This window comes from Emydura macquarii, unplaced genomic scaffold, assembly GCF_026122565.2.
Source record: "Emydura macquarii macquarii isolate MOO-44397 ecotype Brisbane River unplaced genomic scaffold, CSIRO-AGI_Emac_v2 contig_3328, whole genome shotgun sequence".
NCBI lineage: Eukaryota > Metazoa > Chordata > Testudines > Chelidae > Emydura > Emydura macquarii.
Genome location: NW_027133465.1, coordinates 1,737,971 through 1,810,059, shown reverse-complemented (window position 1 = coordinate 1,810,059; position 72,089 = coordinate 1,737,971).

Genomic DNA, 72,089 nt, shown 5'->3' with positions numbered 1-72,089 from the left:
GCACCTTTGGGGTGAAACATGGCAATTGTGTACAAGCACACAGCAACACTACACGGCAAATTAAGTGAAGAATTCCATAACAAATGAAACTTTTTGAAGCACGTGTGAGAAACATAACATGACCAGAAATTCTTCTTTTAAATTAAAACAGTCCTGCAGCAGGAGAGAAGAAGGAAGTGAAACGGACTAGCCATAGAAAGTGAAAGCAACCTATATTGTTTCACTGCCCAAGGCGAGTGAAATGCAAAAAGCAAAACAAACAGTACATGATTAAAAAAAATTCTACCCAGTGTAGTAGTCTCTAGTGTTATTAATAACCAAGGCAAGGAATTTTTCTTAACTAGTTTTCGATGTTGCCAATTCTTGCCATATTTGGTGTTTTTCTTAACACCCCAGCCCCTGGAGACATGGGATTACATGACAACCTTGGCTAGCATTTAAAAAATAAAGCAAAAGTCTTCACATTCATAACTGCAGAGAAAAGCTTGAAATTGTGAACTGCAAAAGCTCAAATCAGAGAAAGCATATAAAAAGAACTGACCACTGATAATCTAGATAACATCCCTTAAAATGCTCTGTTGGAGCATTAGATAAGAACAGCCATACTGGATCAGACCAATGGTCCATCTAGCCCAGCATCCTGTCTTCTGACAGCAGCCAATGCCAGGTCCTTCAGAGGGAACGAAGAGAACAAGCAATCATCAAGTTATCCCATCCACTCCAAGCTTCTGGCCATCAGAAGCTAGATACACCCAGAGCACAGTGTTGGCTAATAGCCATTGATGGACCTATCCTCCATGAACTTATCTAGTTCTTTTTTGAACCCAGTTATAGTTTTGGCCTTCACGGCATCTCCTGGCAACAAGTTCCACAGGTTGACTGTGTGTTAGTGCTATGGCCAGAATGTTACTTGGACAACATGCACACAGCCATAAAGGGATTAGGGAACCCTTTACTCCCCTGCATAGGCTACTCAAATCTTGTATGGTGCAGGAATAGGGGAGGCTACATGCCTGTCTACTGCCTTCCTGGAGCTGGTGGGCGGAGTGGGGGATGCACAGACTCGTCTCCAACTTCACTCCCCAACATTTGCTGGTCAATGCAAATGAGCTGGCACAGGGGGTGTTGTAACTGGCCGCTTTAGGCAGGCAGTAAAATACTCGTCCCTTCTGCCCTTCAAAAAACAAGCTGTGGGCGGAACCGTGGGTACGTCTACACCAGAAATGTTACAGCACCACTACTGCACTGCTGTAGTGTAGACATTCATTACAGTAACGGAAGGGGCTCTTCCCTCACTGTGGTAAATCAATCCCCTTAAGAGGCAGTAGCTAGGTTGACGGAAGAATTCCGGCGAACTAGCGGTGTCTACACCTGGGTTTAGGTCAGATTAACCACATCTCTAAGGGGAGTGAATTTTTCACACCATTGAAGGGTTGTAACTAGGTTGACCTAACTTTATAATGTAGACCAGCCCTACGACTCAGAGGTCTCTCTGGGAATCAGGATGACTCCTGGCTTACTCCCAGGGTGGTACAGCTTCTGCACCATCCCTTGCTCCGGTTTGTGCAGAAAGTCAGAGGGGCAGATTCTCAGCGGGTGGAAATCTGCAGAGCTCCACAGACCCAATCACACTGCATTATGAAGTGCATGATGTCAATGGTGCTTCACCAATTCACAGCAGCTCAGAATCTAGCCCTAACCTTTCAAAAAAGAATGCAAGTTTGGCACTGGACACTGTAGAGCCCTCAAACAAGCCATTTACTTTGAGGGGAGATTTGGTTGAGTAGAGAAAAGTCCTACAGGATTTATCTCCTTGATGTGTTCCTTTAGAGCCAGTGTGTGATTTTTTATTTATTTCTTTAAACACACATTCTAAAAAGCAGCAGCATTGACCTACTTCTTAAAATGCATCATATGTTCCTCTGATTTCTTAAATGGTGTATTACAAAATGTACATTGCACGAGGTTGCACCAGCAGGAAATGGACCAAAAACTAAAATAAAAAACAAAATAAAAATAGACTTCATCATAGACATGAATAATACAAACTAGGGAGATGAATTATGGAAAAACATAAACCACGTGATTCTTTCTTCTTTTAGTTGTACACATCCTAGCCAGCCAGCTCTCAATTGTAAAATTTCTTCTGCAGTATTAAAGAAGGGACCTTCCCTCATTGCAGAGTGATAAAAAGACACTAAAACCTGCTCTGTCATTGTCAGAGAGCATTTTAGAGTGGGCCTGAAACACTGTAAAAGGTGACCTGCAAAAGGCAAGCAGCAAGCTGTATTTCTGTGGCCAAAAAGAGAATGCTGGGATCTACTTTGCTGATAATTGACCTTAATGTTATATGTGATCATTTGTGACACTTTCTAACCCTCCGTGGGCCCTGCCAGAATGGTGTGCTGGTCCCAGTGAGATGGATAGGAGAGAAGCGAGCTCCCCATATGATGGAAATTGCAATCACAATCTTGTTTTGAAACAGCAGGAAAGATAAAACTGTGGACCAACGAGTCTCTGTCAGTCTCGGGCAAACAAACAATATTTACTGATTATCATAAATTTCCATTACAGTTAGCACGCACGGCCTCAAGTGAGATGAGGGCCCAGTTGTGCTGGGCACTTTGTATACACTTAGTAAGAGACAGTCTCTGCCCTGAGGAGTTTACAAACTAAACAGACAAGACAAACAAAAGATGGGAGGGGAAGCAGACACAAAAGAGATTTGCCCGAGGACATACAGCTCAACCGTGGCAGAGCATGGAACAGAACTCTAAGTCCTCTAGGCCCAAAGTCCAGTGCTCTAACTACTGGACTGCACTGCCTCTCCTCTCCAGCAGATGCCTCTCTCACATCTTCAATTTGCTTCACAAACAGACGAATGAAGCTTGCATTCACCTTTCCCAAAACATCTGTAAGTTGCAGCAGGAGCACAACACAGATGTTGGCCAGGCTACTTCCATGGCGGTGAGGTTGTCCTGCAGGACTGACATTACAGAAGGGTACAACTGAGGGTACAACTGAGGAAGTGTATGTATCCCACAGCTGGTTGTTGTCCTTCGTTTATTCACATGAATAAGAATATACAGTTTCTATATAGTTGAATATGTCTATTATGGAAGCATCGGTAATGACTCCAAGTTAAAGTTGGGTGAACATCTGAACTTCATTGGAGCGGCTCCAATTTACACCAGCAGCGAATTTGGCTCTGAACTTATTTTGCAAATTTGGCACAGCTATCCTTCATAAAACAATTTAATCTACGTAATATTTTTTTTTTGGGGGGGGGGGGGGGGGGAAGGGGGGATTTTTTAGTAACTTCTATATAGAAAACATTTTAATATGTCCTCTCTTTGAAAGCTGGACCTATTTTTCCTCATGCTTCTTTGGTTTCCTCTAACTTTAAACATAAATTCCAGCATCAAATTCCACCCAGTAACTCATCTTTACAATCTCTCAGATGCATGCTATGTGGAAGAGCTCAAAATATTAAGGCTTTAAAGTTATTGCAATAATTTGCCATAACTGAATTGAGTTTAGCCAAAAAAAGTGATGGACATGACAAGTGTCACCAGCCACTTACGCATCTGGAATTTTACAAAGAAATACCCAATCTAGAACCTTGGATTTTTTAATTAGCAATAACACATTCTGTACTTCTGTGAAATGTGTCTGTCAGCAAAATATCTTCATCTCCTTTTAGATTATAGTTAAGGTTGTGCTTTTCAGTGTGACTCAGAGGAATTGGATGTGGGTGTAGCAAAAGGAAATTAGTTAAAAAGATGAAGAGTCTGCATAAGTGAATGTTATGATGTGTGGGCAGTTAACGTAGCCTTTACCAGTGGTTTTCTTTTATTTTTACTGATCACATTAATTGGATATGCATTTGACCAATCTTAACTCTAAGTCAAATATTTTTAAGTGGGGGAGACAGTACATATTATACACACTTTTCCGATGGACCACGAATGTTAAAAAGTAACTTCGTCCACACACGGTCCCAACAAAGTTGTTTGGGCTACTCATGGAGCAAGGTGCTATTAACCCAGAGTACAACTATCATGATCTGCCTCCAAATGTTTGTGACAGGATTTGTTTGAATTTATGACATCAAACTAAATAGGACATCATCAGCGTGAATCCAAAATGAATACTGATCCCCTTCGCCCAGTGGTAACATATTTTGAGGCCTTGCAGCCAGTCATTCTCCCATCAATTAAGAATTCAGTGACACAGAGTCAGAGTATATTTTCTAGTGTAATTTCTCTATTTACAAAATGTACGTAAGTACTGTTTACCTGGAACAGAGGTTGTTGCAAAGTGTACTCAGGCAATTCCATCTTTCAGAAGCCTCGCACCAGATACCATTGTCCTGCTCGATTTACAGCACATTGTCCCTTTTTGGTCACTAACTGCTTTAGAACACACCGCTCCCTTCTTCTGTCCAAGCCCCTGAGCTTTCCAGCTGGGAGACTCTTAGTTCAAAACTTTTACCTTACAGTAGAAACACCTCTGCCATAACAACCTATGTTTTGGGAGTTTCATCCCTCACCGGCCCAATGGGGAAGGTCAAAAGATTTCCTTCTACAAACTCAGTCCAAGTGTCAAGAGGGACCTTTCCCTCCAGAAGACAAGAGACAGAGACTCCATTATGAGACTAAGAGCTAGTTGAAAAACAGCTAAAAAAAGTGTCACAAAACAATTTAATCATTTTTTAAAAATTATTCTTTTCCTAGAAATTTCACAAAAACATCAACCAGCGTTTGAACACATGTGGTTCAAGACAAAGACAGAACCACAAATTACACCTGCATACAATACATCATAGTAAAAACCTTAGGATATCTTAATATTTTTTTTAAAATACTTTTTTTGTAAGTAATATTGTATTGATTTATGAAAGATGGTTACTCACCTTGTAACCATTGTTCTTCGAGATGTGTTGCTCATGTCCATTCTATTCTAGATGCATGCGCACCCCCGTGCATGCTTACAGGAATTCTTTTCCCTTTAGCAGTATCCGTAGGGTTGGCTATGGTACCTCCTGGAGTCCCGCACACATGCCGCAGTATATTAGGCACCGCCTGCCCTACAACCATCAGTTCTTTCTTGCCATCAACTTTGACAGCAGGGATGGGGGAGGGGGGAGGAGGAGATCATGGAATGGACACAAGCAACTCATCTCGAAGAACAACAGTTACAAAGTGAGTAACCATCTTTTCTTCTTCGAGTGCTTGCTCATGTCGATTCCATTCTAGGTGACTCACTAGCAGTGCCTTGGAGGTCGGTTTGGGGGATGAGCTATTCACAGCAACGGTCTGCCGAAGCTAGCGTTGTCCCGCACCTGCTGAACGGTGGCGTAGTGGGACGCAAAGGTGTGCACCGACAACCACGTAGTGGCTTTGCATATATCTTGCATGGGCACTTGTGCCGGGAACGCCACAGAAGAGGCCTGTGCTCTGGTTGAATGGGGCTGTGACGCTTCCTGGAAGAGGAACCTTCACCTGCTTGTAGCACAACTTAATGCAGGAGGTTATCCAAGAGGAGATCTGCTGAGAAGAGACAGGTAGGCCCTTCATTCTGTCAGCTACCGTCACGAAAAGCTGCATGGACTTCAGAATGGCTTTGTCCTTTCAATGTAAAATGCCAGAGCTCTTCTCATGTCCAGCATGTGCCATCTCCACTCTTCCTCTGAAGCACGCGGCTTCAGAAAGAAGACCGGCAGGAAAATATCCTGATTGAAATGAAATTGGGACACCACCTTGGGCAAAACGGCCAGATGGGACCTCAGCTGGACCTTGTCCTTATAAAAGACTGTGTAAGGCGGCTCGGAGATAAGTGCCCTAATTTCAGGTACCCTCCTAGCTGAGGTAATGGCAACTAGAAAGGCCACCTTCCATGACAGCAAGAAGAGGGGACAGGTTGACAAGGGCTCAAACGGGGCCCCTGGGAGCCGGATAGGACCAAATTCAGACCCCAGGGACGTAACGGATCTCTAACCCAGGGGTAGAGTCTCTCTATACCCTTTAGGAACCTAGCCGCCATGGCATTGGAGAAAACTGATCTCCCTTGAATTGGTGAGTGGAAGGCTGAAATAGCTGCTAGATGTATTTTAACGAGGCAGTAGCCAGGTCCTAAGGCTTAAGGTGCAGCAGGTAGTCCAACACCGTCTGGATTGATGCCTGAAGAGGCGCGACTCCCTGGGATGCGGCCCAGCATGTGAACCTCTTCCATTTGGCTAGATAGGACGCCCTGGTGGAAGGTTTCCTGTTGCTCATTAGTATCATCTGCAACTGAGATGAACAAGCCTGCTCCTCTGGGCTCAGCAACTCAGCCTCCATGCCGTCGAATACAGAGAGTCCAGGTCCGGGTGAAGGAGTCATCCCCGGTCCCGGGAAAGGAGGTTGTGCCAAGGCGGCCAGTCCAGGATGGGGAGGGGGTTGGCAAACGACAGTTCCAATAGCGTTGTGAACCAATGCTGCTGGGGCTTCGCGGGCACTATGAGGATGACATTCATATTGTCCCTTTTGATTTTTAACATGACCTTGTGAATCAGCGGAATGGGTGTGAAGGCATACATCGGCTGCCCCGACCATGGAAGTAGAAAAGCATCTACAAAGGGCGTACCTTCCATCACCAACCGGGGGTCTAACCACCAACTCAGGGATGCTAGGAGTTGACGGAGCACGGTGACCACCCTGTCCAAGGAGTGTCTGTTTGGGTCATACACAGAAGCCAGCCATAGCTGGAGTGGCCTGAAACTCAGACGTGCGTGACACAGCATGTAGGTGCACGCTGCCATATGACCCAGTAACTGCATGTCCATGCCGTCGTAAGGGAACAGGTGCATAGGTTCGCGATAAGGTTCGACGTGGCCTTGAACCGAGCCTGCAATAGGAAATACCTGTCTCGCATAGAGTTGAGAATGGCTCCAATGAATTCCATTCTCTGCACCGGTGTTAACGTGGACTTTTGTTCATTTACCAGCAGGCCCAAGTGGTGACAGGTGGCTTGAATCAAGTCGAGACTGGATTGTACCTGAGTCTGAGACCTGCCCCTGATCAGCCAGTTGTCCAAATACAGGTAAATATGTACCCCTCAATGCCGGAGATACTCAGCCAGAACCGCCATGCATTTTGTAAATACCCTTGGGGTGGAAGAGAGGCCAAAGGGCCGTAAACTGGTAGTGGGAACAACCCACCACAAACCAGAGGAAATGCCTGTGAAAATATGTGTCGTTCAGGTCAAGGGCGGCATACCAGTCTCCTGGATCCAGGGAGGGGATAATGGAGACTAGGGAGACCAGGCAGAACTTCAGGCGAACTCGTTGGCACCAGGGATCGCGATCAGTGCCGGCTCCCCGAGGGTGAGCGCCTGCTAGATCCGGAGTGGGATCGGGGCCGTCCTGCCAAGTGCAAGGCCTTTGCTGCCGGCGACCGAGAGTGCTGCCAAGCTGATGCCGCTGAATGCCTCCGGCAATCTTCCCAGTGACAGGGAAACGCATCCTCAGGGATTGGTGCCTTGAGGGAGGAGACTTTCTCCGCGGCGAACTAGCTCGTGGGGAGGCGTGTTGGAGCTCTGGAGAGCAGTGCAGCCATTGGGGGAGTCCCATTGGGGGCCTCCCCTTCGACGCTGGTACCTTCCCTTTTGCCTTCTCCATCCGGGACATAGGCATTGTGGGCAACGGCACAGCCATCAAGTCCTTAGCCACTTGAAATGCCTCCAGCATCAATAGCACCACAAGCTGCAGAGGCTCTCTTCCTGGAGTTGGAGGTGGCTTTCTTGGAGGGCTTAGGGCCCTAGGCGATGAGTTCTGCTCCTGCTGAGTCTGCTTGGCCTGTTGGACCTGTGGTGGTCCCGCGCTCAACCCTACATCTTTGGTCTTCTTTGATGCGGGGGAGCGACCTCTCTCCAAGTGTTGTTTCTTCTGCTTCTTCTTCGACAGCGAAGAAGACCAGTGCCGTGCTGGTTCCGGTGCTGGAGGGGCGCTCTGCACCGCTACGGTGCTCAGCACCGAGAAAGAGCGGGACGGCTCTGAGGCTGGTCTTAGGGCAGCCTCCATCGGTAAGGTCTTCAGATGGATTTCTTGGTTTTTCTGAGTCCGTGGTCCGAATGCCTTACAGATTCGGCACTTGTCCTTCTTGCGCGACTCCCCCAGACACTTCAGGCAACTGTCATGGGAGTCGCTAAGTGGGAAAGGTTTGCCACAAGTCTTACAGGGCTTGAAATCCAGAGATCGGGTCATGCCCCACTGCCGGGCAGAGGTCCCTAAGAGGACTAAACTTTAACTACTAAACTATCTACAACTATTGACTAACAAAACACACTAACTACTCAGTTAACGATTACTTAAGGAAATACTAAACACTAGAATTTAAGAGGTACTTGTAGTAGCAAGCAAAATGCAGTTCCAGTAACTGTCAGTTGTGGAAAGAAGGAACTGAGAAGGCGTAGAGCTGGTGGCGCCTAGTATACCGTGGCATGTGCACGGGACTCCAGGGTCTAAGGCTCTAAGGATACTGCTAAAGGGAAAAAAATTCCAGTAAGTGTGCATGGTGGCACGCATGCACGCACCTAGAATGGAATCAACATGAGCAGGCACTCGACAAAGAATAATGAATTACCTTCCCCACACCTCTAGACAGGACTGGAAAACATGCACATAATCCCAACTATATATACACAAAGATGGGGTCTAAATTAGCTGTTACCACTTAAGAAAGTGATCTTGGAGTCATTGTAGACAGTTCTCTGAAAACATCTGTTCAATGTGCAGCGGCAGTCAGAAAAGCTAACAGAATGTTAGGAACCATTAGGAAAGGGATAGATAATTAGACAGAAAATATCATAATGCCACTAGATAAATCCATGTTACGCCTACACCTGGAATACTGCATGCAATACTGGCAGCCACATCTCAAAAAAAGATATATTAAAAATAGAAATAGAAAATAGAAATTAGAAATAGAAAAGGTACACAGAAGGGCAACAAAAATTATTAGGGGTATGGAACAGCTTCCATATGAGGAGAGATTAAAAAGATTGGGACTACTCATCTTGGAAAAGAGACTAACGCGGGGTGGGGGAGCAGATATACGATAAAGGTCTAGAAAATCATGAACTGTTTGGAGCAAGTGAATAAGGAAGTGTTATTTACCACTTCACATAACACAAGAAGGAGGGGTCACCCAATGAAATTAATAGAAAGCAGGTTTAAAACTAACATGGGAAAGCATTTCTTCACAAAACGCACTGTCAACCTGTGGAACTCATTGCTGGGGATGCTGTGAAGGCCAAAACCATAACTGGATTCAAAAAAGAATTACATAAATTCATGGAGGCTAAGTTAATTGATGAACCTATTAATGAGGATGGTCAGGGATGCAATCCCATGCTCTGGGTATCCCTATAGCACTGACTGCAACATGCGGGGACTGGATGACTGGGGATGGATTACCCTTTTCATTCCCTTTGAAGCACCTGGCATTGGCCACAGTCAGAAGACACGATCCTGGGCTAGAGGGACTCCTAGTCTGACTCAGTCTGGACATTCTTATATTCTTATGTTGAATGTTGCTGCTAAACATTTAACATCTAGTATATTTCCATGTCTTCTAACTTCTCCAGTCTATTTGCTATGAAAAGCCTGATTTAAGGCAACCAACACTGCTATGTTATTCTGTTCTGGGACAAAATACTATTTGGTGCTTTCAAAGACAAAGATACCCTGTGCTCTGCACTGAGGCAACTAAAACCATGAGAAGGTTGGAATGATGCTCCCAACTGCATGGCGAAAAAAGCTTTTCCATCCTAGTGACCCGTTATATTAAACACAGGTTTTTTGACTAAGGAACTGTGACTCCCCCAAGGGAGACAAGAAAAAACGTCTATTTTCCTCCCTTCCTTACCTTTTAATTTAAACGTGCATATGTATGTGTGGTATATACTTATCTAGTCATTATGATTGCAGAGAGAACTTTGAAAATGTAGACCAAGTGTAAAGAAATGCAGTGACACATGCTTGAAATCTGAGAAAGCCTGAAACAACAACTCAACCTGGAGATTGTGAAAGGGGTTCCTTTCTGACTTTTCCCATATTATGAATTTATTAATTTATGAATATTAGTAAACTGGAGACACATCCAGTCTAGATGGAAAGGGAGTGGGAGGAAACTTCCTGGTGTCACAGAATCATAAAATATTAGGTTGGAATATTAGGCTCAGGAGGTCATCCAGTCCAACGCCCTCCTCAAAGCAGGACCAACCCCAACTAAATCATCCCAAACACGGCTTTGTCAAGCCATGTCTTAAAAACCTTGAAGGATGGAGATTCCACCACCTCCCTAGGTAACCCATTCCAGTGCTTCACCACCCTCTTAGTGAAAAAGCTTTTCCTCTGTGGATGTGGGGAAAGCGGTGGACGTGATATACCATGACTTTAGCAAAGTTTTTGATACGGTCTCTCACAGTATTCTTATCAGCAAGTTAAGGAAGTATGGGTTGGATGAATGGACTATAAAATGGATAGAGAACTGGCTAGAGCATAGGGCTCAACGAGTAGTGATCAATAGCTCCATGTCTAGCTGGCAGCCGGTCACAAGTGGAGTGCCCCAGGGGTCAGTCCTGGGGCCGGTTTTGTTCAACATCTTCATCAATGATCTGGAGGATGGGGTAGATTGCACCCTCAGCAAGTTTGCAGATGAAACTAAGCTGGGGGGAGTGGTAGATACCCTGGAAGATGGGGATAGGATACAGAAGGACCTAAACAAACTGGAGGATTGGGCCAAAAGAAATCTGATGAGGTTCAACAAGGACAAGTGCAGAGTCCTGCACTTAGGATGGAAGAATCCCATGCACAGCTACAGACTGGGGACCGACGAGCTAGGCAGCAGTTCTGCAGAAAAGGACCTGGGGGTAACAGTGGATAAGAAGCTGGATATGAGTCAGCAGTGTGCCCTGGTTGCCAAGAAGGCTAATAGCATATTGGTCTGCATTAGTAGGAGCATTGCCAGCAGATCGCGGGAAGTGATCATTCCCTTCTATTCGGCATTGGTGAGGCCGCATTTGGAGTATTGTGTCCAGTTTTGGGCCCCCCACTACAACAAGGATGTGGACAAGTTGGCGAGAGTCCAGCGGAGGGCAACAAAAATGATTAGGGGGCTGGAGCACAAGACTAATGATGAGAGGCTGAGGGAACTAGGTTTGTATAGTCTGCAGAAGAGAAGAATGAGGGGGGATTTGATAACAGCCTTTAACTACCTGAAAGGGGGTTCCAGGGAGGATGGAGCTAGGCTGTTCTGTGTGGTGGCAGATGACAGAACAAGGAGCAACGGTCTCAAGTTGCAGGGGGGGAGGTCTAGGTGGGACATTAGGAAAAAGTTTTTCACTAGGAGGGTGGTGAAGCACTGGAATGGGTTACCTAGGGAGGTGGTGGAATCTCCATCTTTAGAGGTTTTTAAGCTGCGGCTTGACAAAACCCTCGCTGGGATTATTTAGCTGAGGTTAGTCCTGCTCTGAGCAGGGGGTTGGACTACAAGACATGCTTCCTATAGAATTTTGGGCCACTGATCTCTAAGTTGTTTTATTTCTTCAATAATATCAGCAATGAGAGCTACCTCTGATTCAAGAGAGATTCCTCTGACTTGTAAATCTTGTTTCTGTCCTCAATACTTGGAAGAACTTTGTACCAGAAGCTAGCCATCAAAAGGCATAAAAATGAGCTGAAGTACCTTTTCAGTGCTTCTGCTTGTGACTGAGCTTCATGTGTCAAGTTTAATTCAAGAGCACATTCAGTGCTTCCAGAATACCTGGAAGATGCTTTGTGAGTGGACAAGTCAACACGTGCACTCCAGCGTGTGTCTGACTGAGAGTGAGTGAGCAGTGTATCCTATCTGTTATAATCTTCCACCTCACTGGGCTAGCACTGAAATACACAAAAAGTGGCTGAATATAACCAAAAAATCTTAATGTTTCAGTACAGGCTGCAGCAGCATTAACCCTGACAAGATTTAGTGAATGGGAACCACAAGGAGAATACACAGCGAGTTCATTTTTGGACATATTGCAGGCCTGAACACCTTTTATTTTCCCTGATATGTTAGAGCCATTATCAAATCCTTGACCTCTACAGTCATCCAGAGGAATGTTATGATGCTACAAGCTGCCAATTAGCATTTCAGCTATCTGTTGTCCTTTTTTAAAATCAAAGTTGATAAACGCAAGACACCTTTCTTTAATGTTAAAGGTACCACTGTCTTTGTTGTGAACTACAAATCACAATATCAACACATATTGTTCATGGTGAGAGGCATCAGGAGTAGCATCACATATGATAGAATAATAAATGGCCCTTTCTCTCTCTGCAAGGATGGCCTTCTGCACGCTCTTACCACATAATTCAATAAACTCATTCTGACTCTCCCATGAGAGATAATGAGTCTGTCCTTTCATTGTTCTGCTCTCTGTTTGCTTCTGTTTGACTTTAGCCAAATGGTCACAAGTGATGCTGTCATAATGAGCTATAATCTCAAGAGTTCCCAGAAAGTTATCATTGGGTGGGTCATCTACCAGATTCTTATCTCCTTCGAATGCTAAACCTCGTGAAGCAAGAAGTAAGGTAACAGCCAACAACCTTTCCAATATTTCTTTCCATCTTGTAGCTTCTGTTAATATTTGTTTTTGAATCTCACTGTCCACTCCATGTGCACCTGACAGTGACTGCTGTAATTACTTCCACCAACAGTAGTAAGTTTTATGTTCTCTGCTCCTTTCATGTTCAGGAAGTTCAGTACATAGTTTATGCCATTTTTATCACAATTGGTGAATACCCTTCATTTTTTGCCAGCACACTGCGTTTTTTAAGCCTTCAGGAAACAGCTGACATGAAAAACAATACAGTGCTTTTACTGGTAGCACTGCAAACAAGCCAGTCTCTTGGTATTTTTTCTCTCTTGTTGGAAGTCTTACATTTGAGAAGATATTCAGGAAATTTATGGCCATCAACATCTTTTGGCATTGACTTTGCTAGCTTCCGCATTTCTTCAGAAGTCAGGACACCAGATAGAACAGATTCTATCCGTCAAAAAATTGTTCTGTTTTCAGGCCAAAAGTCTGGATCTTTGAAAAGACAAGAATCAGATAATGTAGCACTGCTCTCTCCTGCTTCTTGTAAACCTTCTGAATGTGGTGGTGCTAATAACGGTGACACTACCTGACTGGCTTCAAGTATTAGATTGGACTCACATAATGCATGTTCTGGCAGCTTTTCTTTGTCATCAATTGCCAGTGCCACAGACACTGCTTCTGATTGGCTCCAGCAAATCTGACAAGATCTGGACAATAGATACATAGATACAGGGAAATAAGTTTCTATAAATATGCTCGGGCATGAGCTACAATTTAGCCTCAATTTTTTCCTCATGGTAATGGGGGTTGCAACCTGGGCTGTGCCCCCCACGGCCTCTGGGCCTCAGTAAAGTGTACCCTTTCCCCCTCCATGTAGGGGTCCTGAGTGGAGGGGCCCAAAACTGGACACAGTACTCCAAATGTGGCCTCACCAGTGCCGAATACAGGGGAATAATCACTTCCCTCAATCTGCCGGCAATGCTCCTACTAATGCAGCCCAGTATGCCATTAGCTTTCTTGGAAATAAGGGCACACTGCTGACTCATCTCCAGCTTCTCATCCACTGCATGGAGAAAGGTCGTGAGTCACTGCTCTAAAATATTGCTTCTGAAGAGCCTCATTTGTGGGGTGCATTTCTCTTGTGCTTCAGAGTTCAGAACCTCTAGAGATACAAGGCCTGTTGGGTTTGTGAGCGCTTCCTCTTGCAGATCTGAATGCTTGAATCTACATATGGGGTGAGGATAAAATCTGGCCATCCTTAGTTCCTTCCTCTAATACCAAATCCATTGGCAGACTCTGTAACGATCTTGGGGTTCATTAAATAACAAACCAGTGAATGAGAAAGGAATAACACTTTAATAAAACAAACTGGAGAGCATCTCTGGTGAACTGCTGCTCAGACCCATGTGGTGTTCCCACCCCCCATTTCCAGGGTACATCTCCAAATTCCTATGTTGTTAATAATACTGTCCCTTATGAGGGAGTATCTCTAAATTATAATCTCCTACAAACATATCTCTACTCAGATATTAGACTCAAACAAAAGGTAGAAGCGGTGGGAAGCGGTAGTCGGGTGGGAAGCGTACACCTGCTGAAGTGGTGGGGTTTTTTTTGTTTGTTTGTTTTGGTCTCCTTCAAGAACAGTCCCAGCAGACAACTGCTCCTGGGACAATAACATTCCCCAAGAAAGAGGGGCTTGCGGTGTTGTAATTAAAAATTGCAGAGATGCCAACCAAGAGTAATGCTGCTGCACAAAGGTATGAATAGTACTCTATGTACAAGGTTGGAAAAATGCCAAAAAGCACTGAGCCAAAGCCAGGTCTGTAAGTATCACATGTGCCTTGTCCTTCCTGATTTTTCTGATTACGTGTCTTAATTGCTGCTTGTTGCACAAAGATTTATAGAGGGATGGCCTCAACTGTAGAAAAGGGGCCTGACCACTAAGTGACATCTACACTAGAATCTGCCCTCTCCACAGATCATGCTGCCTACACGCTTTCTGAGATCAACACCTTACAGGATGTGGTTCTAATAAAACAGGAGTGAACGCCACCTCCCTCCCCAATTTTTAATGCAGGTTTACTCATCTTGTCACCAGGCAGAAGCAGCATCACAGTGCCTCAAATGAGTATGACTTTACAAGTTCATGCAACTGTGCTCTGACCCCTCAGAGGATGAACTCTGTGTAACAAAAATCCGTTCTGCATCACTCCCACCCTTTGCACAACAGAATTCATTTTCCCATTTGGTATTTTATTTTGATGTTCCAGGCATAAAAGGCAAATGGTTCCCTCAAGCCATTTCTTCTCTATGAAACTGTGAAATAGCTTTGCAATTTCAGAGCAGTTTAAAATGCATTGTTATGTTCAGAAAGAAAGGGCTGGGGTGGGGAGAGAGCTCCTTTTCTAACTTTGAGTACTGAATGCCGCAGGAAAACCTGATTTAAATTCTTCAAATAAAGATTTTCATAGCCTCTGCAGTTATCAAGGCGGATACCTCCCTATTTGCATACTGCCATCTATGTAAAAGAGATGAGACTCAATAGTTTTATTATAATTATATAGCTAGGTTCTTAGCATTAATAAGTCTATTGTTATCATCTCTGCCTTTATAAAGCGTGGCATTTCTGTCATACAGACCGAAAAACTGGTCTGCATTTTAAAGGAACATTCTCAAAGAGAAAAAAGGCTCTTGTTGCTTTGTTGGGAATGAATTGGCTGGCTGCAGATTATCACTGATGTGCTTGATGATTGGGTTTTTCAATACACCTTCTTGCCGAGTTGTTCAGGATGCCACAGAGCTTTGTTTAAGATTCACAGCAGCGGTGTGATGCATTTTTAAAGATTTTATCGATGGCAGTTTCTATGGGATTCCAGGCAGTTCCTAGATGCCTCGGTTGTTGTTTTTATTTAAATGGAGCATCCTCCACTGAAACACAGAAGAAGGTGACTGATAATTAAGGCGAAAATGCTGCTTTCCCATCGCACTTCAGAACTCTTATCTGAAGTGCAAACTCTTATCAAAAGCACTTTTATCTCACCGCCTGCATATCCTGCACTCGAACCTCTCACACAACTCCCATCAAGATCAATGAAAGCTCTACATAGGGAATGAAGGCACAATAGTCAATAGAGGATCACAAGTGTGGCTATGGAGGCACAGCTGTCTAAGGGACAATGTCTATGGTAGCAAATTGTATTAGGAAAAATCAGTGGGTTTTGAGAACTGACAAAACATATAAATGAAGCTGAGGCCCATGCGGTATCATGGCTGAAGGAATGGTTTATAAAGTTTAAGGCTCAGGTTTTGAAACACAGTGACTCCTGAGAACCTCCGGTCCAAATCCTGGCAGGATACTTCTGAGATAGACAAACTGAGTACCATGCAGCTCATTTAATGAGATCAATTTTGGGACAGCCAATGTAGGGATCTTAGAAACCAGTAGCATGATTTCCAGAGGTGCTCAGCACCTACAGATCCTAGTGAATCCAATCAGACTTGTGGGTGCACGGCATCTCTGAATATTAGCCCTCATGATCCTATCTGCTCTGCATGGACATTCAAGATCCCATGCAAACATGTATAATCAGGATGAGGGTCATGTTGCGCTGGTTGCTGGAAGACACTATTCAGCAACCTGCAACAAATGATGGTAATAACAAATATGAGAGAAGGGCTTGGAGTGGGATTACGAGAAGAACAGTGGTGAAACCATTCTCTTTAACTAGGCTAGCTCTGTGCACAGCTTGACAGTTCTCAAATCACTCGAATGTTTTGAAATATCAGCCATCCCCACATGCCCTCTGCCTGGCCACCATCAGCTGGCAATTTCTTTTAGGCACCTTGTTTTTTCAGTGGACTGGAGAGAGCCAAGTGGGAGTTGGGTACGCCAGAGATGAGGTTGCTTTAATCAAGTCAGGAGATAATGTGTCCCTGCAGCAATAGCCTTATTGATATCAAACACACAAGAGCCTTACTGGAAGGAAACTTTGGCAGTTTCCTTTTGCTGGGACTCTAGTGAGGCCATCACAGGATACCCATAACCCCAGGTATGGGAAGCTGCTGGTGAACAGTTTTATAGCACATTTGCTCCTCCTACAGAACCCCAAACCAATCACAGACATGGCAGTCACTGGCCCTAAATCCCCCCAGTTAACTCAAACCCTCACATCAAAAGCATGGAGACATAGGTACATATTGAAAGACCTACTACACTGGTTTCGATGCGTCGCACGACTAAAACTGTGTTGAGAATTCACCCCTGGGACTTAAACCCTCGATGAACATTTTCTAGCCCATTCTTCACCTACCATGAAAAAAAGCCCTTAAATCCAGATTTATCATCTCCCCAAGTACTTGTCAGCTTGCATTATACTGACAGAACACAAAAACTTAAACATATACCCTCTAGTAAGGAGTTCATAGACTCGCAGAGTGGTCAGGATTAAGCATCATTATAAGAAAACTAAACACATGACTTAGGGGTTCGAATGAAGTCTGTGGAGCATGTTCTGTAGCTCTGAGGAGACAAACAAATGCAAATTAAAATCACCACTAGGAATGGCAACGTCTTCTAGGTGTCCAAGTGAACTAAATCATTCTTCTTATTGCCCTGTTTGGGCAGGCTCCACCAGCCTTCACCATATACAGAACCACTAGCAAGTGGGAAGAGGGGAGACAGAACTAACTGTGTTTGGCATATTTGTATCTAAGACTCCAGAAGCAAGTTAGAAAAAAAGAACTGATTTTATTAAGAGTAAGAGATTAACTCAACTGAGCTCCACCGGAATGGCAGGAGCCAGTCAGACAGGGGGAGGGGAAGGCGGAGAGGATTTGAGTTCTGTCTAGAGTCACAGAAACTTCAGTCCCCAAAGCTCCAAATGTGGAGCATTACATCAGTGGGAAAACTTCTGCTTTACTGTTCAGGCCCTGACTACATGAGGCTCTGGCTGGCACTTTGGGGAAGCAGTGGCTTTCATACAGTCTGGACTGCTGAGGAAACCCTGTACCTGGCAAGGGCAAAGGGCAGCATATGCCAGGTCCATGTTTTTAACTTCCATATCACACCCCAGAAAGCTGGACTCCTTCTACAAGTAACCCACCACAACAGAAATGATGAACAAAAATAATACACACAATAGAGAAAAATAGTCAAGAGTAAGAGGGGGGAGCAGATCTTTTAGTATGGGGCCTTAAAAAAGTCACTTTACCTCTCTGTGCATCTCTTTTCCCTCCTATCCCTTGTCTTATCTATTTAGATTGTAAACTCTTCGGGACAGGGACTTTCTTTCACGAGGTGTTGGTACAGTGTCCAACACATTCAGGCCATAATCTCAGTTGGGGTCTCTAGGCATGACCATAATACAATTACTATACTTTTTCCTCCGTCTCTTTTCTCAACACAGACAGCTGCTCTCGACAGTCCTGTATTTCTTAGCTGACTCAGCAAAGAGGACCACACGATCACAGCCATTATAGGTGTTCTCAGTCAGCACAGCAAGGTACCCATGTTTTCAATAGCATTCCCACATCATCCTCCCAACTTCTTGCTGATCTAAACATTTCAAATTTGCTACCAATGTGTCTTGAATTAGACACCTAACTTGTTACTAGTCTCCAACAAATTCTTCTCAATCCTACCTCACTTGTGTCTGATAAAGTGTCCACTGAAGTCTACGGGAATCTTTCCATTGACTCCAGTGGCTGCTGGATCAGGTCCTTGATCCACTGACTGCCCAAGAATATGGTAAGGAACCTGATGACTTGTTAGAGGTAGTTTAAGAGCAATACACAGAAGAGGTGGGTTAGAGGATAGCCTATCCTCCAGAGGATTATGAGAACTATTGTGCAACGTCCACATATACACTGGTTAAATGCCTCCCTCGTTCAATATTGCATTTCAGTGAAGTATGGAGTAATTCCTGCAATAATTTGGCACCAGACCTTCACAGCAGGTCCTCAGCTAAGGCACCCATGATATTGGCACATAAAGCAAAGGATTAAATTTCTTTTTTATACAAATGATAAGATCTCTTCTCAGAGTACAAAATGAATTTGCTGTGAATTCACAACTGTGTCGGTCAAGTAGTTTATGAGTTATGGCTCATTTTCACTTTTTTTTTTCTGGATGGGAGATGAGTCTAACCTTTTTTGGGGAGGTGAAGCTACATCTTTTCTTCTCTCTGAGATCCTACTAGCAAATATGGTCCTAAAGTCAGATTTGAAAATTTATTCACATACTTGTAGATTATTGTAATATCTAAGATATAAACTATTATTATTTATAGTATGGTCACACCTAGACAGCCCAATCTAGGATCAGGGCCAGATTATGCTATGCAATGTACAGATAAATAGGAAAAAAAACATTCCCCGCTGCAAAGACTTTACAGTCTAAGCATCAGACAGGATGTCACAGGTAGACAGAAACACAGGATGGCAGAAGGAAAAATCATGGAGCAGGTCTTCAAGGAATCCATTTTGAGGCACTTGGAAGAGAGGAAGGTGATCAGGAACAGTCAGCATGGATTCACCAAGGGAAAGTCATGCCTGAGCAACCCGATTGCCTTCTATGATGAGATGACTAGCTCTGTGGATGTGAGGAAAGCGGTGGACGTGATATACCTTGACTTTAGCAAAGCTTTTGATACGGTCTCCACAGTATTCTTATCAGCAAGTTAAAGAAGTATGGGTTGGATGAATGGACTGTAAGATGGATAGAAAGATGGCTAGATCATCAGAGTCAATGGGTAGTGATTAATGGCTTGATGTCTAGTTGGCAGCTGGTAACAAGTGGAAAGCCCCAGAGGTCAGTGCTGGGGCTGGTTTTGTTCAACATCTTCATCTGGAGGATGGGGTGGATTGCACTCTCAGCAAGTTTGCAGATGACACTAAGATGAGGGGAGTGGTAGATACCCTGGTGGGTAGGGATAGGAAACAGAGTGACCTAGACAAAATTGGAGGATTGGGCCAAAAAAAATCTGATAAAGTTGAACAGGGACAAGTGAAGAGTCCTGCACTTAGGACGGAAGAATCCCACGCACTGCTACAGACGGGGGACCAACTGGCTAGGCAGCAGTTCTGCAGAAAAGGACCTGGGGGTTACAGTGTACAAGAAGTTGGATACAAGTCAACCGTGTGCCCATAGTGCCAAGAAGGTTAACGGTATATTGGGCTGCATTAGCAAGAGCACTGCTAGAAGATCAAGAGAAGTGATTATTCCCCTCCATTCGGCACTAGTGATACTACAGTTGGAGTCCTGTGTCCAGTTTTGGGCCCCCCACTACAGACAGGATGTGGAAAAATTGGAGAGAGCCCAGAAGAGGTCAACAAAAATGGTTAGGGGGCTGGAGCACATGACTTATGAGAGAGGCTGAGGGAATTAGGCTTGTTTAGTCTGCAGAAGGGAAGAATTGGGAGGGAGGGGAAGGAATTTGATAGCAGCCTTTAACTACCTGAAAGGGGGTTTCAGGGAGGATGGAGCTAGGCGGTTCTCAATGGTAGTAGATGACAGAACAAGGAGCAATGGTCTCAAGTTGCAGTGGGGGAGGTGTAGGTTGGATATTAGAAAAAACGTTTTCACTAAGAGGGTGGTGAAGCACTGGAATGGGTTACCTAGGGAGGTGGTGGAATCTCCATCCTTTGAAGTTTTTAAGGTGCAGTTTGACAAAGCCCTGTTTGGGAAGATTTAGCTGAGGTTAGTCCTGCTTTGAGCAGTGGGTTGGACTAGATGACCTCCTGAGGTCCCTTCTAGCCCTAATATTCTATGAGGAGGTAACAAAATGAAATGAGTTTTTGAGCTACATGGAAGTTTTATATTAGGTTACTTTTCATCTTATTAATGTGCAAATGTTGCACTTATTAACACTCCTTGTTAGACTCATTTCTGTTTGTATTATGATACTTGTTATGTAAATATGTGCTGATGATACCATTTGGCATCTGAAGTTTTAGAGGTCAAAACAGTCAAATGAAAGTCACAGATCATACAGACTTTTTTTTCATGTTGTCATTAGAACACGTAATGCTGTAACCAGATTGGGCTCCATTATACTGGGTACTGCATAAACATATAAGCAAATGATGGTGTACGCAAAGTTCTTTAGCTAATTCTCATTTGCTAATCTGCAAACCTAGTAATACTCTCAAAGCCCCAGTGGTCTCACTCCACTTTTCCATTCAGACTCTGATATTGCTACGTGTTTGTCCTATTATAGTGCCTTCCATCAGAGGATCTCAAAGAACTTTCCCAACAATTAAAGTCCATAACACCCCCAATATGTAGTTAAGTATTGTTACGCTCATTTCACAGAGGAAGAAACTGAGGTATGCAATGATTAAGTGACTTGTCCAAGGTCACAGGGGAATTCTGTGTACGTGTGCTTTTGCCACTTCTATGGTAAAGAGGGGACTAGAAGTCAGGTCATCCAGTCCAACTCCTCTGTCTTAAACCACAAGCCTATCCATCCTTCCTAGAAAAAAAGCAATGTAGAACATTTACAAACTGTCTATGGGGTATTAACATACACATTTAAAACTAACCTATGCTTGCCAAAATAAATCCAAACATTACATCTTGCAATGCAGTTGCACTGATTTTTTTTCATGATGTTTTATCATTTGCTAACTTGCAGAATTGGTCCCGTGCTCATTAGAGCAAAAAATTAGTGACATTCTACTGTAATGTGCAAAACAGTGTAGACCTGCAGGAATTTGCTTAAACAGTAACTAAAGCAAGGGTTTGCTAAATGATAATATTTCATGTTGCTCATGAACCTTCACTCCAAGAAGTAAATAAAAATAAAGTCCATAGCTTATCTGTAAGGTGGTGCTAATGATCTCCATTTTACATATGGGAAAACCGAGGCACAGAAAGGTAAATGACTTGTCTCAAGATCATACTGCAAATAGGAAGGCTATTCACCAGCAGAACTAAAATCACCTGACTCTCTTTCCCGTGCTTTAATCACTAGATTAGGCTTATATATGGTGCATAACTCTTTACAGACATCTGACAGAAAAAACAGGGAACAGTATTGTTTTTGCCATAATTAAAATGCTACCATTCCCTTACTTGAAAAAGTCTACAGAAATTTAATTAGGGGTCTACAGAAAATACGCTAATACCCTATATATTTTTCAATAGAGAATGAGATCCTCACTATAGGGTTTATGAACCATACTAGCAAATTCTGCTTCGGGGATATAATTTCCTATTATGTTCTACAGGATGGTTTATAGAAAGAACGAATGAACGAACTATGGAAAGCATCTTTTTTTTTTACAAAATCCTGCAGGATTTTCCCATAAGTGATGAATTCCCAATGAACCCCAAAGAGTGATTCTTAAGATCTCCTATAAAGAAGAGCAATGTACATGAAAGGCAACTTCTCCCTGTCAAAGAAATTCTTGATGAATTTTTCCCTTTTCCATCCTTTCCTTCACCCATGGGTTCATTTCATGGAAATGGCAGCTTGTTCCCACCTCCTCATCTAGTAATGATCAGTCTTGACAAGAGGTTTCAAAGGAGGAGAGAGGGAGCCATGGTTTCAGGCAAAACTTCAGCTTCTGAACTTCATGCTTGTCAATAGCGGTTTTAGTTTATGTTACCATACTAATGTGCCTTCTAAATATTTCCCTTGGGCTCTACAGTCCACCACACTGCTGTTGTCCTAGTCATCAATAGGACCAAAAGAGGAGTAGATCCTGTCAGTTAAGGTCCGGCTTTGTTTTGTTTCAGCCCTTTGGAAAGGCAAGGCCTCAGTCTCTTCATTTAAAATAAATACATATATACTCCGGCATTCATTTAAAAAGAAATGATCAGGGCTCACAGATCTTCCTTAACTGACACATTTAATTAATGCTTCCCTAACAAGTAGCAGAGATCTGCGTCCCACACTCTCCTCTCAATAGCCCCCCCCCATATCCCCCGCCGCACTTCCCTTCTGAATATAAACATCTAATTTATCATTTAGGCTGTGGGAGTGTGCAGAGGCCTAGCCTGTGCCCACAGTGCTGGGTGCTGCATAAACGGATAAGAAATGACAGGCTGGGCCCCAATCAAGCCCTAAGGGCCGGATCCAGTGCCCACTGAAGTTAATGGAAAGGCTCCCATGGTCTTCAATGGGCCCTGGCTCAAATCCCAGGGGAGAGTAGTCCTTGGCTTCTCTGCTGAAACTACTGACAAAGACATGGGTCAAGTGTGTTTATATTTCCTGTGATGTAGACTCTTGTCTGTTAGAAACTGACCACCAAACTCATTTGACAGAGACCCTGGGTTCTCAAACTTTTCCATAGAGTAGGTTACATCTTAATAGAGAGACTGTCTCCTGGATTACCTCCCCTCTCATTCATGATCACATTGGCCATGGCCAACTCATTCCATGCCAACTACGGCAATTCTTTTCTTGGAAAACTGATATGTAATGCAATGTATTATCAGCTGTCTTTTAATGCTACTTAGCAGCTGGAAATAAGGAGAACAGGGAGCAGGTTACCAGCCAGCTCTCACAGACCAGTTTAATGACCTCTGACATTGATCACAAATGACCATTTTTCGCCAGCACACAGATACAAATTAGTGTAACCTTTTCCTGTATACCACACTGCACTCCATCTTGGCAGACGCACATACACACAGAGCTCTAATTTTACTACTAATAATCTTCAGTAAAAGACATGTCATGTCAAAAAGTATGAGACAGCTGCCTACACATCAAGAAGGGTAGGAGACACTATAGTTTTCTGAAGATTTGATAAAAGATGCAACAATAAAAAAAGACGTGAAATATTGCTCCAGTTCTTATACTTGCCTAAAGAGAGGAGTAATACTTCTAAGATATGTTGCATCTTCTGAGGAGAGATTGAGATTGTTTAATCTGCAGAAAGGAAGAGTGAGGGGGGATTTGATAGGATGGAGCTAGGCTGTTCTCCATGGTGGCAGATTACAGAACAAGGAGCAATGGTCTCAAGTTACAGAAAGTGCAGAAAGTCTGGGTAGGAAAAATCTTTTTCACTAGGAAGGGAGTGAAGCACTGGAATGGATTACCTAGGGAGGTGATGAAATCTCCATCCTTAGAGATTTTTAAGGCCCAGCTTGATAAAGCCCTGACTGGGATTATTTAGTTGGGGTGGGTCCTGCTTTGAGCAGGGGGTTGGACTAGATGACCTCCTGAAGTCCCTTCCAACCCTAATCTTCCATGATTCTATGATAAAATAAAGACAAACAAGCTGAAAGGAAGACATTTGTGCAAGGGGGAAGCAGAGGGAGAAAGTGCAGGAGGGAACGGGCTGGGAGATGCAAATGCTGGAGAAGCACTATGACAGTGAGATTGTCACAATTGTTTGGATATGATGTGCCCAGGATATACCCTAGGTAGACAAAATTAAACTGAGCTACAACCAAAGGAACTGAGTTTGCATTAGCTCTCTGGATCAGTGGAATTGGACCAGACACAGGGAAAATTACTTGTGACCAGACCAGAACTGTACACTCTGCCCTGATTATAGGGAAGTGAGTAGCTGCACCTCCCCAGGAGCAGACCAGACAATGAATTGTGACTTAGAGTTATAACTCCTCTCCTGCTCCCATTTGCCTTAGGGAGTGAGCCATTTACTAACACCCTTTTCATACAGCTTACTCCCCCCACCCCATGTAATGGCTACCTACTGTAGCCAGGGAGTGTGGGGGCAGGGCATGGAACCAACTCTACCCATCTCCTTGTCCCTCTCTGCCAGCTTGCAGGGAGTATTGAGCGAGCAGCACCTGCTCTCCTCCTCATGGCCAGGGTCACCTGCTGAGCAGGGGTCAAATAAGGGCTGTGATGATCTAGCTCCTCAGGATTGCAACCTCTAAGACAGAGCTGAAGTATGGAGAGAAGAAAAGGAGAGAGCTTGTGACATGTGGGACCCCATTGTATCCAACACTGCCTTATTTAACCCTGACCTGGCCAACTTCCCTCTGCCTTCAAGATCGCGAGAACCCAAAGATCTCATGACTATTTCCTGAAAGGAAAGGGTGTATCCTTGGCTCAAATTTCACCTGCACTCTCCACTGTCCTGCGTGCCTGATGGCTGCCATTGTCCAACCTGAGAGGTGGTGGCACATAGAGAGGCTTGGGACCCTTAAGGATGAAAATTACCATATTACACATGTAAAAATAAATCAAACATTCTTATTGGATAACAATGCCCTGCCCAGTTTGGGGCACTAGAGTAGCTGCTGCACATGGCTTTATCTGCCAAGCTCACCTTCCCAAACATCCCATAACCCTCCAAACTAACCTCCCACCCCAGCTGCCAATCCAGTGCCACAGGACTTGTTGTGAAGCCCAAGATATATAAGCCACCTAAAACACATTCAGGGTGAAGCACACACATTATACCATGAATCTGCTCCAAGACAACGTCTAGAATTACGATATTTAAAATTAGCCATGCTACAGCCAATTCATGCAGCTTCTTCTGGCTCTAGAGACCTCAAATGCTAGTCCCTAAGCTAGAAAGGCAATGCAGGTCAAGAACAAAAAAGGAGACACAACATCTAGCTGCTTGAGAACAAAACGGGGAAAAGTGGAAATTCTTCAACTGCCTCATTAAACTCTCTTTTAAGAACATGTTTCTGTTAAATCAGGAAGTGCTGCCAGGCCCACCTACGCTGATAACTTTAGAGCCAAATGTGCTCCAGTCCCGTGCCATAGAGGAAAATGGATTACAGAGCTGGAGTTAATTTATGCATTTGCTTCTGATGAACTATAGACATTGATCTTTGTGAAACTAGTACCACAACTGCATCATTTTCCACTGCAAGTTGAATCAATGCACCTGGCAAATTCAAAACTAAGAAGAGTGCTGTGTATGGTGTCTTCCTCGATTTGCCAGCTGCCATACAAACATAAAATAAATGACAGTTCTTATCTCAAATCTTATCTCACTTCTTATCTCTTCTCTCTTAAACAAGGAGAAAATGTGACTGATGATGAACGGAAAGACAAGGTTGACAGTGACAAGGTGACACGGTGAGAGATATTAATAAAGGCCAAGCTTTTCAAAAGTGACTTTCAGTGTCCAACTTGAGGCTTCTTAGGGGAGGCCTGATTTTCAGAAAGTGCTGAGCGCCCACCCTTTGAAAATCAGGCCTTTTTAACATATCTCAAGTTAGCCACGCAACATTCAAGCATCCAAAATCACATTAAAAAAAAAAACTATGCAAACTTCAAAAGTATTCTTAGTTTGACTCAGTAATAATGTGCAGTGGGGATCCTTAAAACCATGCCAACTTGACCTAAGATAAACAGAAATAGTTACTTCGGTATCTGCAATATTCCCTCTTTCATCTCTATTCTTGCTATAAGAAATATCTTGAATACTGCAAATACTAAGCTTAAGTGCACATACTTACCAAAACCAACTGACAAGTTTTAGGGACCATCATGGTATTTATTTGAAAAGTTCATGTTATTCATTTCTGAGTTTGACCCTATTTGAAATATTCTTTAAGAGAAAGTTACTGCACGTTCGCAACTGCACTTACATGGCTGTGCCATCCAGCTCTGCTTACAGACAGTGGCGTGAAACTTCCTACCTCACGCTGTCAGCAAAAATGTTCATAAATCAGAGTTTGCCTAGCTGTTTGTTTTTGTTTTCCCTAGAATGCCATGGGCTGCAGAGAGATGAAATAGGAATTATGATAGCCTTTCAAAAGAGCACTATAATTCTTAAGGGAAAATTATCATTTGGTTGTACAACAGAGATTTCGGAACACAGCCGATATTAGAAAGCACCCATGTAACACTACCTTCAATAAAGAGGCACAACAAAACAAGTGTTTTGCAGGTCAGTCGTTGGAAGGCTGTTCAGTAAAGAATATGAATGCACTGAAGTGGCTGGTGAAACTCTGGAATTTACAATGGGAATTGGAAATTGAGATGTCTAGGAACTTTCCTCTAACTTTTAATGACAGGGATTCTTTCCCATTTCTTCTATCTAGTTAGTGTAGTAAGTGGCACTGAGATTGCTCTGTATTATATGTGTGTGTCAGGTGCAGGTTCAGAGAAGTGCAATAAATACTTCCAACACTGCACTCGATTGGCACATGCTTAACCCATTATTTTAACAAACCGTCCCCCGAACTGATGCCTCTTACAGTGGTTTTGAAAACTCTTCACATCCCAAGACACTCCCACAGGGGTGAAATTCACCCCTCTGCTGAAGGCCGTATAAGGCCTATGCATTAGTGGCCCTTTGCACCAGTAAGAAACACTCCAACCATGGACCTTGCAACTAGCAATGGGACTGTAAATGAAAAATATGGATCCCAATCTGAATTCCTCCTGAAGTTCAGAGATATTTGGAGAAGAGGTTTTCATTCAGGTCCATCTCTACTTACAACTTACATAGACTTTCTACTGTGCATGCTCAGTACTCACTTTCCATCTGCAGCCAAGCATTTAACCACGTTTCTGTAGTCTGTTTAAACAAAGGCGAGCTGAATTATTTAGGCAAGGGGAACACTATATTCCTTTCCTCACCCTTCCACTAATGAAAAAAAAATAGACTGAAAAGTGTTTGCTCCACATTGATAAACAAAATATTCTTCTTTGGGCAGAGGCTAAGGACAGAAAATTTCAGCCCATGTGGTGAGTTTTTCAGAAAGTTATCAGCAGGAGAAAGCAAGAAACTATAATGAAAAGTGATTGGTAAATCTACTTGCAACAGTGGGCCCTAGCAAACTAATGCAAAATACATATAATGTGTCAATGCTGTTGAAAAACATGAAGTTCAGTGACTGAGGCTGGCCACAGGAATAAATCTAAAATCAATGAATGACAAACAAAATCGGAAAGAAAAGACATTTCAGTGTCAAGTCTCCATGGAATCATTGTAAAAAACCCAACAGCAAGAGTAGATTGTGACTTGGACTAGGTACCTGATGCCTCCTTTGCATTCCGACACGAGCCACTTAGATATCTGGAGGGGAATAGGCCTCACCCACTGACTCTCTTGCTAGAGCAGGTGGGTGGAGAATGGGAAGAGCTCTGGGTCCCTGTCCCCTGCTCACTGGCCAGAGTACCTGTGCCAGTGCAGAGAGGGTTAGTAATTTGCTGATGATATAAATCAGTGGATAACAAATTACTGTCCCGGAGTGAGCAGGTAGAAATTGTGACTCCAAAGTGTATTTCTGAAGCACGATGCCTTCCCAGGCTACTTCTAGGATGGCCAAATTCTTCTGCTCAGGGGCACACCTACAATCACCACCTAGCAGTAAGGGAACAAAGTGGGAGCGCCCTACAACGCAACACAGTCAATGGGAATGGTTGGCTCAGCAGTAACAGAACACAGCATCTTTCATGGGTTCAAATCCAGCCTGATGCTGGGATTGTCAAAGGAGCCTAAGGGAGTTAGGCACCCAAATCCTATCAAGTGTAAATGGGATTTGGGTTCCTAAGTGCCTTAGCTCCCTTTGAAAATCCCAGCCCAAGTTACTAATGGCCAAAAGCCATTGCCGCTGGATGCCCATTCAGGGGCCTGTGAAGTTGGTGGTCCCTCCACTTCAGATGGACGAGTGTCTATAGCACAAAATCCACTACTACACTTGCCACCCCCCATTGGCAATTTCAACAGCAAGGCCAGAGCTTGAAAGGGCCATAGAGCATGAATTACTGTCCCTTTGAACCCCCAGAAATATTCCCATTCCAAAAAAGGGTGAGGCACACTGAAGGAGGAGCATGGAGAACACTTGCTCTGCTGATCCTGTACAGTACCTGTTCTGTGCGTAAAGGATTTTCAGCTTCCAGGGCAATCGGTCCAAGCAGTAAATTCCCCTTCCCTTTTTAAAAAAATAAAATAAAATCTACCAATAAATCCCAACAAGAGTTTGTGTAACCCAGATCAGTCAGTTATTTCTGTCTCACTCAGCATTCAGTGCTTAACGAAGCATATTTCACACTGCTCGGGCTCAGACCTTCTTGAGTGATGACGGTCGGTTGCGACAGGCTGAAAGACACAGTCATGGTGCCAGTGTTCTGTTTCTAGGAGTTAGATGTCTTTTAAAAGCACACAGAATATATTTTGTGTAAGTACAAATGAACAGGAAAGCCCGAAAGTAATTTGTTTTCTTTTATGCTAAACAGGAAGATGAATGAGGAAAGGAACACTGCTTATTAATCCCAACCAAACACCCAGCTCCAGCTGAGCAAACTGTCTTTTGGTGGACTCAATTTCTTAATCAGGAAAACATATAGGGAGGCATTTTTTCAGAGATGGAGACAGAAGCATTTTGCAAATGCCTTCGATGGTTGCATTCCAGGAAGGCAAAGCAGTTTGCATGAGACACAGGAAATCTTTTTTGCATGAGCAAACTAATGTTAAGGGAATTTAAGTGTCGTGAGAGCATTAAAGTCAGTGGAAACATCTTTTGATCATTTTATACCAACCAAAGACATTACAAAACAACGCTAAAACATGCACTCCGCCTTGTCCCCCACCGTCCCATCACATCAGAGAGTGAACTTTCAATCTATGCTTTCTCATCATGGAAAGGAAATAGAGAACACTCTAAAAGTTGTCCATGGGTGAGACCAGGGTGCTGCGATCCAATTTACAGACAGAGCAAAAGATTTGAAATGAAAACTGCTGTGGTTTGCTGGAGGTGGGGGCGTTATTCATTCGGTAGCACTCTCCCCTTGGTGTTATTAAAGAACAAATGCCCCAGCATAGTGGTTATGGGTGCTGTACTGACTGGAGGTGCTGTCTCTCAGAAAAGATATAAAAATAAGCTCCTGGACACATGTGATCATGTAGAGCAAGACTGTGACTTTGCCCAAGACCAGAAATAAGAGGTAGCACTGTGACTTCACCACCCTAGGAGCAGGGAAGGAAAGTCACAACTCCCATTCCTTTAAGGGAGAACTAGTCTTCTGACTTTTACCAGTAACAGATCACTTCACTTCCATGCTGGCTGGCGCACATACGCATGTGTTGGGGGAAGTCAGAGCCAAGGCCCTTCCCACTCGCCCGCTCCACCTGCAGACACCCCAACCTCCCGGACTGAGAAGGTAGCAGCAGTGGCATACCGTGGGTCCCTGGCACCTGGGGGCCAAGCCTGCATTTGCGACCCCATCCATCCGCGCAGAGCAGGAAGGGTCCTGGCACTGCCCCCAGCTGCCCTAGGGAGAGGGAGGTCTGTACCTGCGGAGGGGGGCACAAATGCAGGCTTGGCTCTGCTGCCCCCGCACCTTGCACTTATCCACCATGTGGTGCCCGCCTCTCCCGCTCCAGCCCGGTGCCAGATCAGACAGGGGCGGCCTCACCCCCTGGCCTGGGGAGAGGGGCCAGACTGGCGCTTCACAATGCGTGGGGGACAGGGGACGCTGGAGGGGCTGGTGCCCCCAGTCCCCTGCGCGTCGTCAAGGGCCGGCCTGGCGCCCCGCACTTACCCGCCACTCCAGCCCGGCTGGCGATTGGGGACCAGCCCGTTACGCCCCCCCACTCGTTATGCCACTGGGTAGCAGACCCATAGAGCCTGTTTCCCCCGTCACACTGAGACTAGTGGAAGCCCAGGCAACTACAGGGTAGGCCTGATACGACCTCACTCTGTGTGCCAGTGTGTGACGCAAGAGACAGTTTTGCCCTTAACGATCCTATCTCGCTTCCTGTGTAAGTAGGGAAATTTGACCCGTGTCCTGGCTAAATTCCACTTTGAGTCTTCTCACTCTGTATACCTGAAAAGTTCCCCTGCAGTTTTACATGAAGATGGTACTTTGCCTTCACTTCCTGTCCTTAACTGCGGTAGAGTCATAGAATCATAGAGTTGGACCTCAGGAGGTCATCTAGTCCAACCCCCTGCTCAGAGCAAGACTAACCCCAGCTAAATAATCCCAGCCAGGGCTTTGTCAAGCCACAGCTTAAAAACCTCTAAAGACGGAGATTCCACCACCTCCCTAGGTAACCCATTCCAGTGCTTCACCACCCTCCTAGTGAAAAACTTTTTTCTAATGTCCAACCTAGACCGCCCCCACTGCAACTTGAGACCGTTGCTCCTAGTTCTGTCATCTGCCACCACTGAGAACAGCCTAGCTCCATCCTCCCTGGAACCCCCTTTCAGGTAGTTAAAGGCTGCTATCAAACCTCCCCTCATTCTTCTCTTCCGCAGACTAAACCAGCCTAGTTTCCTCAGCCTCTCCTCATAAGTCCTGCGCTCCAGCCCTCTAATCATTTTTTTCTCTCCGCTGGTCTCTCTCCAACTTCTCCACATCCTTTTTGTAGTGGGGGGACCAAAACTGGACACAATACTCCAAATGCAGCCTCACCAATGCCGAATAGAGGGGAACAGATCTGCTTGCAATGCTCCTACTAATGCAGCCCAATATGCTATTAGCCTTCTTGGCAACCAGGGCACACTGCTGACTCATATCCAGCTTCTTACCCACTGTAACCCCCAGGTCCTTTTCTGCAGAACTGCTGCCTAGCTCGTCGGTCCCCAGTCTGTAGCTGTGTATGGGATTCTTCCGTCCAAAGTGCAGGACTCTGCACTTGAACCTCATCAGATTTCTTTTGGCCCAATCCTCCAGTTTGTTTAGGTCCTTCTGTATCCTATCCCTACCTTCCAGGGTATCTACCACTTCCCCCAGTTAAGTGTCATCTGCAGTAGAGTGTTGCTGTGCGCAGTTGGCATAACTGCTCCTTTGGGTCTCAAAAGTCAATACTTTTCTGTAGTGCATGGAGTGACTCTATACCAGGCATAGTTTTATAAGGATGATCATTTAAATAGCACCATAAGTGCACAAGGTGCTTTACAAATATAGGGCCCTACCCTGCAAAAACTTGAAGGCAATGGAACTACTCGGGATAGCAAGCACTGCACAAGGCAGTAAGTGTTTGAGGCATCAGCCCTCTACGTGATAAGAAGACAGGGAGCCTAATTCTCTTACACCAATGTAAAACTGGAGTGCAGTCCACATACACTGAAGCCTGTGGAGTCAGACAGGTGAAAAACTAGCAGAAGTGGCCGCAGGATTAGGCCCCCAGTCCTTTCCCCCAAGAGCTTCGGTCCAGACCCAGCCAAATGCTGATTACCATGCAAGCTGCAGATACTCCGGACTTCCCAGGAGCAGGCTCTTTGTCTGTAATACATTGAGATCCTTCTTTATGAAAGGAGCTACACAGATGCAAGATTCACCACTAAAGTCCCAATTCAAGTCACTGCAGATGTCCCATTGATTCTGTAACTATCATCATCTTGATCGCGCACAGGGATAGAACCAGGGACTCTCCAGCTTCAGCTACAGGAATGAGTCCTTCAGCTACGACTGCAGCAGATTCACATACGCTGTCTACAAAGGCACAGTGGAGGGTGCAACACACATTGATCAATGCGTTATGCAGGATAAAGTACTAAACGCAAAGGTAATTAAAATCCATAGTTTACTGAAGTCCTCATGTTTGCTGCTCAGCGAGTAGCTGGATTTTTACCAGCAAGAGACCTTGTGTGACCTGCATTACTGACATGCCTCCTTCCTTTCTATATTTTTGTTTACTGGCGATCGAGTGTAACATGTTCAGATAATATGAGCAGAGGTAACAGGACTCATCCTGACTTCTTTTACACCACCGTAAAAAAGGTGTAAACTTGAAATTACACCAGTGTAAGTGAGGTCAGAATCCGGTCGGATGAAGAGCTAACACAATAGACGTGTGAAGCTCTGAGAGCCTGAAGGGGGAAGGAAGATGACAGTGGGGCAAAAAAAAAAAAAGGACACCACAAAAAATAGGGCAGCATTGACTGTGCCACTAAGTAAGTACGGGGGTTTTTGGTTTTCAGGCTGCTGCACTGACTTCTGTTTGTCACTGATATTCATAGAGCAGCTCACCAGTACTGACAGACAGAACCAGGCATGAGCCAAGATCTTGAGCAGCAGCAGCAGCTGCCACTGCAAGATGTGGGGTAGGCGGCGGGCATGAGAATTGTTTCTGATGAAGCAGCTAAGCTCTGACAAAGCAGGGGATGGCTTAGGACAAAGACCGCCAAGAAGGGCTGCCTACCTTCCACCTTGACAAGAGACTGACTAGCAATTTCCTAGAGGAAATAACAGCTGGTAGGTGGCAAAATGTCACTGTTTTGCTGGTTTATATAGTAACTATACGTTACACTTCTATACAGAACCATTCATCAGAGGATCTCAAATCTCCATTCATTCATCAGGGAAGTCTCACATCACCCCAGAAGGTAGGTTTTATACCCATTCCACAGCACAGATTTTAAGTGACTTAAAAGCTACGCACAAATCAGTGTCAGAGTTTGGAAAAGAACTCGGGTTCCAATCACTCCTAACTAGTACCAAACACTAGACCATACTAATGAAAAGCAGAACAAGTTCTTTGCTCTGACTCAAATCTTTGGCTCTTTTCCAGGAAGGCAGCTCGGGTTGGGAGATGTGAAAGGCTGTTATTGCTGCAAAAACGTTCATCTTTATTTGTGAAAATGGAAAAGCCTGACTGGGGATAATTTATGTAAAACCCAGTTTCAGCCATGGTGAACACCACAATAGGTGGCTTATGGTTAAGCAGTGGATGGGGACTCCAGAGACCTGGGTTTTAATTCCCTCCTCTTCCACAAACTCCATGTGTGACCTGGGGAAAATTACTTATGGCTTAATTTTTGAAAGGACTGAGCACCCAGGAGCTCCCATGGGAGTCAATTATTATACTGATCAGATATAAACTCAGGGGCCTAATGTTAGTCATCCATGTTTTAAAATCTTGGCCTCATTTCTCCGTGCCTCAGTTCCTCCCATCTGCAAAACTGAGATAATACTTCTTTTCTCCTACCGTTTGTCTTCTCTATTTCAATTGTGAAGCTCCTTATGGCAGAAGCTGTCTTTTGCTACGTGGCTGTACAGTATCTGACACAATGGAAACTGTAGCCAGGAGGTGTGGACTCCCTCTGACTTTGACACTGAGGGAGGGCCATCTACTCCCTGGTGGGTGAAACCTGGAAGTCCATGCCCGCCAGACTGGAATCAGAGGGGCGAGACAGGAAGAGGAAGTATAGAAGGCGGGCTCGGTACCTCAGTTGAGGGGCAGACACCGAGGGAGACAGATGCCTCCCGCCTGCTGCCAACCCGTGAGCCCACCAGAGACGTCTGCCATTCAGTGATGACCCCAAACTACCTGAATTGCCGGTGATGCCTGCTGCCGAGGAACTGCTGAGGTTACTACTGGCTGTGTACCATGAGGAGGCGGAGGACGACCCGGGGACTCAGATACACCTCGGGATGGGGTAGGAAGTAGCCCAGGGATAGCCGACCACGATCTGGCTATGCTTGTCTTGGAGCACCAGTCGGCGTGTTTCGGCCAGAGCCCCACTGACCCACTGGTGAAGCACTGCACCACTGTTATGGACCTGAACTGGGACGCAGTGGAATCGGGTGGGCCTACATTCCCTTACCCCACTGAGCCAGGAGGCCTGTACTGCTTGCTCACCCCACCCTGCCTGGGGGTTGGGGCTCCTGACTTTGGGGACTGCCATATTTGGCCGAGGTGTCCGGAGAGAGAGAGAGAGACAGACTCCCCACATGTTCCAGTTTTGTCCAATCCAATATGGGAAATATCAAAATGTTTCTGTTCTATTATATTGCCCGTGGATTTGTGAGATGTCCTAAAATCCTAAAGGACCTACGTTGTGACTCCTGTACATGTCACCAAATTGTTGTTATGAAGTGAAAGTAAAAAAACACTAAAACTGGGTGGGAGGGGAAATCATGACTATCCTAAAACCCAAAGTTTCACTTCAAAGTTCAACAAAACCTTTGAGAACAAAGAACATTTCTGATGAAATGCAGATTGTCTCACTTTGTTCATGCCTAAAAACAGGTGAGATTCCTTTTAAAAAAGAAAGAAAAAATCTTTCACTCATTACTGAAAATAACCCAATTCCTCAGTGCAAATTCTTACACATTAATTAGCCTGATTCTGATTTTACTTACAACGGTGAAAATCAGGAGCAACTCTACTGAAGTCTGTATTAGTTTTACACCAACATAACTCTGTAAAGGAAGATCAGAATCAGGCCTGTTACATTCCACTTCAATTTCTAAGATTCCCCTATGCTCAGTTCTCAAAATGGTTCGCATATTGATAGAGTATTGGAGTAAAATGTTATATTTGTTGTTATTTGCAGTGTTGTTATAGCTCAGCTGGTCCCAAGATATTAGAGAGACAAGGTGAGTGAAGTAATATCTTTTACTGGACCAGTTTTTGTCGGTGAAAGACAAGTTTTCAAGCTTACACAGAGCTCTTCTTCACTCAGAGTTCTCTTTGTAGCTCAAAAGCTTATCTCTTTCACCAACAAAAGATATTATCTCATCCACCTGGTGCTTCTAATATTTGGTATTAGTTTAATTTTGTTAATGGTGACTTGTAACACTATGTCTTTCATTTGCACACTTAAAACACATTTAATTCCCCTCTGGTAAAATTCTCTTGCTAAAGTGATTCAGTTGTAAGACTTGATCATCATCATTAGCTTAGGCTCACAATTAAGCCACGTAAGACAAATAAACAATATTAATTTGAAAATAAAGGGAGAGGCCTCTTAACCGAACCTTATGTGAGTATAAACTTTTTACATTAAAAAACAAAGCGTCTTAGTGAAAACAAGACATATAATGCAAGGGTTTATAAAAACATTGTCCCACTTAAAAACAAAATCATGCCTTTATCTGAATATGTTTTACCTTTGATTATTACAGATAACACCTACATTTACTTTCAGTGCAAAGGACTAAATAAATGTTCTAGTCAGTATAGTTAACTAGTGCTTCAGCCTCCACAATTAAAGTTAATAAGACTTTTTCCAGGTCTTTTGGCCTGCACTGCAATCTGTACCTATGGACTGTTTTGTTTGCATGTATTCCTATTTACTCCAATGGGGCTCTGTGTTCATAGCAGTCCAGCACGGCAGGACACAACACAGGACTGTGGTCTAAGTCAGTTTTCCCTGTTCTTTGTGTGGGTGTTTTACACAGCAACAAAGACACGAAAAGAAATTAATGAGATAGAATAATGCAACTGTGATACCCTGAAAAATCACAGTCAGATGCAGGGGCAGGTGTATGACTTGGAGCTACTTTTAACTCATTTTTAAAGCTAATAATATCTCAAGTCCCTTTAGTGTTTCCCTACAGCACTGTCCACCCAAACAGAAGCATTATCATAGTGCGAGAGAAGAGAAGGTGTTCACATGCCATGATGATGAATGTGGGGTAAGAACCTGAGAAGGACAGAAAATGAAACTGACCATTCTAGTTCACTGTTAAAGCTCAGCAAAGTGCAAAAACCCTCCAGAGAGCATAAATGGTATAAAAGAGAATTAGACTTTCAAAGGTCTTTTGGAAGGATGGTCTAGTAGGTTAGGGCACTAGCCTAGGACTTGGGAGACCAAGATTCAATTCTGTGCTTTGCCACGGACTTCCCTTATGACCTTCGGCCTGTCACTTAGCCTTTCTGTGCCTCAGTTCCCCATCAGTAAGATAGGGATAGTGGCACTTCCCTGCCTTACAGGGGAGCTGTGATAACAATAAAGATTATGAAGCACTTTGAAATCTACTAATGAAAAGCTCTATGTAAGAAATAAGTCTTATTGTCATTATTTGTAATAACCTAGAGCACTAACAACAACACAGGTAAGGAATATATGTAAGTCCACTGAAGTCAATGGAAAGAGACCTGTTGATTACAACAGACTTTGGATCAGGACCTAACTACTAAAAATATGGTTTCTTTCTTGATCGTGTCTGTTTATACTTAAATGGAAGACTTTATCCTTTGAAAATTAATAATGTCTATTCTCCATTTTAGGATTATTGTTTATGTTTGCAAATAGCACTGTAATCAATATGGAAGTAATAATGTTTGAGCTTGCTCTCTCAAAACAAAACAAAAAGCAACACACATTTGGGGGGGCCATTACTGCTGTTTTTTTTCAAGAGGCTTTTCCAATTCTGGGGGCTTAACAACTTGGTTCTACTGTTCTGACTTACATTCGCAGATCCTGTGAGGTCTAAATGAAGCTGAAGGATTAACTGCAAACAGATGCTTGCCCACTTTTCTTTGCCACAGGGTTTTCCCTTTTTAAAAAAATAAACAATAAAAATCTATATCATATTCGGAAAGTCAAATTTCAACCTGTAAGAACTAATGTCAGGCATGCCACACATGGAAATTCCATCTCTTGTTTTGGTTATATTTGCACATAATATATGCATAGCTAGACATGATTAACAGACAGGAAGCAAGTGCTATGATTATGCAGGATTTGGTAATTGAATCCACCAAGGATAATGATGCTGACCTTCCCATTTGGAAATAAATTAGGCATTCACGTTTTAAGTGGCTTTGTGTTAACTTTAATTGCACATATATGTCTACACAGAGATGCTGCTGGGAGGACAAAGGACAGGTAAATAACGATTACAATAGAGTGGTTTACTAACAACAACAACAACAACAGAAGTAATGCTATATACGACAAGTTTCTTGACCATATAAAACCCAGATTTCAACATCTGGAGGGCCCTCACTTTCAATAATACACACTCTTCACTGATGTACCACAGTACATACCTGTATTGCATCAACTCCTAAGTGATACTATCCAACTGGGGTCTGGAAACAGCGTTGACCACTTTGCAAAGCCAGTTCAGGGCAGCCGAGCTGTGTCTGGCTAATTCAATAGGGATGCTTGATGTTCTTCATCTTGTATTCAGTCTGCCTTTTGCTTTTGATACAGCAGGTCACCATAAATCAAGCTGAAACACTGGCTGACAATACAGAGAGCAGCCATTTGTGTCTCTCACTATGGCCCTAATGCCCTGCAATGGATTTAAATGCTAGCCATCACTGCTTCGTTACTGCTTAGGTGGATGTCTGCTTGAAAACTGCTTCTTTCTATCACTGCTCATGTCTCAGCTGCCCCATAGTGCCAACCCAAATCCAACTGAAGTTAATGGGAGCCCTTCCACTGATTTCAGTGGGTTTTTGTATGAGGCCCTTAATACTGATGTCCACGGAAGAGGCTTATGTGTACAAGTTGAAGCAAATATATCTTGGACCCAAACTTGGCGTTCCCATGTTGCTCAGCTCAACCAAGAGAACACACGTGCCATGACACTACAAAACCATCAATGGAGCACCCACGCACCAAAGAAGAGAGACAGACTGCAGCAGCCGTGACAGGAGCCGGTGAGAGGGGACACAAGGAAGGGTGCCCATTAGCTACTGCACTGCAAGAAGACTCCAACAAAATAATAAAGTAGGAACCACTGCATTACGCTAGGAGAGCTGAGCTGAAGGTGACTGATTGCTAGAATCCAAACGACTGAAGCATACAGTCGGAGAACTCACACAGGAATCCTATCACTGTATTGAAATTCAGTTCTCTTTTTAAATTTCTTAAGTGTAAGAAATTGGCATATGGAATGCAGAAATTCTCACCTCGAGGTCATCCACTTACTGCTCTATTCACAAGCAAGAAGATGTTACACAGTGCTCAATTACAGTATATTTACCTCTCACAGTAATTATATATAAAAAACACACTGTCAGCTCATTAGAGTACTCACAGGAGGGAGACTCTGGGTGGCTTGAGGGGTCAGAATGGGACACAGGGGTCACCAGATCAGACGAGTGCTTACCAAAATCCATTACTAGCTGCTGGCTGTTCGATGCCCTATATGAAATGAACTGGTGGTCTCAGCAGAGGTTCAAGCACCCAGACACGCATATCATTATCACCGAAGAGGAAGTAAGTGGAAGGAGCACAGAAGTCACACGCCTCTCTGAGACAGACTGTCGCCATTCTCCAAGCAGAGAGCAGGACTCAAGTCCTCAAGCAGGAAGGTGATTATCATGCTCTGTCCCCTGGAAGCTCATGGAAACAACTCAATTCTAGAGAAACGTCACCCAACCTCACCCAACTGACAGGCTAAGAGCACAAGAGCTTGTGAAACACTACCCTGGTGCCTAGAAAACACCCTTCTCCTGCTCCCTCACGCCTCAGATCACCACAACTCTCAGATTTTCAATAGGTGAGGCAGGAGTGAAGGGAGCTCAAATGCCTGTGATGTAAATAACTTTCAGGATAGAGTTCAATGCAAGAAAGTCCAATAGCCTTGTTCCCTGCAGCCTTGGTAAAGGCTTAGATTTTATTTAAAGCTGCTGAGATCACTCTTCTCCTCTGCCTTTGCTGCCGCTGAATCACCATTAACCAAACTTTTCCAGATTGCAAATCTCTTCATCATCCCAGAAAGTCAACACACTGCCCCCGAGTCTACCTCATGGAAAAGATCACTAAATCTACCATGGCCTCCCCACCCAATACAAAAGAGACACAAAGCCCAAACCTGGACACATTCCTCTCCCTTTCCCAGACTTCAGCCCACTGACAATGGCAGGAGACATCTGGAGGAAATCGCAGTCACCACATGTGATGAAGAGCTGTGCCCTTCCTGTATGGTGAAAGGCTCCTGGGACCAATTGGCTTCCGTCCTGACTGAGAGTCATGCCACCCTTGAGAAGAGGTAGCTATCACCCACCCAAAGCCCGCAGTAGGCCAGCCAAAATTCAAGAGATGATCTCTGAACACTACAGACTTAATCAACCGCTATCCAGCAGTGTCCAACATTGAACAAGATGACTGAAAAAACATCAGCATTGCCTCTAGCTTCACCTGTCCATCACCAATCTCCTGGGCCCTCACAAGGCTCAAGGCCAGGCTATCAAGTGTAAATCGCTCAGGCTGATGGATGACCTCCACCTGGTCTTGGCCCACAAGGAGACATCTATTCTGATACTACCAGATCTGTCCACAGCTTTTGATACTATTGCTCATGGCATACTGCTCTCCTTCCTCATAACACCCCGGTGAGGTAGGGAAGTGCTATTATCCCCATTTTACAGATGGGGAACTGAGGCACAGAGATACTAAGTGACTTGGCCAAGAACCAGCACTCCAACCACTGAACCATCCTTCCTCTTCTCCCCACCGCCCTCACCCATATTTAATATCTACAGGAAGCCACAGAGGGAAATCACAAGACAACAATACACAGATCAGCCCCATAGAGAGAAGGTGACTCACCTCCACTTCTATTGCACTGCTAGCCAGATAGCTCTGTATCTAGCTGAGATCAACAAGACGAAAGAACATAAGAATGGTCATGCTGGGTCAGACCAATGGTCCATCTAGACCAGGATCCTGTCTTCCAACAGGGGCTGGTGCCAGATACTCCAGAGGGAATGAATAGAACAGGACAACTTACTGAGTGACCCATCCCCTGTTGTCCAGCCCCGGCTTCTGGCAGTTGGAGGTTTAGGGACACCCAGAGCAGGGGGTTGCATCCCTGAACATCTTAACAAATAGCCTTGATGGACCTATGCTCCATGAACTTATCTAATTCTTTTTTGAACCCAGTTATACTTTTGCCTTTCACAACATCCCCTGGCAACGAGTTCCACAGGTTGACTGTGCGTTGTGTGAAGAAGTACTTCCTTATGTTTGTTTTATATCTGCTGCCTATTCATTTCATTGGATGACCCTTAGTTCCTGTGTGATGTGAAGGGGTAAATAACACTTCTTTCTCCACACCATTCATCATTTAATAGACCTCTGTCCTACCCCCCACCCCCTAGTCGTCTCCTTTCCAAGCTGAAAAGTCCCAGTCTTTTTAATCTCTCCTCATATGCAAATTCTACCATACTCCTAATATTTTTTGTTGTCCTTCTCTGTACACTTTCAAATCAAATGGGGCTACCACAACTGCACACAGTATTCAAAGTATGGGCATACCATGGATTATTATAGTGGCAATATAATATTTTCTGTCTTATTATCCCCTTCCTAATGGTTCCTTTTTCGACAGCCCCTGCATATTGGGCACGTTTGCAGAAAATATCCACAATGGCTCCAAGATCTCTTTTTTGAGTGGTAACAGCTAATTTAGATCCCATCATTTTGTATGTACGGTTGGACTTTTGCTTTCCAATGTGCATTACATTGCATTTATCAACACTGAATTTCATCTGCCATTTTCTTGTCCTGTCATCCAGTTTTGTGAGATCCCTTTGTAACGCTTTGCAGTCAGCTTTGGACTCTGAGTAATTTTGTATCATCTGCAAACTTTCCCCCTTTCTCCAGATCATTTATGAATATGTTGAATAGTACTGGTCCCAGTACAGATCCTTGGGATGCCCACTATTTACCTCTCTCCACTGTGAAAACTGACCATTTATTCCTACACTTCGTTTTCAATCTTTTAACCAATTACTGACCTTCCCTCTTATCCCATGACTGCCTACTTTGCTTAAGAACCTTTGGTGTGGGACCTTGTCAAAGGCTTTCTGAAAGTCCAAATACACTATATCCACTAGATCACCCTTGTTCGCTTACCCCCTCCAATAATTCCAATAGATTGGTGAGGCATGATTTCCCTCTACAAAAGTTGTGTTGTCTCTTCCCTGATGTATCATGTTCATCTATGTATCCGATAATTTTGTTCTTTACTATAGTTTCAACCAATTTGCCTGGTACGGAAGTAAGGCTTACGGGTCTGTAATTGCCAGGGTCGCCTCTGAAGCTTTTTTTAAAAATTGGTTTTATATTAGCTATCGGCCAGTCAACTGGTACAGAGTCTAATTTAAATGATAGGTTACATACCACAGTTAGTAGTTCTGCAATTTCATATCTGAGTTCCTTCAGAATTCCTGGGTGAATAATACTTTCTGGTCCTGGTGACTTATTACAGTTTAATTTATCAGTTTGTTCCAAAATCTGATGAAATGTGGTGATAAGATAAGGAATACCTTTTAAAGATATAATCACTATCACGTTAGCACTTTCCACTATAGAGTGAGGCTACTTGCAAACAGTTAAATCGGTTCATAGCCTGGACATCCTTCTGGACTCCACCATCACAAATGGCAAACTCAGTGGCAGTCTCCACAAAGAGGCCAAGCCGTGGGTTGACCATAGAGTATGACCTGCCATCAGACCTGGTCCTTACAGAGCAGGGAATCTGGAGGAATCTTGCACTATGACTGTCCATTCTTGTAATTTTTCCATGGGTAAATGGAAAAGATGGAAATCTGGACACTTATGATGTGGATAATCAGAAGGTCTCATGCTGCATAGCTGTCAATCTGTTCTTTTTCATAAGCACTGCATTTTTTTCAATGTCAAAAGCAATGCACACATTATATATTTAGTGGAGGCTACATTAAGCGGGCAGATTCATGAATTCCTGGAGGTTGGTGGGTAAGTAAAGAGGGAGCAGATTTAAAATAATGTGTTTTAAGCAATATAGATAATTGTAATATTAAGCCAATATGCATTTCCTGTTCATGATCTAGGACTTTAAAAAAGTTTAATGTCTTTTTAAAACTCATTTTTCAACTACCTTTCAGCTAGTACCATATCCTATCTGTTTTCTTCCGTATACCTCTGCTAGCTAATTGGATTAACTGAATCAAGAGATGGAAAGACAGCTGTTGTGTCATGCAGTCCATCTCCCTGCAATGGGGCTTCCAGAGTGTTATGGATCTCACTCTCAGGATGTTTTTTCTGATTATTTACCTAATTTACTTAGATTCATCTCCTTTGTTCCAGGATTTACTCTGTTGGTCCACCCTAAATCATTCCTCTCACTCTTAAGGCTTGAGCCAACACCCATGGAAGTGAATGTGAGTCCTTCCATTGACATCTGTGGGCATCAGATGAAGCCCTCCTAATATTTGTAGAGAGTTATTGTGCTCCCCTCTTCTGCCCCTCCATCAGCTAGCTGAGGAATGCGTACTTAGTTCCTTTACGCTCTCTTCAAAAGCCTGTCTCCCAGGGCACATATCGGGCTGAGCACAGGACAGGGAGCAAGGAATTACTGCATTTTAATCCTAGCTCTAACACTGACTTCTGCTGCAGCCTTGCAAACCATAACCTCTCTGCTTTTGTGAAGTGAGGAGAGTAATATTGAAAATACCTGCCACTCAGTGGTGAGCTGAGGATTAATTTGTTAACACTCGCAAAGTGCTTTGGAGATGGAAAGCACTACACTCTCTATGGTAAGTGCTCAATGTTATTACTAAACATGGATTCCCAATTAGAGAAGCAAAGGGATTTCCATGCAACCAGAATGAGAAATGAATTACGGTGATTTTCTAGAAATGCATCCAGCCTGACTCCATGACAGCAAGAATCCAAAGCATGAGCAATGTCCTTAGGCTCTGAAGATCTCTTCTCAATGTCATCTGACCTTTTTGCTCTGTGGGCAGGATTGCAAGCCTTTCTGGCACGGCACGGCACAGAAATGTGTAAGGTTTTAGAATTGTGGGAAGGGCAGCAATCTTCCCCACACACCTTCCCTAATCAACTAAAACACATACATAATTAACTAATGAATTAGGTGCAGAAAGCATTTTGGGAAAACGAGGGTGTCTGTCCATTCTCTGTAGCAAAGCCTTCAGCACGGAGCTCAGAGGAAACGAATTGTTAATTCCAGACGATAGAGATCTGTTATAATTATAAGGCACTCTGGCCAGATCTTATATTTCTTATTCTCAAGCTTCTCTAGAGCATATATTGGAGGGCAACGAGTTTACCCCATGTGGAATGCCAGCAGACCATAAAGGAGGGAGGATTCTTGCATCCAAAGGCAGCTAACTGAGACTTAGCCAGGAGCTCTAGCTGTCAAAGGGAATGTTTCTGCACCACAGCAGGAAGCAGCAGCTCACTTTTGGAGCTTTATTTTTTTAGCAATTTCTGAGTTTAATGAAGATTACAAAATCGAGGAGTTCAGGGCTCTCTGTATATATTGTAATGTAAAATGTAATGTATGTATTGTATACATTACAATAGTATATATTGTAATCAGCAATCTCTTTGTAATGTTCCCAAGTGTACTTTTACATAGTACTGTTTCAAACAGCATTATTCAGCTAAACAACAAATTCTTTATTCTATTTTTATTGATTTATTGTATCAAGGGTGTTCTATCGGTATTTTATAGATTAAAACCGAAAATCATAAGCCCTAAGTATGGTCTACAATACTTTGATCCTAGATGCATCACTTTACATTCGGCTGTATTAAACACATATTGATAGCTCGCATCCAGCCTAACAAGAAATCCAGATCCTTCTGCATCAACAACCTGTCCTCTTCATTGTTTACCACTCCTCCAATCTTTGTGTTATCTGCAAACTTTATCAGTGATTATTTTTGTATTCTTCCAGGTTGCTGATAAAAATGGCAAATATCACAAGGCCAAGGGCCAATCCCCACAGGACCGCATTAGAAACATACCATTCTCAGACCAAGTCTACACTTACCTGGAAATTCAGCGGCAGTCAACAGGAGTTAGCTTGTGTAACTCCCGTCGACTTCGTAACTCCTCTTCTATGCGGCATTTTCACTGTGCTGCGCCACTTGAGGGGGTGGTTTTATTGCGTCGACTTCCAGATCGATTGAGCGGGTCTTCACTGACTGCTCAATCGATCCAGATAGATCGATATGATGGCAGCGAATTTGCCACCATCAGTGAAGACATCCCCTCATTGATGATTCCATTTACCATGACATTCTGAGACCTATGAGTTAGCCAGTTTTTAATCCACTTCATATTTGCTATGCTAATTTTGTATTGCACTAGTTTCTTAATCAAAATGTCATGTGATGCCAAATCAAATGCCTTACGGACATGCATTAAATGAACATTATTAATTTCATCAACCAAACTTGCAATCTCATCAATAAAAGATATGTTACTTTGACAAGATCGATTTTCCATAAACCAGTGTTGACTAGCATTGACTATATTACCTACCTTTAATTCTTTATTAATCAAGACTTGTATCAGCCATTCTATTATTTTGCCCAGAATTGATGGCAGGCTGACAGGCCAATAATTACTTTTGTAGTCCCATTTACCATTTTTAAATTTTGGCACATGCTCTTTCTTAAAGATTTATTAAGGAAGGAACTTTTAGTAGAATTTTTATAAACTCTGTGTCTGTTTTGGCATCTGCAGTCAGTGAATGAGGCTGTTGTCTCCCTCAGGGCAGTCCCTATTATAACACTTAGCAATCTGTATCCCTAAAGCTTGTTTGAAATAATAGGCCAAATTTAATGCCCAGAACCTGGGTCTGCCTGGAGCAGCAGCTCAATGGTGCATGCAACTGACAACCTCCACTCCACCAAGAGGAGATCAGAGCTGGACAGCACAGACTACAGAATGGGTAAGGCTGGCTGGAGAGAAACCAAGGCCAAGATACTCAGGGGATGTGGTGATTCAGCATCTCCCCCAGATGGGTTCTGCTGGCAGGGCTCCCATGAAGCCCTAAGCAGAGCTGAAGGCTGCCTTCCTCTAGTGAAGGATGGCAGTACCAATGTTTGTTTCCCCCCATCACCCACACAGGCCAATTCACTACTCAAATGAAGCAGCACGCATAGGACTCAGATCATGTGTCCTGTACCTGGCTCAGCGAGGCTAAGGCAAGCTCAAACCTAGTGTAAGCAAGTACATCTCCATTAGCTCAGTAACCCAAACCAAAGTATAATATTCCCACTGTCAAGGCCCCTAAAATAAACATAAATGTAAGGGGACCATGCTGTACTTGCTGTTCCATGGGAGTTCTCCATACAGACCAAACCACAATCACAATGAAATGTATTCTTGAGACAGGAAGTTCAAGACACTTGTTTAAAATCTGCACAACAGGGCAGTTATTTACTGCTTGTCTCTATGGTTTAAGTATTTTCAGCACTTCATCTGTATTGTCTAGGAAACAAGGTCTTAGAGGTTGGCCATAATAACACTTACTCCAGGCTGCAACACAGATATCAGCCCTGCAGCAAGTTTTTTTTTTTTTTAAAAATCAGTTTTATTAATGTGAATTTCATCCATAATCAGTTTTAAACTGCCATTCTCAAAATATTCCTTAGTACGAGGAGAGGAAACACTTGCCCAAACACTTGCTTACCTTTTGTTAGAAGGCTACAAGAAAATTGTTTAACTGTGGCCAATGTATAGTACGCTTTACTGTGCATCCCCTGAAATACAGATACAAACCATGACCTGGAAAGCACTTTCATACATGTTCAATGTTAATCACTTGAGAAGTCCCATTAAAGTCACTGGGATACTGACATGCTTAAAGTTATATATGATCTGTGCTTAAGTCTTTTGCTGGATTGAAGCTACAGTGCAGAGATACCAGTTTGGTGCATGAAGTGCCATATATTTCAAAAGAGCATAGCTGTGTTATGTAGGAGGTCAAAGTAGATTATCACAGTGGTCCCTTCTGGCCTTAGCAGCTATGAAGTGGGAATGCAGTTGCATTATTAGCTGTGAATTTTTTTCCTTTGGTCTGCTGATCTCACAGCTGACGTGGACAAAACTGACATTGTTTTAAATTTTATTAGACCGACACATGATGTGTAATGCGGTGTGTTTTCTAGTGAATAAATCATATATCAAAAATACCTTTAGATCATCAGCTGGATGAAGGTAGCAGAGCTGTGGGAGTTCGGAACTAAGAGAGTATCTCCTGTACACAATGGAATCTGGCCGTACTGCCTATAAAATTTAAATAAGACATTTTAATATGCTCCTACGTTCTTGTTGCTAGTACCTCGTTCATTGTTTTAGGTAGCAATTTACATTTGATTAGAAATGTACTCAAGACAACAGTTAATTAAACATGTAGCCGAACAATGGTGACTACCACCATATGTTTTGAGATGCCTGGTATTACAGTTTTATTTATGTGACTTTAAGAAAATCTCTAGTCTTTCCCCTCATCTCTCATGATTGTACAGAATTATAGTCAATCTGTCAGGATGCATCCTCTGCATTTTTGAATAACAGATTAAACTCTCCTCTCTGCCTACATAGATGATTCATTCAAGGCTCCTCTACTATCCCTACAGGCACTGAATCCATAATGACACTGAAAGGAAATCAACACATGTAAACAAAGCAGAATATTTTCCTTGAGAACCTGTCTACGGACCAGAAAGGAGAATTTCAAAACCACCATTTTCCTTTTAATAAATAATGGTCAAATTGCTCCCTCACATTTGCCACTAGGGTTCTCTGATCAGTAGAGGGGATTCTCTACCACTTGTTCCATGTATCACATGGTACACATGATGACTATACCACAGAGAATGGTGAAAAGACCTGGATCCTGTTGGTGGGTCCACTAGAAAGCAGTCACACACTATCTTCCTGAATATCTGCTTTTACCTCGGGGACAAATATAGAACCAAATTCAACTCTGTTGTAAAATGATGCAACTCATTTTGCTTTGGTCCTATTGCATCTGCTTACCCCAGAGCTGAGTTTGGTCCACTTCCCACATCATCACAGCCTACAGAACCTATACGCAACAGAGTGCATGTATAAAACTTTAAGCACCTTATTGACACACCAGAATCGAAATGACTCTGGAATGCTTCTCATTACCATGTATAGAAAGATTATGGCAAAATAATTCACTTTGTCAGTACATTAAGTGTCCATATATTAAATCCCAGGCAATTACCTGCCCAACACAGTCAATTAGCTAATAGTAAATCTGGACTCTTCAAGTCTTCCAACTCAACTAAAGCATCTTCTGCAGAAGAAATGGAGTGGCCATAAAACTGTGTGCAACTTAACGCTGTTAGAGGAGTCTAAACATTTCCTGAGTCCATTTGGAATATAGATTTTTTATTTTCTTCCCAAATGACCACAGGAAACAGGTTATATCATTTTAACTATTGCTGATGATGCTTGGGGGCACGGAGGACAAGCTGATCATTCCACAAACAGGTCTCCTCTGATACATACAGCTTCCCATCCACGGACTTGCTCCTCCTCCCATAGTAAAATTTAACATCCACCTAATGACACTGTCTTTTTAAGGAAGCCCCAAATATTGTGCTTAAAATGCTTTACTCTTTTTTTTCTTCCCCGTCGTACACTATAAACTCTAGATTGTGAGACTCACAGACTAATGGAATGTCTAATGCAGAGCAGCGGTACATTTTTAATGCAAAAGGGGAAAAATAAAGGCAGCATATGGTTTTATGTAATCTTCCTATGAATTTTTAACTGAGCGTCCTAATTCATGTCAGACAGAAAGAGCTTTTTTACTGGTCCTCTGTGGTTAGAACCCACTAGCATGAAGCACACAGTACTTTAGTGCCGCAGTGAGTGCAGGTGAGATTGCTCTGCAGTAAAAGGCTTCTATAAATGGGGCTTGTTTTGTGTTTAATGAATTAAAAATATCATGATCCGGTGGCTGAAACTGAGAGGTGCTATGGTGGATGAATTGATCTCCTTTGGAAATGCAAATTCACTGTGCTGCTGTGCAATTGACCCAGGATCTGGTGTTTTCCTTAAGATGGGAGAAGGCAGGACGGCTTCCCTCTATTCTCCCCTTGCAGGGCACTAATTAGATGATAAATGAAGAGCGCTTCCTATCGTCCATATTCTGGGCTGATATAAACTGTGGCCTCTGAGTTGATCAGCACAGAATACAATTTTTACAGAGCTCTCACCCTCAAAGTGGTAGTATATGAAGTTCTTTTCTCCTTTTCATCTACTTCTTTCCTTTCCTCTCAGTCACCCGCACATCTCTCATCCTATACTGCAGATTAGGAGGGATCAGCCATCCATATTCCCCTCCCCTTCCTACTCACTCACTCACACAATAATTAATTTTTTTAATGCTCTATTTGTTTTAAGAGCTCCCAGCATCCCTTGCCTTTCTCCTCAAAAAATTAGTATTCTCCTTAACCAAAGTTCTTCAGAAGGTATCGCACAGTGCTAGTTTCCCACCATTCCCTGCCACAACCATCTGGGAAATGAGCTTTTAAATAAGTAATAATATCTCTCTCTCACATCACAACATCAGAACATAAGTATGGGCATACTGGGTCCATCTACACCTGTATCCTGTCTTCTGACAGTGGCCAGGGCCAGATGCTTCATAGGAAATGAACAGAAAAGGGCAATTTATTGAGTGATCATCCAGTCCCAGCTTCTGACAGTCAGAGGTTTAGAGACACCCAGAGCATGGGTTGCATCCCTGACCGTCTTGGCTAACAGCCACTGATGGAATTATCCTCCATGAACTTATCTAATTCTTTTATGAACCTGGTTATACTTTTGACCTTCACAAATTCGCCTGTCAACGAGTCCCACACATCAACTGTGTGTTGTGTAAAAAAAGTATTTCCTCATGTTTGTTTTAAACCTGCTGCCTCTTAATTTCATTGCGGGACCCTAGGTTCTTGTATTATCCGAAGGGGTAAAAAACATTTCTTTATTCACTTTTTCAACACCAGTCATGATTTTATAGACCTCTATCATATCCTCCTTAGTCGTCTCTTTTCTAAAATGAGTCTTTTTAATCTCCCCTCATACAGAAGCTGTACCATAGCCCTAATAATTTTTGTTGCCCTTCTCCGGACTTTTTTCAATTCTAATCCATCTTTTTGGAGAAGGGGCAACTATGAACTGCACACAGTATTCGAAGTGTGGGAGTACCATGTATTTATATAGTGGCATTATGATATTTTATTTCTTATTACCTATCCCTTTTGTGATGCTTCCTAACATTCTTAGCTTTTTTGACTGCTGCAGCACATTCAGCACGTTTTCAGAGAACTCTCCCAGATCTCTTTCCTTAGTGATAACAGCTAATTTAGATCCCATCATTTTGGATGAATATAGCTGGGATTATGTTTTCCAATGTGAATCACTTTGCATTTATCAACACTGAATTTCACCTGCCATTTTTCTTGCCCAGTCATCCAGTATTGTGAGAGCCCGTTGTAACTCTTTGCAGTCAGCTTTGGACTTTACTGAGTAATTTTGTATCATGTGCAATCTTTGCCATCTCAGTGCTCACCTCTCCTTCCAGATCATTTATGAATATGTTGCATATCACTGATCCCAGTATAGATCTTTGGGAGACCTGCTATTTACCTCGCTCCACTATGAAAACTAACCATTTATTCCTACCATTTGTTTCCTATCTTGTAACCAGTTACTGATCCATGAGAGGATCTTCCCTCTTATCCCATGACTCCTTACTTTGCTTAACCTGCTGCCTTAGTGAACCTTGTCCAAGGCTTCTTGAAAGTCCAAGTACACTATATCACCCTTGTCTACATGTTTCTTGACACTCTCAAAGAATTGTAATAGATTGGTGAGGCATGATTTCCCTTTACAAAGGCTCTGTAGACTCTGCCCCAACATAGCGCTTTTTCTTAGCAGATCTCAAAGCACTTTACAAAGGAGAATAGAATCATCATTTCCATTTTACAGATGAGGAAACTGCGGCATGGAGAAGTAAAATGACTTGCCTAAGACCAGTGAGCCAGTGGCAGAGTCAGGCAGTGATCCCAAGTCTCCTGAGTCCCAATCCAGTGCTCTACCACTAGGCCAGTCTGCCTTTCAGTTTCACTAATTAATTATGGACTCTGTGTAATCTTATCTACCCCAAGCAGCAGGAGTGGGGATAGTTGAGAGCAGAGATGTGGAAAGAGAGGAGGCTGAGGAGCTGAGGAGGCTATTTTTCTTGTTGTAGTCACATGGATGTGGATTTCCAATGGTAACAGTCAACCAGAGTTTACCGTTACTGAGGAATAACAAAATGAACACATTCAGTCGCCTCTTCCATATCCCAATATTGCCAAACCCCAGCATTCAAACATTATTAGTCAGCCTCCCCCACTCCCAAATCAAAATGTTGGCTTAAAAATATTTTTTTTTAAATGACACATTTTGGGTTCTCCATTTTCACACACATTTTCAAGCTTTTCTCCTCAACCCAAAAGGCTAATACTAACTTTTCTTCCTTCCACTGAAAGTTGACATTCACTCTCCAGAAGCTGAGGCCTTAAGAAAAACACCGAATATCCTGAGACTTCTGATAACATCTCATGAGTATGCAATACTAAAATCCCTCCTCAACTCATACGATTTCCACAAAGATTGCTGGTACTACTGCAAAACATGCACAAGCACTACTATTGTCTTTTCCCCACACAATATGCATTGTTTCATGGTGCTGTTTCTTAATCCCCCTTTGCCTTAGGGCCTATCTATTGATTTTTGATTGGTGTCCTAGATTGTGAATGTCTGGGAAAACAGGGCAGTGTGATAGCCATCCATTTTAGTTTTCCAACTGACGGCAGATGTCAGTGGTGTGGTTCTATGAGGATACCCCAACGTACCATAAACCCACAGGCAGGAGCCTCCTGATGGTGCCTCAGAACTATTATGTTCACCTAGGATATCCTGCATACTTCTTCCTGTGCTCTGATTTGCTTTTAGTATCATGTTGAATCAGAATCAAAATTCAAGATCTCCTCATGGGTACCTCATCTCCAAAAACAAAACACAAAACATTGATATAGATTGCCAGAGCCTATCAACATAAAGCCTGATATAACTCCACCTCAAGTCCAGAACACCTCCCACTGACTTGAACGGGTGGCTAGCGAGCATCGCACAAAGACCAAAACTGCCTCTTACCCCCACCAATTCATGACACTGGAGTGTGGGTTAGTTTGGTGTCCAAGGACCAACTCTTAGGGTACGTCTACACTGACGGCGGCAAAGTCGCCACTGTCAGACTGACCTGTCTGGATCGACTGAATGGTCAGTGAAGACCCGCTCAATCGATCCAGAAGTCGACGCAGTAAAACCACCCCCTTATGTGGCGTAGCGCAGTGCAGTGAAGACGCTGTGCAGAAGGGAAGCACAGCAGTCCACGGGAGTTACACAAGCTACTCTGCGTTAGCTTGCGTAACTCCTGTCAACTGTCTCCGAATCACCAGGCAAGTGTAGACCAGGGCTTACTCTATTATACTTCTGTAAATCCAGGCGACTCCACTGAAATCAAGTCACGCTGGAGTTCCTTTTCATTTATAGCAAAATGGAGTTTTCCCCAGGATCATGGACCTAAGTCAATCAGTGAGTGTCACAATTTTAGACGATGACATGCAACAGAGGGAAGCAATTAAAAGACAGGCTGGAATCCTGCAGGGCTGGGAGGCATTCAGCAGTGCTGTGCATTCAAATAAATCCATAATGCTCCAATATATTTGATCCAAAGCCAATGCAGACACAAACAAAAATATTTTCTTTCCCCTCCCTTACTCACACAGTTGGCAACGTTTTTGTATCTCCTATCAATCACTTTAAGATCTTATGGACAAACCAAAATGAAATCCAGATTTTTATGGGTTTTCTTTTTTTTGCTTTTTAATGAAAGCACATTGAAATAAATAAATAAATAAAGTCAGAAAGATTCTGTACTGCCTTTAGGTGGTAAAGGATGACTTCTCATCCCTTCTTGGTACTGTCTCTAAAAGAAAATAAGACAATCTGAAACCTAGCATACACATACGTGCAGTGTGCACCATTGCAAAGTCTGTCCTTGGCCAACAGTTACTGCAGAGTGGTATTGAGATCCCACTGCACAGAGGAAATTTGTGTTAAGAGTTGTAAAACTGTCTTTCATCTTCTAGCCCATAGATGATGTATATGATTTCAAAAGGTTTTCCCTGTTTTGGGAAACAGGAGGTCCGGTTTCTAGTCCCAGGTCTGCTGTGTGATCTCTGCCACTGACCTGCTGTGCAACTCACGTTACATCTTTGTTCCTCAGTCTCCCCACCTGTAAAATGGGGATATTACTTATCCATATCCAAAGCACTTTGAAACCCTTATCGAAAGGTGCTCTCAATGCAAGATATGTATTTAGTGGTATTAACTACTGAGCCACACTAATAATTAAATAAGGCTGTACGGGGATATATAGTTTTGATGTAATATAATTTAATAAAATATATTTTCATTATAACCCCCCTTCCACTAAAATCCTTCCTCTTCAGATTCTCCTCTTGTACTTCTATTGCAAATGTTCTTGCTCCACACATGCATTGATGGCCATGTGAGGAGGGGATAAGTGCAAAGTGTGCTATAGAAATCTGAGAATCTCAGAGTGTGCTGTGCAGATCAGGAAGGAAAACTTTGCCCACAGATTCTAACTAAAGCCATTTTAAAAAATAAAATACAAAACTTGGATTATTTACAAAATCCTAATATGAGGATCAAAATCACATTTTTTATAACAACTATCTTCATGCTGGGAGTGCGCCAGAAATAATCCCAGTGTAAGATTAAAGTGTAACCATTTTACAGGGTAAGTGTATTATGGTTTACTGATTGCATAACTTTATCTTCTGGATCAGTGGGTAACTGGTTCAAGCTATGGCTGGGGATCATTCATCCCTGACATCTAAATGAGTAGAACAGAAATATTCCAAAGATTTTCTGTGATAAGCAAGCCACTTCTGCAAAGAATATAATGTTACATTTGACAAAGTTTCATTGTTCCTCTTTAGACTCTATTCTGATCTATAGGAGATGCTCCTGAAGACCACAGCAATTGTCTTTACTGTTGGTTTGGGCACGAGTTGGGCAACGAGTACTGCTGGGCACGAGTGTTGCCCCTAACCTGACTCCCATCCACACACAAAAGTCTCCAGCTCGAGTTAAGTGGTGCTTTAAACTCGAGTCAGCTGGCCCATCAGGGGTGAGGGCTGGAGACGAAGTGCTGTTGAAGCTTGGACTTTTAGTGCAATGGGGATGGAGCCACAGCTTGAGTTAACAGAACTCATCAGCTGCTCGTCCAATCACTTTGTGTAGCTTTGTAACTGAGATTTCTCTCATAGCATGGCTGTTCTCACTCAAGCTAGGGGAGGTCAAGTGGAATGACTTGTGTGTGCTAACTTGAACTGCTACAGTGAAGACAAGCCCACAGGTTGCAAGACCCTCACAGCAGCGAAAGCAGCAATACTCCAGGAAAGCTAAAGTTTAACGAGCCAAAGTGGACACTGGGGTACCATTTTTTTTCCACATAAATGCATAGCATGTGGAAGGCCTGACTACTGAGGAATGGTTCACAGAGCTAGAGACAGAGAATTTGGGTAAGTGAGGACTAAGGAGGCGCCGTAGCACCTGCAAACACCTGGCAACCCTAGTCAATGAAGTGGAAGACTGGCTGACTGCTGGAGAGCAAGAACCTTGGTAAACTCTCCCTCTTCCCCTCCCCGCCCAGAACGGGACTCCACAACAGTGACCCGGCCAGAGGGCTGAGTCGTGAGGAGGAGGATGCGGCCCCTGAGAGGAGAAACTGATGGGGTGTAACTGCTGGAAGTGCCAATGGCCTGACCGAGCTAACCCCCAGAACCGACAGGAGGTAGTGCTGAGTACAGCAACCTGCCACATAGCCCCTGCCTCACCTTCCCCTGGGCGACTTCCTACCACACCCTGCATGGAAGCTCCGGGAGTGGACATAGCTGACAAAGCCGCCACATCTAGGGCTAATGCCCGCTGCTCTCTGGTGCCCCTTGCTGGAAATGGCCTCTCTCTTCCCCAGGCTTGCCTGGGGCTGTTGAAGCTCCCTTTATACTCGTCTTCTCCCCAGGAATATACTTGCCAGTGCCTGAGGGGTGGGGCTTTCTGGGCCCAGTGCTGCTCCAGCCCTCCCCCTGCATTGGTCTTACCATTGGGTTTGCAAACCCCCTCACAGAGCCCCAGGAGGCACTGGACTTGCAGGGCAGACAGCATCATCCAATTCTCCCTCTAGGCCGGTGCAGCTGTGCCCAGCCCCCACACGCAGAAAATACCCTAACAGGCATGGGATCGGCTTTTCAGAAGCGATCAGCACCCAAATGAAGTCAATGAGAGAGGCGCCTGCAGAGGAAGTATCTTCTCAGAGGAGCACATTATGGGCCTGATTTTCAGTATATATATTTTAAACTGAGCTGAACTGTTCAAGCCTCGGAGAAAAAACTTCTATCGGAGTTCAATTCAAGTTTAGAGCAAAGGTTTTCTTTTGTAGGGAGTGAGAAGCAAGTGTGATTTTATCTGATCTGCTTCACGCACTCCTAAGAACCCTTAGCACTGCTAAATACAGGTCAGGCTCAGTGGCGCACAGCCTTGCTCGCCAATATTTTATGTAAAGAGACACAGAGAAAATGGCCCGGGTAATGATGTAAAGAGTTTAGAAATTACAGGTTGTTATCAATAATTAGGATGATTTGGTGCCATTTACTTAACAAAAAAAAAAAAAAAAAAACCCAACAACAAAAAACAGAGTCTGGGTCAGCGGCAGTACTCAGCCCTGTCACTTTTCATCATTGTGTAAGTGCTCAGAGCAGACTCGAATCAGGTTACAGCTAAAAGCTTTATACACCGGAATTCACAGCCAAGAGTGCATCAGCTGTGAGCATTTGGTTAACTTTTATACGTTATGGTTCCTTAAAAGGGGCAGGTTCTTGATGACTAAGAATCCATTTGAGGTAATGAGAGCTCATTTGGTGCTAACGGGCCCAACCACATTAAGTAGTGCATGAAAATAACCCAATTCTGATGCAAACGACACAACCTCCTGATGGCACCTGACACAATAGACTACAATTCACAGCACGTCACTCTTATTATGGGCATTTCCCTGGCTTTTTAAAGTGAGCAAGATAAATATACTGATGACCCCTGCTATTCCATATTGTTTACTGGAGCATACAGCAAAGTGCAGGGAATATGCCCATAATTACATGTCCACTTTGAGAGACCGTTACATACTAGTACAAGAGGTCCTCCAAACTCTTCCTACTGTAGGACTACTATTTTAAATACATTACCCCTAGCAGCTTCCCAAACCTAATCTCACGCTTTTCCCTGTAGCCACCTCACTGCTCAGTTAGGTGAAAATCAATATATATTATGACGATAAGGTAGAAATAAATAGTTTTGTGTTTGTTTGGGTGCATCACTCCATTTTGTACCAGTCCTGTTTATTTCCTCTCACTGGGTTTAAAATCCTACATTTAAAACCAAAATGAAAAACAAAACCAACTCCCCAAAACAGAGATGAGATGAGCAAACAAATTTTTCTTATGGCAGTGAGGGCACAAATTAGTGAGAATAGAAAGACCCAGCACCTTTCATTCACTGCATGGGATCAACAAAAACATTCACGTTGTTTTCTTAAGTCTGTTATCCCTAATTCATAAGTGGTTCACCGGAGCTAGTATGGCCAAGGGAGGGCTGGCAAAAATCATTACTGTTGCTGGATCATTCCCATTTCACTGGCAGGAAGTGCGGCAGCAGGGTTTTCAGGGAGACTGAACTAACCTAATGCTAGTTCCAGGGTGATACAAATCACTGCCTTGAGATGATGGATTGTGGTGTCATCACGTTGTATTGTAATGGAATGGGGTAGAGTGGGGAGAGGTTCTTGTGGAAATCTAAGGCCGGACTTGCTATACTGATAACCTATCAATGCACACATTTTTCGCCAGTCTGTAACACTATGTGTTGCAATGCTGTGATGCAACAGGTTTATGCCTCAGGACAGTCTGCAAAACATGGCAATGCTAAGTCAAGGATCTGCAAACACCAAGGGACTTAGTGAAGTAAAAGGCTAGAATTTCACCTCAAGAGAACAGCAGCACAACACACAAAAGACTGACCCAAAATGTGCTGCAATCCAAAAGAGGTCATCAGTTATTGGGTCTGGGGAAGAAATTCTGGCAATGGGTCATTGTCGCTCTTAATTCTAATATACTGTTTGTAATATCCAGTATAGCAGTGGCACCAGCTTACTGGAAATAATCTCCCATGTTTACAGAGCTGCAGTAGGATTCTTATTGCTTTTTGGTACATATGGGATTTTTTTTTTTTTAATGCAAAACATAAAAACTTCAGCAGCACCAAACCGTATTAGCGGCCCTCCCTTTAACATGTTACTGATTGCAGCCGTCATCCAAGCAACATATATAGCATCTACACACTGGTTTAAAAGTATTTAGTGACTTTATCCGATCATGAATAAAAAGTTAATTGTATCTCTGTGCAAATCTAGGGCTAAGAGTGTGGTGAACAGATGCATTTAAGAACAAGTTAGGCAAACACCTGTCAGGGATGGTCTAGATCAGAGTTTCTCAACCCATGGGTCGTGACCCAAAATTGGGTCGCCAGAGTCTTTGAAAGGGTGGCATGGCAGCTCCTGTCCCAGAGGGCTAGCTGGGCTCACCTCCCTGCTCTGCACAGTGCAATCTCTGGGGTCCCAGCGCCACTCAGTTTTGGCCCAGCCATCATGATGATTCAGGGTGGGATAAGTGGGGCAGCTGCCCAGGGTGCAAACCTGCGGGGACAGAAAAAGGGGGCAACATGTGGAGAGGACATGACCCCACAGATTTGTGCCTTCCATTTAGCACAGTTTGCAAACTGTCGCTGGCAGATCGGAAGATGGTGGGAGCTGCCGGCCCACTCTGGCCCCTGGCTCTCCATGCTGTGGGAGCTGGGGCGCTGGCTGGCTCCTCAGCAGTCCTCCCTTCCCTGCTCCCCAAGCTGGGCCGCCATTACACAGCTGGGCGCTCTTGCCTCTCCCCTGAAGGAGCCTGATACCGCCCTCTGGAGCCTGGTGAGCCACGCAAGGCAGCAGCAAGCAAGCGCCTTGGGGAGCATCACATGCCAACCAGGCTCTGCACCCTGGAAGCTGCGTCACCAGTCAGCACTGGGCTCCTTCAGGGGAGAGACAAGAGAGAGATAAGCTTGGAGCTGTGTCTCCTGCCATGCCTGGGGAGTGCCCAGCTGTGCATAGGCGGCCTGGCTCAGAGATCAGGGCAGGGAGGGCTGCCGGGCAGCCAACCGGCACCTCAGCTCAAAAAGCTGAGACAGAGAGGACTGGAGAGTTCCCACAAGCTTCCAATCTGCCGGCTCCTGGTAGGAGGCGACATTTGTAAATCTTGGTACTAAACAGAAAGCAGAAATCTTTAGGGGACACCTGACCCCATGTGGGGTGAGTGATGGACGGGATCCAGCCCCCCCAGGGAGCAGGATTCAACCGAACCTCCCTCCCGCCCCAGACTTCCACCCCCACTGGTTCGCAACAGGCCATAAACATTTGAGGGCCTCGCATCCTCCAGATCATCCTGCTGGATTGATAAACTGTCCCTTCAAAAAATATTCAAATGTTTGCACCTACAACAAGCAGCTGTCCATGGTAGTTACTGGAGAACATGCAAAAGAGCATAGCTCAAAAGGAAGATAGGCAGGAAATCAAATTCACTAGGAATGCAGTTATTTTTCGAGTAAAATCTTCTCTTCTGCATTTAGTCATAAATACCACAGAAGATATTGTGGAAAGCAGCTTAGAATTTGAAAAATTAAAGAAGTAGACATTTATCTGACTATGAACAGCAGTTGTAGCTATATGAAGGGTAAGGGTCACCGATCCTCATGCGTCAGTCCATAAGGTGATGATCAACTGTGGTGAGGAAGAAATTCTGCCCCATGCTACATAGTCCTCAAACGATTGAGGCATTATATTTTCCTCTGAAGCATCTAGGCTTGGGTCACTATCAGAGACAAGAAAGTAGGAGAGATGATCATTTGTCTTCTCTCGGGGTTTTTTGTGTTTATAAGGAACCAGAAGAGGCATAGTACATTAGTAGAATATATTTATATCTAAATAGCCATTCACCTCTCTATTTATATCTATATTCTATTTATAGTCTATTTTATTTATTTATTTATTTTTATAGTGATTTTTATTTATTTTTATTCTATATTTTATGTATTTAATTTTTATTCTATAATATCTATAACATTCTATTTTATTATTTTATAGCTATATTCTATTTATATTCTATTTTATTGTATTTATTATTTATTTTCTATTTATATCTAATTCGACATTCAGCATTTACCTCTATCCACCTATGAAACCTTCTTTCCTTCATGCTCATCTTCCAGCTAACCATATGTTGATGAAATTCTTCCCACTTATTCTATACATATATAAGTTATGCATTAAGATAGATTAGATAGATAGATAGAAGTTAGTCAGTAAACCAAGCCCAGTGAAATTAAAGGAGCAGACTATGGAAATACAAGCGCTTACCAGAAATCTGCATCAAATACACAGAACAATCAATAAAATTCAGATTGAAACAGTCTAAATACCCCTTTTGCTATATCAAAGGCTATTATATGGTGTTTTTTCCAAAGAGATCTCCATTAAAAACAACCAAACAGACCACTACCAACACAACAACCAAACAAACCCACTCCTAGCTCTTGATCTTTCCCCACCTTGAATGAGACAAGGAGGATGTGATGTCCATAATTGACAGTGTGACCTACACTAAAACAGTATAACAAAAGGAAATGAATGGAAATCATTTTTAGCCTTCATAAAAGTATGTGCTGTCCTTGAATATTGTTAGCAATCGAGTACTGTACTCAGCGAAATTCTTTCCCTGTGTAAAATCTCAAGGCCAGTGGCATTTTATCAGTAAATACAAGGATTCAAAGACAGAATCTACTTATGGGACAGTGAGAACAACAACAGACAGGACGACGACACCATCTGAAATCCCATGGTGATCCAGACCTGTCTATTGGGCTTTATAAACATTAAGTATGACATTTTCAAAGGATACATGGGAGTTAGATGATTGACTCTCCTTGTATTTGAATGGGATCTGAGTTCCTAAATTCCTTTCACTCTTTTGAAAACCTTAGACTAAGTGAAGAATCCTCACAACATTCCCCCTCCCCCAAATGAGGTAGATAGGTTGAGAAATAACGGTTGGTGCACAAGTCAGTGACAGAGCTAGGACATAACACAAGAATTCTGATCACTTGATGGAACTGCCTTCCACAACGGAAGATGGTTTTTAGAAATAAGAGTTGCCATCCTAGATCAGATCGATCACCCAGTATTCTGACAGTGGGCCAGTGCCAGATGCTTCAGAGGAAGTGACCAGAATGGGAACATTTTGAGTGATTGATCCTGTCATCCAGTCCCAGCTTCTGGCAGTCAGAGGTTTAGGGTCGCAATCCTGGCCATCTTGGCTAACAGCCATTTATGGACCTATTCGCCATGAACTTATCTAGTTCTTTTTTGAATTCAGTTATACTTTTGGCCTTCAAAATATCCCCAGGCAATGAGCTCCATAGGTTGACTGTGCATTGTGTAAAGAAGTATTTCCTTTTGTTTAATAATTAATAATTGTAATTAATAGCCTGCTGCCTATTAATTTCATTGGGTGATTCCTAGTTTGTGTGTTATGTGAAGGGGTAAACGACACTTCCTCATTCACTTTCTGCATACAATTTTTGATTTTATAGACTTCTACCATATCCCCTCTTAGACGTCTCTTTTCTAAAATGAACAGCCTCAATCTTTTTAATCTCTCCTCATACTCCTAATATTTTTGTTGCCCTTCTCTGGACTTTTTCCAAATCTAGTATCTTTTTGAGTTGGGGCAACCAGAACTGCCTAGAGCCTTCATGGTGTACCATGGATTAAAACAGTGGCATTGTGGTATTTTCTGTTTTTATTATCTATCCTTTTCCTAATCATTCCTAACATTCTGTTAGCTTTTTTGACTGTTGCTGCACATTGAGCAGATGTTTGCAGAGAACTATCCATGATAACTCCAAGATCTCTTTCTCGAATGGTAATTTAGACCCCATCATTTTGTATGTTCAGTTGGGATTATATTTTCCAATGTTGATAACTTTGCACTTATCAGCACTATATTTCATCTGCCATTTTGTTACCCAGTCAACCAGTTTTGTATCATCTACAAATTTTGCCATCTCACTATTCACCCATTTTCCCAAATCATTCATAAATATGTGGTGCAGTACTGGTCCCAGTATAGATCCTTGAGGGACCCAGTATTTACCCCTCTCCACTGTGAAAACTGACCATTTATTCCTACCCTTTCCCCCTATCTTTTAACCAATTACTGATCCAGGAGAGGACCTTTGCTCTTATCCCAGGTTTTCCTAATTTGCTTAAGAGCCTTTGGTAAGGAATCTTGTGAAAGGTTTTCTGAAAGTCCAAATATACTGTACTGACTGGATCACTCTTGTCCACTTGCTTTTTGACACCCTCAGAGAATTCTAACATACTGGTTGGGCATGATTTCCCTTTACAAAAGCTGTGTTGACTCTCTTCCCCAACATATCACACTCATCTATGTGTTTGATAATTTTGTTCTTTTGTATAGTTTCAACCAATTTGCCTGATACGGAAGTTAGGATTATTGGCTTGTAATTGCCAGAATTACCACTGCAACTTTTTTTAAAACAGGCATTACATTAGCTACCCTGTAGTAATTTGGTACAGAGTGTGTTTCAAGCGACAGGTTACATACCACATTTAGTAGTTGTGCAATTTCATATTTGAGTTCCTGCAGAACTCTTGGGGGAAATGCCATTTGGTCTGGGTGACTTATTACTGTTTAATTTATCAATTTGTTCCAAAACCTCCTCTATTGACACCTCAATCTGGGACAGTTCCTCAGATTTGTCATCTAAAATAATGGCTTGGATGTGGGGATCTCCCCCATACCTTCTGCAGTGAAGACCAATGCAAAGAAATCATTTAGCTTCTCAGCAATGGCTTTGTCTTCCTTAAGTGTTCTGTTAACACCACAATTGTCCAGTGGCCCCACTGATTGTTTGGCAGGCTTCCTTCTTCTGATGGAACTTTAAAAAAAATTGTGCTGTTACTTTTTTTGTCCTTTACTAGTTGGTCTTCAAATTCTTTCTTGGCCTGCCTTATTATACTTTTACACTTGACTTGCTAGAGTTTATGCTCCTTTCCATTTTCCTCAATAGGATCTGATGTCTCATTTTTAAAGGAGTCCCTTTTGTCTCTAACCACATCTTTTACTCTGCTGTTTTCCCCTGGCAGCATTGTTCTGGTCCTCTTACTATTTTTTTTATAATGTAGTGTATACATTTAGTTTTCAGCCTTTATTGTGGTGTTTTAAAATAGTTTCCATGCAGTTCGTAGGCATTTCACCCTTGTGACTGTTCCTTTTAATGTACATTTAACTAGCTTCCTCATTTTTGTGTAGTTTCCCTTTCTGAAGTTAAATGTTACTATGATGGGTTTTGACATTTTTCTCCCTAAAAGGATGTTCAATTTAATTGCATTATGGTCACTGTTACCACAGGGTTTAGCTCTAGTCTCCTCTTGGACCAGATCCTGTGGTCTACTTTGGACTAAATCAAGAATTGACTCTACCCTCGTGGGTTCCAGGACTAGCTGCTCCAAGAAGTCAGTTATGGTATCTAGAAATTTTATCTTTGCATCCTTTCCTGAGGTGACATATACCCAGTCAGTATGAAGATAGTTGAAATCCCCTATTATTATTGCATTTTCTGCTGTTGTATCCTCTCTAATTTCCCTAGGCATTTCACAATCACCGTCACCATCCTGGTCAGTGATCGATAGTATATCCTTACTGCTATATTCTTACTGTTCAAGCATGAAATTTCTATCCACAGAGATTCTATGGTACAATTTGATTCATTTAAGAGTTTTACTTTGATTCTATGCATTCTCTCATATATAATGCCACTCGCCCACCAGCGTGACCTACTCTGTCATTCCTATATATTTTGTATCTTGGTATTACCATGTCCTACTGATTATCCTCTTTCCTCCAAGCTTCTATGATGTCTATTATATCAATATTCTCATTTAATGCCAGGCACTCACGTTCACCCATCTTAGTATTTAGACTTCTACCATTCGTATATAAGCACCTGTGCTTTATATCAATATTCAGTTGTTTGCCTTATGTGCTATATTTAAATGGGACTCTTGTTTCACTCTTCCTCACTAGCTCCTACCTGTATGTTACCAACATCTTTTCTATCCTCTTCACTAGGATATAGAGTTCCCCCTTTAATAAATGAATCCCTAAGAGGTTTTCTAAACTGCAGGCTCCGTTGGCGCTGCAGGAATTGATGCAGTGGAACTGACTGAGGGGGTCTGGTGAAGATGCACCCAGTCGACTGCCGAGCCAACTCTGGTTCTCCACCAGAACAAGAAGAGTAAGCTATGTCGACGGGAGAGGAGTTTCCCTTCGACACAGACAGCGCGGCTACTTGATGCAACGTCCATACGTACATTGTGAACCTGGCATCAGCAGAGCTGCCCAGTGCAGACAAGCCCTAAGGTACGCCTCCAAACAAACCATGTACTCCTTCACACCCGCCAGCCTTCCTCAGTCCTTAGTTTCAACTTCTTTTACAACCTTTTCGTTTTACATGCCAACAATCTGGTTCCATTTTGATCAAGGTGGAGCCCATCCTTCTTACATAGGCTCCTCCTTTCCCAAAAGGCTCCCTGGTTCCTAATAACCCTAAAGCCCTCCTCCCAACACCGTCATCTCAACCATGCATTCAGACCCTGCAGTTCTGCCTGTCTTTCTGGCCTGGGCTGTGGAACTGGAAGCATTTCAGAAAATGCTACCATGGAGGTCCTGGACTTTAATCTCTTACCTAGCAGCCTAAATTTGGCCTGCAGGACCTCTCTCTCCTACCTTTGCCTATGTCACTAATGTAGAACTGACTTGGCATGAGTAATTGGACATGGAGGAGTCCTCATTTCTTGGGAGACAGGAGTAGAGAGGTGAATAGATCAGCAGGCTGGAAACAGAATGTCTGTACTAGCTAAGACAAGGGTGAACACCCAGGGAACCACTGACAATGGACAAAATAACAATGGATAAACATAAAATGAGGTCAAGAGTAAGTCATGCATGGACAGAGCATGCTGTATAGGGACTGGCTCCTACAAAGTGATCAATCCAACCCCAAAATGTGTACTGCGATACATAAGGAATGTAAGATGATGTGTACATGTATATAAAGTAAGGGCATTTCTGTGTGACTTTGGATGTGTGGTATACCCTATGCCACCTCCTATGCTTGAGTGTAGCTTTGCTGTATGCCAAATAAAGGAATCTGAGTGAGAAAACCAGAGTCAAACTGGGTTCCTGGGGTACCAAGTAAAAGAAGTTTCAGAGGAATCCCAGCATAGTGGTGTCATGATTCGGACTGGATCCATTTACCTGGAGCGAGAAACGTATAGCTTATGTGTATCTTTACTGTCAAGGATTGCAACCAAGTAGTTCAGCAATGGTATCAGAAATTTGAGGACGTTTCCAAGGCACTGGAGGTGTGGTTAAATCTAAGGGCAGACCCTTTGGACACCCCAGAGAGGCATTAGGGGGTGAATGAAAAAGTGTTTAAAAAAAAATCTCCAACAAATTGTGCTAAATACAAAATGCTGAGGAAAAAATGCAAAAAACCTGTGACTGCAGGAACTAACCCTGGGAAGAGATGTCCTGTGTAAAGAAGTAAGAGTTAACCATTTTGTGGGCAATCTTAAGCAAGAAAAGAATGGGATGAACAAGATATATATGGTACATGCTATGCAGCCGACCTAGGCATTTGTAAAACAAAATAAAAGTTGTGAGGAAATTGGAAAGGTACTTTAAATACCAATGTAAAAGAGAGCTTGGCAAAGCATAGCAGAGGTCCGTTAAATACTATTAACATGTTAAAAAATAGAACACATTGGCAGCCACAAAAAATAGTTATCTGGGTTTTGGGTTTTTAAATAAATGCAAAAGGCATAAAAAGCAAATCAAAGTTGTAAAATAAACAAAAACTTTAAATAAAAAAATTCCTAAAAGTCAAAGAAAAAAAACCAATGTGTTACCTATTTGCATAAATCTAAAGCAAAAACCAGCCGTCCTTCAAAAACTGTATTTAATAAGTAAAGCTTTGCAGGTAGATTGTACTAAGTTAAAAATTAAGTGCAAAAAAACTTTAAAAAAATAAGCTTAAAGTCATCAAAAAACTTCAGCTAAAAATGTCATTTTAAAAAATAAGTAATTAAAAAACAGTTATGTTGAAAAAGCTTTTGCACAAATTAACACTGAAAGTCATAAATTGAACAGTTAAAAATTTTAAAAAAATGTAAATATCAAAGTGTTAAAAATGATTGGTTTCATAATAAAACCCTGTTATAACAGTATAACTCGGTGCAGTCATGCCTGGTAAAATTCTTAATTATCAAACAAATTATGCAAAGGAAAGGTCAGGCGATAACTACTACCACCACTATGCTTTTTTCCCTAAAAAGCCTTTACTGCCATTCTAAGAAAAAAGAAGGCCTCTCCCAAAATCAGTTGTGTTGGCTCCTGCAAGCAAGAATCTCATTTAAATTATCTAACTATAAACAATTTAATGAAAATAATTAAAAAAACCCCAAAAATCTATATAATTTAACTGCTTCCTAATGTACTAGTAAAAATATCACCTAAGAACAAAAAAGTAATAAATTATAATCCTACATTTAAAACATACTGCAGATAAAACTGCCCATAAAAAAGTGTAACAGTAAGCTTTCTAAAGTCTCAAATACCTACAATACAAATTATAAAAATAAAAACAATAAAAACTGCAGGAAAACGAAGTGTTGCTAAATTCCAGCAGCTATCAAAACCCAGGCCAAAAAAGTTATCTTGCCTGTAAAAAAAAAACTTATTCAAAGCTTAAATATAAAAATAAAAATTGTAATTTAAAAATGCAAGAAATGTAAAGGACATCAGCTCATAACTTGCAATTTACAAACAAAAAACTATGAAAACATTTTTAAAAGAGTTCAAAAGCTGAGCTGGCAAAGCTAAGCCAATCAAATTTAAAATATTTATTTAGTCTCTCATAATAAACTGTTTAAAACATAACAACCCTCAAAATTTATAAAAGCACCTACTTAAAAAAAAAAAAAAAAAGTAAAATGTATATAAGTGTTAAATTAGTTTTAAAAAGAACTAAAATTCCATCCACATTTTTCATTCAAAGTTGCAAAACTAGCAAAGACAATCCTTGGGCAGCAGCTTGTGTGTCCTGGAAGTCTTAACTGTGTTAGTTAACCCTCCTCAGGTGTCTCAATGCTTTTCCAAAGTTTAACATTTTTTCTACATTAAATCATAAATTTGAAATATAAATTAATAAAAATAAACAAAAAACCCTGCCAAATCAAAATAAAAAAACTAAATATCTTTTTCAATAATAAAATAACTAAAAAAGATACAACTATATATATTAATAACATAGATTAATTTATATTGTCTTGCCAGCATCCAAACAATTGGTAGCTACATGTACCACAACCACTGGTCCTCCCTTCCCTGCACATATGTCTGTCTAGATGTCTTCTGAGATCCACTGCCTTTGCTCCCAGCAGGCAACGTACCATACACTTCTAGTCATCACAAATCCAACTATCTATATTTCTAATACTCAGATCCCCCATTACTATTAATTGGCTCTTCCTAGTAACTAGGGTTCCCACACCAGGAAGGACATTCTCAGTGCAAGAGGATCCCATGACATCACCTGGAATGAGGGTCCCAACAATGGGACCTCTGCTCCAACTCTATGTTCTCCTTCCCCAAGCCTTTGTCCTCCCTAGCAGCACAGAGGGTTGTAATGTAAGAGATTTGCTTCTTCCCAGAAACTTAAATATTTAATAATACATCCCTTCAATTATTTTAGACCAGAGTTGAATTTGGCCCTCTGGAGCAAATTCAGCTCGCACATACATGCAACCTCATCAGCAAGGTTACATGCATGGGAGAGGGCAGAATTTGGTCTAATATCAATTAAAATAATATTGGCCCTGATCTTGCAAAGATTAACATATGTGCATAACTTTCCTCAAGCAATTAGTTCCATTGGCTTGAGGAGCCTGGGAACTTTGCCACAGACTTAAATGGGAAGAGAAAAAAAATTCAAGTGGGTAAAGATATGTATGTTGATAGAAATGGGCCCTTTGAGTGAAAGTTTAGGTCTAGATAATTTTCCACATTTCACAGGACAGTCAAATCCAACACCCACCTCTCTATTATCCCCAAGAGGATCTACAATTTCATCTCTTTAGAATCACCAAAACATGCATTTCTCATTAATTGTTTTTTATACAGAGTTTTCAATTAAGCCAGGAACAGAGTTGTAGTAATTATGTTATGATATTAGCCCCTGCAGATTAATACATTGCCTGTAATTTCTGAATTGCCGTCTGTGTCCTATTACACTCCACTCATTTGCTCTGGTAATGAAACCTAAACGGTGAATGTCTCCTGGATAGTGGCAGTTGATATCTGGATCCCCTGTGGGGGCTGCTTTGATCCTAAAGATGGGCCAATGGGTTTAGATGAGGGAAGGACAGACCCAGAAATATACCCAACAGCTGCTATCTCTGTGGAGCATTCCCCGAAAGTTCAGTTCAGTGGCTTTGGAACAATTTGTATAATGGGGGTGCTGAAAGCCATTGAACAAAACTGTAAACTCCGTATATGATGCAAATTAGTTCAAGCCAGGGGGCGATGCTGCACCCCCAGCACCAGCAAACTAGTTCAGTTGGTTTATTTCCTGACCCATTTAATCTGGGCATAGGTTCACAGAAATGTCAGGGCTGAATGGGACTTTGAGAGGTCATCTAGTCCAGCCCCTCTGCATTGAGGCTTGACCAAGTAAACTTAGACCATCCCTGACAGGTGCTTGTTCAACCTTTTCTTAAAAACCTCCAATGATGGGGATTCCACAACCTCCCTCGGACGCCTATTCCAGTCCTTAACTACCCTTATAGTTAGAATGTTTCTTTCTTAAACATTCTTAAATCTCCTTCGCTGCAGATTAAGCTCATTACTTTTTGCCCCACCTTCAGTGGACTTGGAGAACAATTGATCCCCATCCTCTATCTAACAGCCCATACCATACGTGAAGACTTATCAGGTCCGCCCTCCCCCGCTGCCCACTTAGCCTTATTTTCTCAGGACTAAATATGTTCAGATTTTTTAACCTTTCCTCACAGGTCAGATTTTCTAAGTTTTTACCATTTTTTGTTGCTCTCCTCTGGACTCTCTCCAGTTTGTCCACAGCTTTCCTGAAATGTAGCATCCATAACTGGACACAGTACTCCACTTGAGGCCTCACCAGTGTTGAGGAGAGCAACAGTTACCGCCCGTATCTTACATACAACATTCCTGTTAATACACCCCAGAATGATATTAGCCTTCTTCACACATGCACCACATTGTTGACTCGTATTCAATTTGTGATCCACTGAAACAAAACACCCAGAGCCTTTGCAGCAGTATTACCACCTAGTCAGTTAGTTCCCATTTTGTAGTTATGCAGCATTTATTTGCTTCGTAACTGAAGAATTTGCACTGATATTTATTGAATTTCATCTTGTTGATTTTCAGACCAATTCTCCAATTTGTCAAGATCATTTTTAATTCTTATGCTGTCCTCCAAAAGTGTTGACACCAAAGCATGGTGTCATCTGTAAATTTTGAAGGATACGCTCCACTCCAATACCCAAAGCCATCCCTCTGTAATTTCTGGTGGTAATACTGAAATGCCATGATAAAGGGTATTTTTGTATTCTCAAAAAACAGAAAAGAAACCAATTTTATTAAAGAAAGTCCAGACAAGAAATTTCCAACCAAAATTAAAACTAATATAAGGAAATCCATTTTAAAAAAGTACACTGCATATAATTAACCTGAAGAACTCACTGCCACAAGCTATTATTGGTGCCAAAAACCTTGGTACCTGTCTTGGTACCTGGATGCCCAAATGGGGAAGGCATTATACTAAGATGTGGTACCTCCCCACACCCCGAAAAAAAAATCTTACAATGTAACAAGATTAACAGGATTCAAAAGAGGATTAAACATTTGTATTCACAATTGTTAACCAGAATAAACATTTATGAGCTACTAGCTCTCAAGGACCTTGAACATAAAGCCAGCCAATAGTTGCCCAGGGTTGAAAATAACTTCACCTATATGTAGGTAACTCTATAATTGTCCACAGTAGAGGTTCTATCTATTCCTACGAAACATCTGGTACTGGCTCTTGTTAGAGACAGGATGTGTGACTAGAAAGACCTGAGGCAATATGAGGCTATACCTTAAAATAACCTAGAAACAGGCAAATTGCTAATTCAGCAAGATACCCAGCTGAAAGCATGTGACTAATGCCCTATGATCTGTTGCCTGTTAGCTTCCTGATGAAGTTTAAGGTCTTGGTTTCTCCCCAAAGTTGCAAAGATATTCTCAATGGAGCTCCTGGGCTTTAGCAAAAGCTGCCAGCAGGGTTTTTACTTTTTCTTAGTCTGAAATATCCCAAATTTGTAGACTTTCAGGGTTCACTGCAAGTCCCAAGTATTAAGCAGCCTGTTGGGAAGGAAGGGCTGGCATTTATGAGTGGAGGTGGGATGTTTTGCAGGGGCTGATTTTATTTCTGTCTGGTTACTTTTGCATTTTGGGATGAGAAGAAGATGCTGATCTTATCTTTTACATTACTATATTTTTAACTTATAGAAAAGGTGGCCAGAGGCTGAGAGCTGCTTTTTTTGTGTGCACAAAAGATCCAAATAAACAAATTCATAGATACCAAAGCTAGAAGGGACCACTGTGATGATCTAGTCTGACCTCCTGTAGCAGGTCATAGAACTCTCACAAAATAATTTGTAAAGCATATCCTGTAGAAAAAAACATGTGATCTTGATTTAAAAATTGTCAGTGATGGAGAATCCGCCACAACCTTTGGTAAATTGTTCCAATGGTTATTTACTCTCACTGTTAAAAATTTATACCTATTCCCCATCTGAATTTGTCTAGCTTCAACTTCTAACCATTTAATTGTGTTATATCTTTCTCTGCTAGATTGAAGAGCCCATTATTAAATATTTGTTCCCCATGTAGATACTTATATCCTGTAATCAAGTCACCCCTTAACCTTTCCTTTGTTAAGCTTAATATGTTGAGCTCTTTGAGTCTGTTTTCTAATCCTTTAATTATCCTCATGGCACTTCTCTCAACCCTCTTCAATTTATCAACATCATCCTTGAATTATGGCACCAGAACAGGACACAGCATTCCAGCAGCAGTAGTACCAATGTCAAGTGCAGAAGCAAAATAACCTCTCTACTTCTACTTGAGATTCCCCTGTGTATGCATCCCAGGATAGCATTCATTCTTTTGATCACAGATCCCATTGGGAGCTCATGATCAGCTGATTACCCACCACAACCCCCAAATCATTTTTCAGAGTCATGGCTTCCCAATAAATATGTCCTACATTTCTTGTTCCTAGATGTATTTAGATGTACATTTAGACTTATTGTTGGCTTGCACACAGTTTACCACATGATCTTGATTGCTCAGAATCAATGACCTGTGATCTTCATTATTTACCACTTTTGGTATCATATGAAACTTATCAGTGATGGTTTTATGTTTTCTTCCAGATTATTGATAAACATACAGGATATAGGGGAGCTGGAAAAGACACCTTGACATTGTTTCTTTCAAAGTTGGCCAACTGATTTTAAAACTTCAGCATAAATCCTGGGATTCCGTAGGAAGCAACACTTCATAACAAAATGCATGAGCTGTGTATATCTGAAAAAACAGACATACCGTAAACACCACAAGGAAATTCATATATCCGCTGGAGAAATGGGTATCCAAAATTTTTATTTCTGATATTTTAAGTTTTGGCTCATCTCAATTAAAATCGGTTAGAAGTCAATTTCACAGTGGTTGGTTTTTAAGATCTCACAAAAATGATAATTCTCTGTTAGGCAATAATTTACTTCAGTGCAGTCACTCCCAGAGAAGGCTGGTGCATATTTCTCTCTCTCCCTTCCCTCCCTCCCCCCGCAGATCAGAGTGTGGTAAAGGAAAATGACAATCCTTATTCAAAAGCATAGAGAGGAGCAAAGCCACAGGGCAAATGCTGCTCCACTCACCTCCCACCAACAGTCTTACTGGGTTTAATGGCATGAGTCGCATGTCTAAGGTGAGCAGGAGTTGACCTTCTGTCCTCCAGCAAGATCCCACTGTGTGCAAAGTTAAGCCCAAGTCATTGGAGAATCAGTGCCAGAGTATATAAAACATTCGATCTACTTCTTTCTCCTGTTTAAAATATTAGAACTACACAGACACAGTATGAAAGCTGTTGTAAGCACCCTTCCTTTGGGATCACAAAAAACGGTGACATAGTGGAAATTGGTTTTTTAACTAAAGGTCGAACAAAATTTGCTGGAAACCTTGGAGACATTTTAAAGTGGTCGTTTAAAACAGAAGGTCTCCCAGTGGAGGTGGGGGTGATCTTTGGTGCAAGGTTTCGTTGTCAATGCGTGCATATACAATATGCTGTATATTATTTATTCCCAATTTTATTTTGCATAAATTTGCATGTATGTAATAAAAGTAACTTGGGTAGTACCATTATCTTAAATGTACATAGTGGCTTATTAGAGAGACAAGGTTCGTGAGGTAATATCTTTTATTGGATCAACCTTTATATAGCCAATAAAAGATATTACTTCACTCTCCTTGTCCCTCTCATATGCTGAGACCAACATGGCTACAATAACACTGCAAACGTTAGAGAGAACTAGCTACAGTATTTCAAACCAGGAACCTAGATCACTCAGCCAACTCTCTGACTGTATGAGGGATGTGTAAATTCTGAATAAGGACTTGGCTCATTCATATTAGTCATAAAGCTCCAGAATATGTATCAAGCAACATCCAAGTTTTCCTTCCTTTCGTTAAAAACCAGGTCTTCAGCTGGCGTAAACTGAAATAGCTCCCAGGAAGTCAGTGGAACTATGGTGACTTACACCCGCTGACTCTTAATTTTTAAAGCACATCTATTTTCTTCAATTTTATTTCCATGTATTCTTCTTTGTGTCTGGTTTCCACTCACTTTTAAATAAGTCACTAAAACAGATCACCGTATGCCATCTGCCTTTATCCTCATCTTCCATTGCCATATTTTGACATGGTTATGTAGGGAGAGGTTTAAAGCTGTAATTAGCGCATTTCCATAATCTACTCAACACTGATACAGCCTTTGTTTCATTAAGTGCAGCATTATGTGCTTTGGACTGTGTTTTGATGTAAATTCCTAATTACTGTATCCAAATGTATCACTTGCAAAGCACTTTTAGGGGGTTAGACATGAATGGTGCTACAGAAACACTTTTTTTAATCTATTCTTGATGTGGATGAACATGCTTTGATTGCAGCCCAGTGCTAAATAATAAAAAAAAATTGCTGCTTCAAAGAGTCAAACATCTGCCCAATTCCAAGAGGCAGCATCAAAGCACTTAAACAAAAACCACAGCAGGGAATTTAATCATGAGAAAACTGAAAAGAAAGAAGATTTTGTATGGGCATAGCTAGTTTTACATTTTTCACGGCAAAAATAAAGGGGTCAGGCAGATCAAGAGGTCACTCATTCATTCATGGGTTAAAAAAAAGAACAAAAAGGAATTTTCTATAGTCTACTATTCAGTGTTAGGAAATGTCCTGATCAGGGTTTCCCCACCCTCTATTCTGCCCACCTTGAAGAATAAAGAAAACAAAATCCTTGAGCTTCAACCTCCCAGCAGGCTTTTATTGCAATCCCTACTATTCGCAAAATAGACTGGAG